At 41.6% G+C, this 72089-nt stretch overlaps 1 protein-coding gene across 29 annotated transcripts; it reads right to left on the bottom strand.

The window, feature by feature from the left end:
* Nucleotides 1-35819: 35819 nt before the first annotated feature.
* LOC110798644 (uncharacterized) lies at nucleotides 35820-43497 on the bottom strand. 29 transcript variants are annotated; one of them, XM_056826601.1, is made up of 7 exons: nucleotides 42956-43282; nucleotides 41057-41225; nucleotides 40823-40888; nucleotides 40365-40489; nucleotides 40038-40082; nucleotides 39277-39436; nucleotides 35820-36083 (listed from the first exon to the last, which is right to left on the bottom strand). In XM_056826601.1, exons 2-6 carry the CDS (start codon nucleotides 41153-41155, stop codon nucleotides 39283-39285), a joined length of 489 nt encoding a protein of 162 aa, XP_056682579.1. In that variant the 5' UTR covers nucleotides 41156-41225; nucleotides 42956-43282; the 3' UTR covers nucleotides 35820-36083; nucleotides 39277-39282. The 29 variants fall into 29 exon arrangements, 9 of the variants coding, with proteins under 9 accessions (XP_056682579.1, XP_056682582.1, XP_056682578.1 ...); XM_056826600.1 differs by lacking the exon at nucleotides 35820-36083 and having other exon boundaries at nucleotides 39114-39436; nucleotides 42956-43203; XM_056826603.1 differs by lacking the exon at nucleotides 35820-36083 and having other exon boundaries at nucleotides 39114-39436; nucleotides 41057-41136; nucleotides 42956-43203.
* Nucleotides 43498-72089: the final 28592 nt, after the last annotated feature.

The following is a 72089-nucleotide window of genomic DNA, read 5'->3' as shown; positions in this document are numbered from 1 at the left end:
GCTCTATGTATGGGTTCTTGGAAGGTAAGCAATGAATAACCATCTCTGCCATAACATCTTTCTTTCTCAACTCAGGTAGGTTCTGCACTGAAGCAAAGTAATTGCAGGCAAACTCAATCTTCTTGACATAAATGTGTGGGGTCTCACAGTCTAGCTTCTCTAGGTTTCCTAGATTTGCGTACTTTGAAATCAACATCTTAATCCTGAAAGTTAACAACTACAAAATCTTACTAAAAGTGTTCCAAAACAAAGTAAGTTCGTTGAGCCATACAATTTTCAATGCACAAGTACATGCTTAATCATGATTCGTGATGCAATTAATCACATAAAGCAACCCAAAACATGATCAAACTTTAATTAAAAGATCACAACATCAAGGCATACACATAAACACTTGATTAGAAAGGCATACTTAGACAACACATACTTAGACTAATTAACCCTTCTTATTCTACCCATTCCTCACTTAGAAAAGAATTTAAAAAATTTCGAAATTAATTTAAATAAATAACTTCAAATATACGCGAAATTATTAGAAATTAAAATCGAAAATTTAAAATAATTAATCGAATAATTTAATTAATTCGATTATTTTCAAAAATACTTTAAAAGAATTAAATAAATAATTAAATAATTAATTCAGAATTTCGAAAGAATACATTTTTTTTTCGAACATTCGGAAAATCGGAAAGATTTTTTTTTTTTTTGAAAAATCCGAAAATATTTCGGAAATTCGAAGAATAATTCGAAATTTAAAAGAATTTTCGAACACTAGAAATAATTGGTATTTGGCTTTTCAAAAATTTGAGTACTCATAAATAACGTTTTGACTTTAGGAAAATAGTTTTCGAAAATCCTAAAGTTCCGCAATCGTAGTTTAAGGATTTACCACTTTGCACTATTAATTAATGCAAAGCAGCTCTCAAACTAGAGCTCTGCAAATACCACTTTGTAGTATTACTTACTACAAAGAAGGACTGAAACTAAGCTCTTAGTATACCACTTTGTAACACCCTAATAATTCCTTGCTTTTTATAAAATATTTTCCAACTTAAAACACAGGAATTACCAAGATATTACCGCCACCGTGATAACGGCTAAGGCTATTTACCAGAATTACGCAGCGGAATTAACTAACTTTCAAAACATATTAAATAAATAGTTAATGGTCATTAAAACAAGTTGGAACCGTTCAGGCCCAAACTAAAACAAACCATTTGAAATCCATTAACTGAAATAGTAGTATTAGTCATGACTATAATAAAAATAGAGTTTATAAAGTACGGAAGAAAAGATCTCTCAACTCGAATCCCATGATAACTTCTCCCGCAAGTTATCTCTACAAACCTGCTTTATTGAAATCTACTCCCCAACAACGCAAATGCAATTGATGGTTCATCATAGGGTCATTAAGGCAAAGGCCATGACTAGAAGACATGAAGCACGAAGTCAACAAAAGCTGAGTACGAACAAGCTAGAATAACATTCTATCCTAACATGCTTCACTCGACAAATTAAATAATCAACATGCCAAAGCCATGTAATAAACAATTAAACATGGAGACAAGACTCGACACAAGACACGACTCTTGACTCACAGTTTAATAAAAAGTACCTTCAAAGGGGTAAAGTAAAGTATCCTCAAAAGGAAAGAAAGGGTGATGGGAGCCAACCATACACCAAAAATAAGTCGGGCTACTACCGACAGTCGGGCCATACCGACAGGAATTCCAATGCACAACGGCATAAAAGAGAATGAAACAACGTCTTGTATCATTCTAGGAGTACAAGTTTTCTGGCAAGACTCCCCCCATTGTTCATACTCAAGGTATATACGTTCCAAGAGTTTTGAAGCTCTTTGGGTTACACTTTACGTTAATTAGTATATTATGTTCAAGGCGACTCAAGACACAACATACAAACAATTGAACAATTAAACAATTCAACAATGACTCTTTAATATTTTACTTCTTTAAGACTTGTGATCAAACATAGACTCAAGTGAAATTACTCCCATTGTTCCTTCTCAAAAACACTGTTTGAGATAACCCGACATTGCCTATTAACAAGCGGGGTGTTCCCTTAGCACGAATTGTCCTCAATTCAATTCACATAGACTCCCTATAATATTCTACCCCTTGGTAGAATATATATTGCTCACTGGCAATATTCGACTGGCTCAATAAATATGCTAGACAGCCTGTATTTTAGCATAATAATAATAACAACTTGCATGCGCAATACTCATACATGCAAACCAACTTGAACAACATGCTTGACATAATTAAACGATTATAAAAGTCCATACATGATAGTTCAATAGAATCTATAAACCATAATTCAATTCATAACATGCTCGTTCACCTAGATTCAACAATAATAATAACATGCTTGTTCTCAACATTAATCATGAATTCATAACAACATAATCATTCCCAATCATCAAACATGACTTCATAACATATAAGTTCACATGATTCGCATTCAATATACTTCACAAATTCCTCAAGGGATGGGTGGTCACCCTAGTCTTGTACGTACCTGGAATACCTAAGTACGGGGGCCACTGTGCGAATCACGACTCACTAGAAATCAACTCCTATAAAACAAAATAAGAGAACTAAATTATTATCCATGTTTACTTAATTTCCAGCAACTGTTTAAGAAACTAAAACCCTTAGTTTAATTAAAATTCATTCATTAATTGGTAATTTAATAGTCTCAAATAGTCAACTCAAGTCCTAGCATAAAAACATTGACTTTTTAGCTTTAAAACCCTTAAAAACCATCCTTTTAAAGCTAATAAACATTCTGAAAACTTTGATTGATTCCCATAATTTAAATTGTCATTAAATTATGTAAATCAATTGCTTAATCAATTTGAAACCAAAACCCTAGCAATAGTTTAATCCGAAAACATGTTTTGACTTCAAAAATCCACACTTTACAAACATATTAAATCTGAAAATCATAATTTAAATCATCAAAACCAATCTCTTTAATTAAAACACAATACTAACCCAATACGGTGTTCATAACCATTTTAATTAATCTAAACAATCCAATAATTAAATTTAATCACAATAATTAAAATAATTTAAAAACTGAAATCAAAGTTTAAAAAGTATACAATTGATTATCACCAATCAACAACACACACACACACACACACACAACAATTGATGTGTTGTGTGTGTGGGGCGTCGAGCAACAACAACACGCACGGCATAGCAGCGCACGGGACAGCAGCGACGAGGCCTGGGCGGGGGCGAGGGAACGGGAGGTGCGCTGGGCAAGAGGGAGAGGGCACGTGAGGTGCGCGCACAGCAGCAGCAGCAACGAGTGCTACACGCTGCGGGCTGCGACGAGGGCGAGCGAGTGAGGCGAGCGAGAGAGCAAGGGGTGTGCGGTGTGAAGGAAATAATGCCCTTGGTCCAAGTATGCATTCTATGTTAAGTCTAATAAATGCGGTTCAGTATTAATTAACAAGTTAATAATTCAGTGAGATCAAGTGAGCTGAATGCCTAGCTAGAGGCCGCTTCAGTTCAAGTGGAATTAATGATATTAATCCACAGCTTACTCTTGACTGAACCCGTAGGGTCACACAAATAGTACGTAAACGGATCAAGTATTTAATGGCATTAAATACTCCAACTATGGATATTCGGAATCGACGGATCTTGGTTTCAGTGGGAGCTGAGATCGTCACAGGCAAGAAATGAATACTCCGGAAACGATGATATTGCCGGAAACGGAAATATGGATCGTATCGGAAATATAAATATTATCCAAGTCGTAGATGTTGCCGGAAACGGAAACATGGTACGTATCGGGAAATATTATCGGAAATGGAAATATTGCCGGAATCGGAAATATTGCCGGAAACGAAAATATTGTCAGAATCGGAAATATTATCGGGATCGGAAAATAATTCCGGAAACGAAAATATTAAATATTGTTCGTATCGGAAATATATTCCGGAATCGGGAATTTAATCGGAAGCGTATCGTACGAATAAGCATCGGACGAGGCCTGCCGGACGAGGGCCCAGCACGAAGCCAGGCCATCGCCCAGCAAGCCAAGCGCGCCACACGAACAGCCAAGGCCACGCCAGGCCCAGCGCAAGGCCAGGCCCAGCAGGCCGTGGCAGCGCGCACAGCGCGCGCAGCTCGCGCAGCTGCGAGCAGTGGGCTGCGAGCATTGCTGCAGCTCGCGTGGGCTTGTAGCTCGCGTGGGCCGTGCGGCCGTGTGGGCTGTGCGCGGGCATGGCCTGCACGCTTGCGGGTCATGCTCGCGTAAGTGTTTGTGTTCGCATACGAAACCTAAAACGTGCAGAATTCGTTTAATGATTAAATTCCTAATTCTATTTGATAAATTAATTAAAATAAGAGTTTTATTATAATTCTAATTTAATTAATTCGTATCCTAATAGGATTCCGATTCTCTTTCCATACCCCTATAAATATGTGGCCTGGGTTCACAATTTATAACGAGTTATTCAAGTATTCAAAGTGAGTTTTTGAGAGAAAAATTCAGTCACACATCTTGCTCAAAAGTGCCGAAAATTTATAGTACCTTAGGGGCGATTCTAGTTGGTCAATCTTAAGGCGGATCCGGACGTGCTGTGGACTATCTACGGAGGGACGACACTTGGAGTCCTAAAGACTTGTTCTTGTTCGGTTCGGGCGCAGCTAGGGAAGGCACGCAACAAAGAGTATGCATCTAAACTATGCTAAATGATTATGTGTAAATAATATGTATTCCTGGCTTAATGGTTGTTTCCGCATGATTTATGAATTGTCATATGTATCATAACCTAACAGTGGTATCACGAGCCTCTTATTATTTTCATAATCTAAATTGCATGAACATGGTTAAATATTACAAATTTGCAAGAATTAAAAGGGGTGATTAATTTTCGTAATTGTTAATTAATTGCAAATTGCGTTTATTTAATTATACGTACGCAGTTTTTCGGCAGTTTCTTCGTTACTCATCCAAATCGAGTGATTTTTGTGTCAATTCCGCATGTAAAAGGCATTCTAAAATTTTGACAAAAAAAGCCTTTTTCCGCCGAACCCAGAATTCTCAAATTCGAAGCCTAACTATGACTTTTCGAAGGTTTTAGTTTTTCGAATGCAAAATTTCGTAAATTTAAGATGTTTAATTAAATATTTGCGATTCTTGTTGATAAATCTTGAATTTTTGATTGACCTACTGTATATGTTTAACAAGTTTGAATGCCTAGCCTTGTTAATTATACAATCTAATTTGTAATTATGATTAATTAAATGAAAATTAGAATAATTTAGAATTACTTTGATTTTCATAATTAATTATAATTTAATTAGAAACCTATGATTAAAAACCACCATAAAAATTGTAAATTTATGATAAATTTTAAATTTTTATGACCTAGGCTTGAATCCATGATAATCGGAAATCAATTGAATAATAAATTTTCGATTTTTCGCCCTAAAATTATGAAATTAATATTAATTTATTAATTTGTCATTAATTTTAAATATAAATTTTAAATTTTATGCGATTCGTTCATATAACTTGCACGCAAAAAGCAATGGACGCTTCGTGTTACCCTTAAGGGGTGTTGTATAGTGCGGGCATGCGACGACGAGCAAGGGAGCTCGTCGCCCGTGCGGCACGAATGCAATGAGCAAGGGCATGGTGCACGAGCACAAGGCAGCAGCCCTGCCTTGTGTCGTGGGCCACGAGCTATGGACGAATGGGCATGGGCGAAGGCAAGGCACGGCAGTCGCGTGTGGGCAGCAAGCGAGCTGCGCCACAACGCGCACTGCCTCGCGCAAGCGCGCGCAGCCTCGCGCGCAGCGAGCGCAAGCTCGCGTGCCACGAGCGCTGCGCCCAGCGTCGATCGCGCACAGCGAGCGATGGTTCGCGCACAACGAGCGATGGCTCGCGTGCATCGAGCGCTGGAGCGCGCGCAGCAAGCGCTGGCGAGCGCGCACAGCAAGCGATGGCTCGCGTGCATCGAGCGCTGGCGCGCGCGCAGCGAGCACCAACTTGTGCGATGGCTTGCGATGGGAAGATGCAGCAGCTATGCGACGAGCGCATGGGCTGCGCGCACATGGCCAGCGATGGCTGTGTGCGTGTGGCCCATGGGTGTGCGATGCGTAGGGTGTTTGCATTACGATTAGATCGTTTTGAATGTTTAATTTGAAATTTTCAGTTTACGTAATTTTAATTAATTTTAAAATTAATAATTTAAATTATTTTCTTGGATTTTAATTTTGAATATTGTAATTATAATAAATTTTATTTATTCTAATTATTTTACTAAAATTAAAATCATGAATTAATTTAAATACGACTGAAATCAAATTAAAAATTTAGGATTCAATTATAAATTTATATGGGCTTTAAATTTTAATTAAATTTGTATGTTTCCGGTTAGACTTGAAATACATTTTTATGTTTAAAATTAGTAAAGCATATGAATTTATTGGTTTAAGTGGGAGCGCTTTTTAGTCATAAACTCTTGATTAGGTCTACGAATCCTTAAGGTTAAAACAACTTGATTAGAGTTAATAAGGACTGAATAATTGGTAGATTATTGGTGCCCTTGATTAATTACTGCAAATGTTTACGTGATGCATAATGTGTTTTACTAACCAGCTATGTGGGCCATTCATGATAATGAATGGGTGAATGGTATATATTGTATATGTACTGTTTTGCAGGTTATGAAGTGACTAGTATGGCCCAAATAGGATAGAAAATATGGTCTGCGTACCATTAATTTGAATGTAATTGGTCTAAAGTACCAAAGTTGTTTTTCAATTCAAATATGGTCTGCGTACCATCAAATAGTTGTAATTAGTTTTAATTATAGCTTATCCTATTTGAAGAAAATGGTGCCTCCCAGGGAGATTTTCAGACGGACTTTGAAGTCAAAGCTTCAAGATGAAGTCGGGCCATACTAGATCACATTTATCTTATGCATGCTTTAAGTTATTTATTGCTTTAAATATGTCTTAATTATGCATGAGATTGTGGCTTGATTATGTTGCATGATTAAGGATTTTAGTTCACTTAAAATCTAACCAACATAGTAAGAGCCTTAAGTTCCAAACTTAAAAATTGAGTTAAAAGGTGCCATGCCAAAATATACACTTGCTTGGATATCCTTTACATCAATCTAGTAATAGTTTTCGCTCAGCGAGGTGTTACTTATTGGTCCTAAAGGGGCAAGGTACACAAATAATTGTGAGTACATGTTAGTTTTGGTGAAACTCAACGATATAAGTAAGGAGTCCTTTTATGTCGTGGCAAAATCGATAGGTTTACCTAATAAGTTCTTAGACGTACCTATCAACCAAGAATAGTTTCTAGACTATTAGCAAAAGGCTTTTGCTTACCTAAGATGTTTTAGGATTAAGTCGACAAACTGTGCTTAGTTCTTCAATGATTTTAGGATCTTGGAATCATTTTATTCACACCTGCCGGAACACATAACTTGAATAAAATGCTTAATAAACATTGAATTATGCATGTATGCTAGAATTTAAGTTTATTAAGAGAAACTGTGAATGGTTATTTATTTGTTTATTCTTTTCAATTGTAGTTTTTAATATGGCAAACAACAATCAAAACATCATCATGGGTTCTGAGCTTATGGTCAAGCTGAACCTGGCAAAATTTCTTGAATGGGAAGCTAAGCTAGTTGAAATAGTCAAACTCAATGGACTTGAGTATGTACTATCACATCCCATGCCAAGCTACTATGCCAGAGACATGACCCCTGAGAGATTTTACGCCTGGGATGCGGATCTCAAAAAGGTTATGAGTCTCATGCTGAACAATATCCCTGATGATTGGGCTAGAAGGTTTGTAGCCTATGAACCTTTTACGCTCATCAAGAATATGAGGGATATCTGTCGTGGAAGCACGGAGGACAGGGACCTGAACGTCCATGAGTTGATTGAATCAATGTCTGGTCTAAAGGTTAGTTCTCCCAACAGGTGTTATAGGATGGAGGTCCAAGAAACACATGTTCAGCTCCTTCGCACTAAACAGAGGGTAGGCGTCCCACTGAGGTTCCATGTGGATCTTATGCGTTCATACTTTGATCGCCTAAGTCTACTAGGAACACCAATAAGCGAAAGTATGGCAGTCTCTATCTTGCTCAATTCACTACACAGTGGGTTTGGTCGCTTCAAGCAACTATACCTAAGTGAACCAAGAGAAGAAACAGTTGCAGAATTCGTTCACCTTGTCAGAAAGGCTGAAATAATACTGGACTGTGAAGCCAAAGATTTACTCAAGGCTAGAAGGAGACCGTTCAAGAAAGGTGGAAAGTCCAAGGGCAATGCTAAATCAAAGCAGGACAAGTCCACGTCAAGCTGTCTTTATTGTGATGGAATAGGCCATTACAAAAGAGAATGTCCAAAGCTAAAGGAAGATCAGAAGAACGGAACAGTCGTTCCATCTTCAGGTATTTTCGTTATAGACTGTATACTTGCTAATTCAACTTCTTGGGTATTAGATACAGGTTGTGGCTCACACTTATGTTCCAATCCACAGGGACTAAGAAGAAGTAGAAAGTTAAGCAAGGGTGAAGTCGACCTACGAGTGGGAAATGGAGCACGGATTGCTGCATTAGCTGTAGGAACTTACTTTTTGTCGTTGCCCTCCGGGCTAGTTTTGGAACTGTAAGAATGTTTCCATGTTCCAAGTCTTACTAAAAACATCATTTCAGTTTCTTGCTTAGATGCTAAGGGATTTTCCTTTTTAATAAAAGACAATAGTTGTTCGTTTTATTTTAAAGAGATGTTTTATGGATCTGCTAGATTAGTCAATGGACTTTATTTATTAGATCACGACAAACAAGTATATAACATAAATACCAAAAAGGCCAAAAAGGATGATTCAGATCTCACCTATCTGTGGCATTGTCGATTAGGCCATATAAACTTGAAACGCTTAGAAAGACTTCAAAAGGAAGGAATTCTAGAACCATTTGACTTAGAGGATTATGGTAAATGCGAATCATGTTTACTTGGCAAAATGACAAAGCAACCTTTCTCTAAAGTTGGAGAAAGAGCAAATGAACTATTGGGTTTAATCCATACAGATGTATGTGGACCAATGAGTACAAATGCTAGAGGTGGTTTCAGCTACTTTATCACTTTCACTGATGACTTCAGTAGATATGGTTATGTCTACCTAATGAAGCATAAGTCTGAATCCTTTGACAAATTCAAGGAATTTCAGAGTGAAGTAGAGAATCAATTAGGCAAGAAGATTAAGGCACTGCGGTCTGATAGAGGCGGTGAATATCTGAGCTATGAATTTGATGACCATCTGAAAGAATGTGGAATTCTATCAGAATTGACTCCTTCTGGAACACCACAATGGAACGGTGTGTCGGAACGGAGGAACAAAACCTTGCTAGACATGGTCAGGTCAATGATGGGTCAGGCCGAACTTCCATTAGAATTTTGGGGACATGCACTAAATACAGCTGCACTCACTATAAATAGAGCTCCGTCTAAAGCTGTCGAAAAGACTCCATACGAATTATGGTTTGGAAAGCCTCCAAATGTGTCTTTTCTTAAGATTTGGGGATGTGAAGTATACGTCAAACGATTAATTTCAGACAAACTTCATCCAAAATCTGACAAATGTATCCTTGTGGGCTATCCAAAGGAAACAAAGGGGTATTACTTCTACAATACATCTGAGAACAAGGTGTTTGTTGCTCGAGATGGTGTATTTTTGGAGAAAGATCACATTTCCAAAATGACAAGTGGGAGAAAAGTAGACCTCGAAGAAATTCGAGTCGAACAACAAACTCTAGAGAATGCTCAAGATGACATTCAGGATGAAGCTCAGAGATCTTTAGAAGAATCTGGTGAGAATCATGGTCAATCTAGAAATGTTACCCCGCGTAGATCGCAAAGATATAGATCTCAACCGGAAAGGTACTTAGGTATTTTGACGAACGAGAGCTATGACGTTCTATTACTTGAAAGTGATGAACCTGCGACTTACAAACAAGCTATGACGAGCCCTAGCTCCAAGCAGTGGCAAGAAGCCATGCAATCTGAATTAGACTCCATGTCTGAAAACCAAGTATGGGATTTGGTCGATTTGCCAGATGGCTACCAAGCCATTGGAAGCAAATGGGTTTTCAAACTGAAAAAGGACAAGGATGGGAAACTTGAAGTTTTCAAAGCTAGATTGGTTGCAAAAGGTTACAGGCAAGTCCACGGTGTGGATTACGATGAAACCTTTTCACCAGTTGCAATGCTAAAGTCTATTCGGATAATGTTAGCAATCGCTGCATATTACGATTACGAAATATGGCAGATGGATGTCAAAACTGCTTTCTTAAACGGCGTTTTAACAGAAACTGTGTTTATGACACAGCCTGAAGGTTTTGAGGATCCAAAGAATGCTAAAAAGGTATGCAAGCTAAAGAAGTCAATCTACGGATTGAAGCAGGCATCCAGGAGCTGGAATACACGTTTTGATGAAGCAGTCAGTGACTTTGGTTTCATCAAGAACGCGGACGAATCTTGTGTATACAAGAAGGTCAGTGGGAGCAAAATTGCTTTCCTAGTATTATATGTCGACGACATATTACTTATCGGAAATGACATTCCTATGTTGAACTCTGTCAAGATTTGGCTTGGGAAATGTTTTTCAATGAAAGATCTAGGAGAAGCACAGTACATATTGGGCATCAAGATTTACAGAGATAGATCTAAAAAGATGATTGGACTTAGTCAAAGCACTCATATCAATAAGGTGCTTTATAGGTTCAAGATGGCGGACTCCAAGCGAGGCTACCTACCCATGTCTCATGGAATGACTCTAAGCAAGACTCAGTGCCCAAAAACACTTGATGAGCGTAGACGAATGAATGGGATTCCATATGCATCATTGATTGGTTCAATAATGTATGATATGATATGTACACGCCCGGATGTTGCGTACGCACTCAGTGCTACGAGCAGATACCAGTCAGACCCAGGAGAGGCGCATTGGACTGCTGCCAAGAACATTCTGAAGTACCTGAAAAGGCACAAAGATGACTTCCTGGTCTATGGTGGAGATGATGAATTAATTGTTAAAGGCTATACGGACGCAAGTTTCCAAACCGACAAAGATGATTTCAGATCACAGTCTGGGTTTGTCTTCTGCCTCAACGGAGGAGCAGTAAGCTGGAAAAGTGCTAAGCAAAGCACCATTGCGGATTCTACAACTGAAGCGGAGTACATTGCTGCACATAAAGCAGCAAAGGAAGCTATATGGCTGAGGAAGTTCATAGGTGAACTCGGTGTAGTCCCCTCCATTAAAGGACCAATAGCCCTGTATTGTGATAATAACGGAGCTATTGCACAGGCAAAGGAGCCTAGACACCACTAGAGAGTCAAGCATGTACTTCGTAGATTTCACCTTCTACGAGAGTTCGTTGAAAGAAAAGAAGTCGAGATAAGCAAAATTGGTACTGATGACAACATATCAGATCCATTAACTAAACCTCTGCCGCAGGCGAAGCACAACTCGCACACTGCAGCTATGGGAATCAAGCATATTGGAGAATGGCTTTGATGTCTCTGTTTAATGTTTTAAAGTTTTAGAGTTTAAATCTTTGTAAAACATTATTGGTTAATCATTCACAATAAATGAAAAGAATTCATTTTTCCATTTAATTTGTGGTTTATTAAATGATGAGTCCCTTCAATTTGACGATATATTCAAGATAGACTGTCAGGACCAGTCCTGTGACTAAGAAATGTCTATCAAGTGAACTTGAATGTCAAAGGTTGAAAATGGTCCCTAGTCGGAGTTTTCTATAAAATTGGACGCATAGAAAACGTTAGACGATTAGAATGCAAGATGACTAGTAGTTCTGTTTCTTGAACTATGTCGACATGGCAATGTCATAATCATTTGCATAGATACTTACTTTGGGAAGACTAGTATCGGACAAGACCTATGAAACTTTACTGTAAGAGATGAAAATCTGTCATAAGTAAATTTCATTAAAATTATTAGACACTAAATCCTCAATACCTGAGTGATTTGAGATTACTTGTTTGAGAACTGGTTGCTTTGACGTTGACCAACCGTCGCACCGTAAAAGGAGGCTATAAAGGCAACGCTCAGGTAATCACCTATCAAACGAAGTCTAATCTCAAGATCACAAGATTGGGATTGTCCTCCCATAAATCGGGATGAGATGCTTAAAAGTTGTACAAGGCCACTCGGAGAGCTAGAAACTGTGAAATGCATGGCCGTGCTCGGATGAATCATAGGCTATGATTATCTGTTTATTTGATCAGTTGAACTCTGAAACCGAGGAACACCTCTGGACATAATAAGGATGACAACTCTTACCTTATGTTCAAGAGAAAGCATCGAGCGACAAAGGAATTAGGAAATGCACACTTGTCCCTAAGGACAAGTGGGAGACTGAAGGAAATAATGCCCTTGGTCCAAGTATGCATTCTATGTTAAGTCTAATAAATGCGGTTCAGTATTAATTAACAAGTTAATAATTCAGTGAGATTAAGTGAGATGAATGCCTAGCTAGAGGCCGCTTCAGTTCAAGTGGAATTAATGATATTAATCCACAGCTTACTCTTGACTGAACCCGTAGGGTCACACAAATAGTACGTAAACGGATCAAGTATTTAATGGCATTAAATACTCCAACTATGGATATTCGGAATCGACGGATCTTGGTTTCAGTGGGAGCTGAGATCGTCACAGGCAAGAAATGAATACTCCGGAAACGATGATATTGCTGGAAACGGAAATATGGATCGTATCGGAAATATAAATATTATCCAAGTCGTAGATGTTGCCGGAAACGGAAACATGGTACGTATCGGGAAATATTATCGGAAATGGAAATATTGCCGGAATCGGAAATATTGCCGGAAACGGAAATATTGTCAGAATCGGAAATATTATCGGGATCGGAAAATAATTCCGGAAACGAAAATATTAAATATTGTTCGTATCGGAAATATATTCCGGAATCGGGAATTTAATCGGAAGCGTATCGTACGAATAAGCATCAGACGAGGCCTGCCGGACGAGGGCCCAGCACGAAGCCAGGCCATCGCCCAGCAAGCCAAGCGCGCCACACGAACAGCCAAGGCCACGCCAGGCCCAGCGCAAGGCCAGGCCCAGCAGGCCGTGGCAGCGCGCACAGCGCGCGCTGCGCGCGCAGCTGCGAGCAGTGGGCTACGAGCATTGCTGCAGCTCGCGTGGGCTTGTAGCTCGCGTGGGCCGTGCGGCCGTGTGGGCTGTGCGCGGGCATGGCCTGCACGCTTGCGGGTCATGCTCGCGTAAGTGTTTGTGTTCGCATACGAAACCTAAAACGTGCAGAATTCGTTTAATGATTAAATTCCTAATTCTATTTGATAAATTAATTAAAATAAGAGTTTTATTATAATTCTAATTTAATTAATTCGTATCCTAATAGGATTCCGATTCTCTTTCCATACCCCTATAAATATGTGGCCTGGGTTCACAATTTATAACGAGTTATTCAAGTATTCAAAGTGAGTTTTTGAGAGAAAAATTCAGTCACACATCTTGCTCAAAAGTGCCGAAAATTTATAGTACCTTAGGGGCGATTCTAGTTGGTCAATCTTAAGGCGGATCCGGACGTGCTGTGGACTATCTACGGAGGGACGACACTTGGAGTCCTAAAGACTTGTTCTTGTTCGGTTCGGGCGCAGCTAGGGAAGGCACGCAACAAAGAGTATGCATCTAAACTATGCTAAATGATTATGTGTAAATAATATGTATTCCTGGCTTAATGGTTGTTTCCGCATGATTTATGAATTGTCATATGTATCATAACCTAACAGTGGTATCACGAGCCTCTTATTATTTTCATAATCTAAATTGCATGAACATGGTTAAATATTACAAATTTGCAAGAATTAAAAGGGGTGATTAATTTTCGTAATTGTTAATTAATTGCAAATTGCGTTTATTTAATTATACGTACGCAGTTTTTCGGCAGTTTCTTCGTTACTCATCCAAATCGAGTGATTTTTGTGTTAATTCCGCATGTAAAAGGCATTCTAAAATTTTGACAAAAAAAGCCTTTTTCCGCCGAACCCAGAATTCTCAAATTCGAACCCTAACTATGACTTTTCGAAGGTTTTAGTTTTTCGAATGCAAAATTTCATAAATTTAAGATGTTAAATTAAATATTTGCGATTCTTGTTGATAAATCTTGAATTTTTGATTGACCTACTGTATATGTTTAACAAGTTTGAATGCCTAGCCTTGTTAATTATGCAATCTAATTTGTAATTATGATTAATTAAATGAAAATTAGAATAATTTAGAATTACTTTGATTTTCATAATTAATTATAATTTAATTAGAAACCTATGATTAAAAACCACCATAAAAATTGTAAATTTATGATAAATTTTAAATTTTTATGACCTAGGGTTGAATCCATGATAATCGGAAATCAATTGAATAATAAATTTTCGATTTTTCGCCCTAAAATTATGAAATTAATATTAATTTATTATATTGTCATTAATTTTAAATATAAATTTTAAATTTTATGCGATTCATTCATATAACTTGCACGCACAAAGCAATGGACGCTTCGTGTTACCCTTAAGGGGTGTTGTATAGTGCGGGCATGCGACGACGAGCAAGGGAGCTCGTCGCCCGTGCGGCACGAATGCAATGAGCAAGGGCATGGTGCACGAGCACAAGGCAGCAGCCCTGCCTTGTGTTGTGGGCCACGAGCTATGGACGAATGGGCATGGGCGAAGGCAAGGCACGGCAGTCGCGTGTGGGCAGCAAGCGAGCTGCGCCACAACGCGCACTGCCTCGCGCAAGCGCGCGCAGCCTCGCGCGCAGCGAGCGCAAGCTCGCGTGCCACGAGCGCTGCGCCCAGCGTCGATCGCGCACAGCGAGCGATGGTTCGCGCACAACGAGCGATGGCTCGCGTGCATCGAGCGCTGGAGCGCGCGCAGCAAGCGCTGGCGAGCGCGCACAGCGAGCGATGGCTCGCGTGCATCGAGCGCTGGCGCGCGCGCAGCGAGCACCAACTTGTGCGATGGCTTGCGATGGGAAGATGCAGCAGCTATGCGACGAGCGCATGGGCTGCGCGCACATGGCCAGCGATGGCTGTGTGCGTGTGGCCCATGGGTGTGCGATGCGTAGGGTGTTTGCATTACGATTAGATCGTTTTGAATGTTTAATTTGAAATTTTCAGTTTAAGTAATTTTAATTAATTTTAAAATTAATAATTTAAATTATTTTCTTGGATTTTAATTTTGAATATTGTAATTATAATAAATTTTATTTATTCTAATTATTTTACTAAAATTAAAATCATGAATTAATTTAAATACGACTGAAATCAAATTAAAAATTTAGGATTCAATTATAAATTTATATGGGCTTTAAATTTTAATTAAATTTGTATGTTTCCGGTTAGACTTGAAATACATTTTTATGTTTAAAATTAGTAAAGCATATGAATTTATTGGTTTAAGTGGGAGCGCTTTTTAGTCATAAACTCTTGATTAGGTCTACGAATCCTTAAGGTTAAAACAACTTGATTAGAGTTAATAAGGACTGAATAATTGGTAGATTATTGGTGCCCTTGATTAATTACTGCAAATGTTTACGTGATGCATAATGTGTTTTACTAACCAGCTATGTGGGCCATTCATGATAATGAATGGGTGAATGGTATATATTGTATATGTACTGTTTTGCAGGTTATGAAGTGACTAGTATGGCCCAAATAGGATAGAAAATATGGTCTGCGTACCATTAATTTGAATGTAATTGGTCTAAAGTACCAAAGTTGTTTTTCAATTCAAATATGGTCTGCGTACCATCAAATAGTTGTAATTAGTTTTAATTATAGCTTATCCTATTTGAAGAAAATGGTGCCTCCCAGGGAGATTTTCAGACGGACTTTGAAGTCAAAGCTTCAAGATGAAGTCGGGCCATACTAGATCACATTTATCTTATGCATGCTTTAAGTTATTTATTGCTTTAAATATGTCTTAATTATGCATGAGATTGTGGCTTGATTATGTTGCATGATTAAGGATTTTAGTTCACTTAAAATCTAACCAACATAGTAAGAGCCTTAAGTTCCAAACTTAAAAATTGAGTTAAAAGGTGCCATGCCAAAATATACACTTGCTTGGATATCCTTTACATCAATCTAGTAATAGTTTTCGCTCAGCGAGGTGTTACTTATTGGTCCTAAAGGGGCAAGGTACACAAATAATTGTGAGTACATGTTAGTTTTGGTGAAACTCAACGATATAAGTAAGGAGTCCTTTTATGTCGTGGCAAAATCGATAGGTTTACCTAATAAGTTCTTAGACGTACCTATCAACCAAGAATAGTTTCTAGACTATTAGCAAAAGGCTTTTGCTTACCTAAGATGTTTTAGGATTAAGTCGACAAACTGTGCTTAGTTCTTCAATGATTTTAGGATCTTGGAATCATTTTATTCACACCTGCCGGAACACATAACTTGAATAAAATGCTTAATAAACATTGAATTATGCATGTATGCTAGAATTTAAGTTTATTAAGAGAAACTGTGAATGGTTATTTATTTGTTTATTCTTTTCAATTGTAGTTTTTAATATGGCAAACAACAATCAAAACATCATCATGGGTTCTGAGCTTATGGTCAAGCTGAACCTGGCAAAATTTCTTGAATGGGAAGCTAAGCTAGTTGAAATAGTCAAACTCAATGGACTTGAGTATGTACTATCACATCCCATGCCAAGCTACTATGCCAGAGACATGACCCCTGAGAGATTTTACGCCTGGGATGCGGATCTCAAAAAGGTTATGAGTCTCATGCTGAACAATATCCCTGATGATTGGGCTAGAAGGTTTGTAGCCTATGAACCTTTTACGCTCATCAAGAATATGAGGGATATCTGTCGTGGAAGCACGGAGGACAGGGACCTGAACGTCCATGAGTTGATTGAATCAATGTCTGGTCTAAAGGTTAGTTCTCCCAACAGGTGTTATAGGATGGAGGTCCAAGAAACACATGTTCAGCTCCTTCGCACTAAACAGAGGGTAGGCGTCCCACTGAGGTTCCATGTGGATCTTATGCGTTCATACTTTGATCGCCTAAGTCTACTAGGAACACCAATAAGCGAAAGGATGGCAGTCTCTATCTTGCTCAATTCACTACACAGTGGGTTTGGTCGCTTCAAGCAACTATACCTAAGTGAACCAAGAGAAGAAACAGTTGCAGAATTCGTTCACCTTGTCAGAAAGGCTGAAATAATACTGGACTGTGAAGCCAAAGATTTACTCAAGGCTAGAAGGAGACCGTTCAAGAAAGGTGGAAAGTCCAAGGGCAATGCTAAATCAAAGCAGGACAAGTCCACGTCAAGCTATCTTTATTGTGATGGAATAGGCCATTACAAAAGAGAATGTCCAAAGCTAAAGGAAGATCAGAAGAACGGAACAGTCGTTCCATCTTCAGGTATTTTCGTTATAGACTGTATACTTGCTAATTCAACTTCTTGGGTATTAGATACAGGTTGTGGCTCACCCTTATGTTCCAATCCACAGGGACTAAGAAGAAGTAGAAAGTTAAGCAAGGGTGAAGTCGACCTACGAGTGGGAAATGGAGCACGGATTGCTGCATTAGCTGTAGGAACTTACTTTTTGTCGTTGCCCTCCGGGCTAGTTTTGGAACTGTAAGAATGTTTCCATGTTCCAAGTCTTACTAAAAACATCATTTCAGTTTCTTGCTTAGATGCTAAGGGATTTTCCTTTTTAATAAAAGACAATAGTTGTTCGTTTTATTTTAAAGAGATGTTTTATGGATCTGCTAGATTAGTCAATGGACTTTATTTATTAGATCACGACAAACAAGTATATAACATAAATACCAAAAAGGCCAAAAAGGATGATTCAGATCTCACCTATCTGTGGCATTGTCGATTAGGCCATATAAACTTGAAACGCTTAGAAAGACTTCAAAAGGAAGGAATTCTAGAACCATTTGACTTAGAGGATTATGGTAAATGCGAATCATGTTTACTTGGCAAAATGACAAAGCAACCTTTCTCTAAAGTTGGAGAAAGAGCAAATGAACTATTGGGTTTAATCCATACAGATGTATGTGGACCAATGAGTACAAATGCTAGAGGTGGTTTCAGCTACTTTATCACTTTCACTGATGACTTCAGTAGATATGGTTATGTCTACCTAATGAAGCATAAGTCTGAATCCTTTGACAAATTCAAGGAATTTCAGAGTGAAGTAGAGAATCAATTAGGCAAGAAGATTAAGGCACTGCGGTCTGATAGAGGCGGTGAATATCTGAGCTATGAATTTGATGACCATCTGAAAGAATGTGGAATTCTATCAGAATTGACTCCTTCTGGAACACCACAATGGAACGGTGTGTCGGAACGGAGGAACAGAACCTTGCTAGACATGGTCAGGTCAATGATGGGTCAGGCCGAACTTCCATTAGAATTTTGGGGACATGCACTAAATACAGCTGCACTCACTATAAATAGAGCTCCGTCTAAAGCTGTCGAAAAGACTCCATACGAATTATGGTTTGGAAAGCCTCCAAATGTGTCTTTTCTTAAGATTTGGGGATGTGAAGTATACGTCAAACGATTAATTTCAGACAAACTTCATCCAAAATCTGACAAATGTATCCTTGTGGGCTATCCAAAGGAAACAAAGGGGTATTACTTCTACAATACATCTGAGAACAAGGTGTTTGTTGCTCGAGATGGTGTCTTTTTGGAGAAAGATCACATTTCCAAAATGACAAGTGGGAGAAAAGTAGACCTCGAAGAAATTCGAGTCGAACAACAAACTCTAGAGAATGCTCAAGATGACATTCAGGATGAAGCTCAGAGATCTTTAGAAGAATCTGGTGAGAATCATGGTCAATCTAGAAATGTTACCCCGCGTAGATCGCAAAGATATAGATCTCAACCGGAAAGGTACTTAGGTATTTTGACGAACGAGAGCTATGACGTTCTATTACTTGAAAGTGATGAACCTGCGACTTACAAACAAGCTATGACGAGCCCTAGCTCCAAGCAGTGGCAAGAAGCCATGCAATCTGAATTAGACTCCATGTCTGAAAACCAAGTATGGGATTTGGTCGATTTGCCAGATGGCTACCAAGCCATTGGAAGCAAATGGGTTTTCAAACTGAAAAAGGACAAGGATGGGAAACTTGAAGTTTTCAAAGCTAGATTGGTTGCAAAAGGTTACAGGCAAGTCCATGGTGTGGATTACGATGAAACCTTTTCACCAGTTGCAATGCTAAAGTCTATTCGGATAATGTTAGCAATCGCTGCATATTACGATTACGAAATATGGCAGATGGATGTCAAAACTGCTTTCTTAAACGGCGTTTTAACAGAAACTGTGTTTATGACACAGCCTGAAGGTTTTGAGGATCCAAAGAATGCTAAAAAGGTATGCAAGCTAAAGAAGTCAATCTACGGATTGAAGCAGGCATCCAGGAGCTGGAATATACGTTTTGATGAAGCAGTCAGTGACTTTGGTTTCATCAAGAACGCGGACGAATCTTGTGTATACAAGAAGGTCAGTGGGAGCAAAATTGCTTTCCTAGTATTATATGTCGAAGACATATTACTTATCGGAAATGACATTCCTATGTTGAACTCTGTCAAGATTTGGCTTGGGAAATGTTTTTCAATGAAAGATCAAGGAGAAGCACAGTACATATTGGGCATCAAGATTTACAGAGATAGATCTAAAAAGATGATTGGACTTAGTCAAAGCACTCATATCAATAAGGTGCTTGATAGGTTCAAGATGGCGGACTCCAAGCGAGGCTACCTACCCATGTCTCATGGAATGACTCTAAGCAAGACTCAGTGCCCAAAAACACTTGATGAGCGTAGACGAATGAATGGGATTCCATATGCATCATTGATTGGTTCAATAATGTATGATATGATATGTACACGCCCGGATGTTGCATACGCACTCAGTGCTACGAGCAGATACCAGTCAGACCCAGGAGAGGCGCATTGGACTGCTGCCAAGAACATTCTGAAGTACCTGAAAAGGCACAAAGATGACTTCCTGGTCTATGGTGGAGATGATGAATTAATTGTTAAAGGCTATACGGACGCAAGTTTCCAAACCGACAAAGATGATTTCAGATCACAGTCTGGGTTTGTCTTCTGCCTCAACGGAGGAGCAGTAAGCTGGAAAAGTGCTAAGCAAAGCACCATTGCGGATTCTACAACTGAAGCGGAGTACATTGCTGCACATAAAGCAGCAAAGGAAGCTATATGGCTGAGGAAGTTCATACGTGAACTCGGTGTAGTCCCCTCCATTAAAGGACCAATAGCCCTGTATTGTGATAATAACGGAGCTATTGCACAGGCAAAGGAGCCTAGACACCACTAGAGAGTCAAGCATGTACTTCGTAGATTTCACCTTCTACGAGAGTTCGTTGAAAGAAAAGAAGTCGAGATAAGCAAAATTGGTACTGATGACAACATATCAGATCCATTAACTAAACCTCTGCCGCAGGCGAAGCACAACTCGCACACTGCAGCTATGGGAATCAAGCATATTGGAGAATGGCTTTGATGTCTCTGTTTAATGTTTTAAAGTTTTAGAGTTTAAATCTTTGTAAAACATTATTGGTTAATCATTCACAATAAATGAAAAGAATTCATTTTTCCATTTAATTTGTGGTTTAATAAATGATGAGTCCCTTCAATTTGACGATATATTCAAGATAGATTGTCAGGACCAGTCCTGTGACTAAGAAATGTCTATCAAGTGAACTTGAATGTCAAAGGTTGAAAATGGTCCCTAGTCGGAGTTTTCTATAAAATTGGACGCATAGAAAACGTTAGACGATTAGAATGCAAGATGACTAGTAGTTCTGTTTCTTGAACTATGTGGACATGGCAATGTCATAATCATTTGCATAGATACTTACTTTGGGAAGACTAGTATCGGACAAGACCTATGAAACTTTACTGTAAGAGATGAAAATCTGTCATAAGTAAATTTCATTAAAATTATTAGACACTAAATCCTCAATACCTGAGTGATTTGAGATTACTTGTTTGAGAACTGGTTGCTTTGACGTTGACCAACCGTCGCACCGTAAAAGGAGGCTATAAAGGCAACGCTCAGGTAATCACCTATCAAACGAAGTCTAATCTCAAGATCACAAGATTGGGATTGTCCTCCCATAAATCGGGATGAGATGCTTAAAAGTTGTACAAGGCCACTCGGAGAGCTAGAAACTGTGAAATGCATGGCCGTGCTCGGATGAATCATAGGCTATGATTATCTGTTTATTTGATCAGTTGAACTCTGAAACCGAGGAACACCTCTGGACATAATAAGGATGACAACTCTTACCTTATGTTCAAGAGAAAGCATCGAGCGACAAAGGAATTAGGAAATGCACACTTGTCCCTAAGGACAAGTGGGAGACTGAAGGAAATAATGCCCTTGGTCCAAGTATGCATTCTATGTTAAGTCTAATAAATGCGGTTCAGTATTAATTAACAAGTTAATAATTCAGTGAGATCAAGTGAGCTGAATGCCTAGCTAGAGGCCGCTTCAGTTCAAGTGGAATTAATGATATTAATCCACAGCTTACTCTTGACTGAACCCGTAGGGTCACACAAATAGTACGTAAACGGATCAAGTATTTAATGGCATTAAATACTCCAACTATGGATATTCGGAATCGACGGATCTTGGTTTCAGTGGGAGCTGAGATCGTCACAGGCAAGAAATGAATACTCCGGAAACGATGATATTGCCGGAAACGGAAATATGGATCGTATCGGAAATATAAATATTATCCAAGTCGTAGATGTTGCCGGAAACGGAAACATGGTACGTATCGGGAAATATTATCGGAAATGGAAATATTGCCGGAATCGGAAATATTGCCGGAAACGGAAATATTGTCAGAATCGGAAATATTATCGGGATCGGAAAATAATTCCGGAAACGAAAATATTAAATATTGTTCGTATCGGAAATATATTCCGGAATCGGGAATTTAATCGGAAGCGTATCGTACGAATAAGCATCGGACGAGGCCTGCCGGACGAGGGCCCAGCACGAAGCCAGGCCATCGCCCAGCAAGCCAAGCGCGCCACACGAACAGCCAAGGCCACGCCAGGCCCAGCGCAAGGCCAGGCCCAGCAGGTCGTGGCAGCGCGCGCAGCTGCGAGCAGCTGCGAGCAGTGGGCTGCGAGCATTGCTGCAGCTCGCGTGGGCTTGTAGCTCGCGTGGGCCGTGCGGCCGTGTGGACTGTGCGCGGGCATGGCCTGCACGCTTGCGGGTCATGCTCGCGTAAGTGTTTGTGTTCGCATACGAAACCTAAAACGTGCAGAATTCGTTTAATGATTAAATTCCTAATTCTATTTGATAAATTAATTAAAATAAGAGTTTTATTATAATTCTAATTTAATTAATTCGTATCCTAATAGGATTCCAATTCTCTTTCCATACCCCTATAAATATGTGGCCTGGGTTCACAATTTATAACGAGTTATTCAAGTATTCAAAGTGAGTTTTTGAGAGAAAAATTCAGTCACACATCTTGCTCAAAAGTGCCGAAAATTTATAGTACCTTAGGGGCGATTCTAGTTGGTCAATCTTAAGGCGGATCCGGACGTGCTGTGGACTATCTACGGAGGGACGACACTTGGAGTCCTAAAGACTTGTTCTTGTTCGGTTCGGGCGCAGCTAGGGAAGGCACGCAACAAAGAGTATGCATCTAAACTATACTAAATGATTATGTGTAAATAATATGTATTCCTGGCTTAATGGTTGTTTCCGCATGATTTATGAATTGTCATATGTATCATAACCTAACACGGTGCGCGTGAGGCGCGGCTGGGCACACGAGCAAGGCACTCGTGCCTTGGCGCTGAAGCAAGGGCGGACGAACAAGAGAGAGAGAGGAGAGAAAATTCAGAAATTGTAGGTTGGGGATCTCAGGAAGGGGAAGGGTATTTATAGGTTCTCATCCCTTCATGGGTTAGGTATTAGGGTTTAAGGTTGGGCTTGCTTTTTGGGCTTAGTTGAATTTAATCCTTGCAGGCTTTGTTGGGTTTAATTAAAACAAAACGACCGGGCTTTAAGTTTATTAAATTCGTTTTTGAAATACGACCCAACAATTCCCGACAAAATAAATTCCTTGAATTTATTAAATAAAATACGATTTTCGAAATAATTAATATTTAAATTAATTAAAAATAAAAAGCGCATTTAATTCTCATTAAAAGAAATTACTTTGTAAAAATACATCGAAATGCTTTATAAATATAATAAAATATATTTATAATAATAGAAAAATACGAGGTATTACACTGGAGGTATTTGGGACTCCTTGTATTTTGTATTTTGTATTTCGAATTTTGTATGCATAAGACTGACTGGTGTCTTGTTTGCTTTTGAATATTTGGGCGTATGAGCATTTTCCGGGCTTGGTGTCGGATCGCCCCAGGGTTGCGGCTTATCCTTTTGCTGCCTCTTGGGAGGGAGCGGTGCGTAAGAGTGTCTTTGGCGACCTTCCGCAGATCCTTGCGGGTTTTCTCTTTCAGAGAGGTATGCTTTTGTATTGTGTAGGATCTCATCCCTTTTGCACTTTGTATATTGATCGAGCTATCTGTCTTGTAGGTGGTCTGGCGTCCTTTTGATCATGCGCCTACACAAGCTTCAGCCATGCGGGCCTTTTACTTGTCTGGACGGCGGGTTCTATTCCCGGGGGTTTATCGCCCCATGTGGTATCTGGGTGAGCGAGTGACTCCTCAGCATAGTATAGGAAACATGTTCGTCCCTATGGATCCTCCAGAGTCCATGCTGGCGAAGATTATTGATGTTGTCCGGCTGTATGCGGAGGCAGTGGAGGCTGGGGGTGAGTCTATTTGTCTCCCGTGGGAGAACTTTGTAGATAGGAGGTTCCGCTACGCAGACCTCCTGCCGAGACTTGCTCCACCTGTTCGCTTTGTGCCGCCAGTGAGTTTTTGGATTTGAATCTTGTATTCTTGTACTTTGTACTATCGTATTCTTGTATTTTTATATTCTTGTATCATTGTATGTGTGCTTGCAGGCCGAGGAGATTGAATCAGAGGATGTTTCCTATGCTGGCAGGGTTCTCCGCTATGTGGACTCGGGTGGGGAGGAGTAGGTGGAGGTTACCGTTCCGGTGGCTTCTCCTCCACATCGGATGGTGTAGACACCTACTTTTGTCCCCATTCCCGAAAGGGAAGGTTCGATGATGAGAACATGAATCTCCACTTGACAACGCATCTCCTATAAAATAACGAATCTCAATTCCCCTTTTCATTTCACCCGAAACCTGCTATTTATGGAAACCTGCTAAAAATAGTAACTGCCGTAATGGGTAGTTGTTAAAAGTGGCAAGTCATAAAAGATAGAAACCTGTCAGAATTAGGTGTTGCACTCCAACATAAATCCTAAATGAGATAGAAATTGCGAGAGAATCCTATTCCTAATACGATTCGAAAATAAGAGTCACGTATTGATTAAAATCCTAACGCGCCTAGAGTTCGTAACGGGCCCAGACGCATTCCGTCATAAAATTAATACGCACTAAAAGACTCGATTAAGTCTCATACACTCCGGATTCTAAGAGTCCGAATCTGACAAAGAAACGGCCCAAACATCAATTTCAACGCCCAGCCTTGGGCGCTGAAATTGCCTGGATCCTATTTTCAACGCCCATAGCTGGGCGCCGAAATCTTTGACGCCCAGCCCTGGGCGCTGAAAATACCTGGGACGTGTTCTTTCCTAAATCTTCGTGGATTAGAGTTCTACAATTCTATCTTTCCACGAACTCTTTTCTATAAATATAGCCCCAAGTTCAACGTGAAAAAGACAACACACAATCATTATTCTGAGTATTGACTCTAAACCCCTAAGCCTCACGCTGCGAAACTGATCACGCGTTCTGTCACAATTGATCCAAACATCGAACAGAACGTATCCTGTCCCGTAATTTGAGATTCGTTAAATAAAAGGAGAAATAGCAAAGTCAAAGTGGTTAGTTTTCTGAGAACCGTGACGCACCTCTCAAGGGTGCGTCGTAATGTGTCCCTTTTCCATGGTTTAATTTCTTTCCTCGCCCTTTTATGAACTGTTAAACTAATTAAATCTGATCGTTCTATCACGCCTTATAAAGATAATATGTTGGGAAATTGGATTATCATGCTAGGTCCCTTAAAATAATCTAAATCAGATAATCGCGCTCGATCTAGTACTATATGTTGCATATTGTTAAAATCAACTCAGATTAGTTTAATAGTTAACGCATTTCCCTTCAATTATTTATGCTGAGCTAGTAAGGATATCCTGCCTTTGGAGTTATCAAAGAGCGAGTACTCCTCTCGGTAGTTACAGTCCCTGCGGGTGTATGTTGAGAAATCCCCACACCAGGGATCACAAGGGAACCTACGGCCTTCGTGGTCAAACATAATTGCACTCCCTTTATGTCACGATAATCGGGTTTTGTCAGTTTTTCTCATTGTCGTTAAAAACTGAATGACGACTCCTATATTACTAGTCAATTGGGTGCAAACTCACAGGAAATCCAATTACACTTGATTTGACAAAAAGAAACGTCACACCCACGAGGGACAAGGTCATGCATTAGCCTCGTGCTTTTTCGACCCCCTCACAGTGGCGACTCCACTGGGGATAGTGAAGGAAATACTCGTGCTTGTAGGTAATCAAAATAGCCGAAGGGTGAACGATCCTACCCCGCGTTTATTTCCCCATCAAGTTGGGACGACCTAAAAATCAGCATATTAATGTGAACGGACAGAACCGCATAACGAATTTTGGCTCCCTTGGATGTTTCATCTCGGGAGTTGGGACTAAGGATACCCATCGCCAACCGGGGGGTGCATACGCTTCGAATGTTGTCCACTCGGCACTTTCCTAGTAGTACACCCATCCCAAACCCAATCGCTCGCCCACTAGGTCCCTCTCATTGGTGCCTGCCCCCTTGGCTTACATCGTGATTGGCCTCTTGGGCGAAATTCGTCTGTTGAAGGCACTACCTCGACCGGGGCATGTGTTGGATCTGCGATAGAAGCGGTACCAAGCCAGGCGCAAATACTACCCATAGAAGCCTATCATAAAACTACATGACATATTATTATTGCCTCATGATGTAATGTTAGTTATGTGTAGCGTAATGTATGATTGCGTGTGACAAACAATGTTAGAAAGCCAACGACCTTAAAAATTGCCCCAAACATTCATAAACCAATTGGCCAAAGAGTTATACCGAAATACGTGTTCCGCAAACCCGAACGATCGCCACAAAAATAAGCGACACTCGGGATGGCCTGTAACGGATCCCACGAACGCTGCATAACGCGTAAAGGACGTTATAAGGCAAGCACGCAAAATTGAAGTCGCAAAAACAAAAGTATACGGAAATAGAGAACGAGAACCAGCCAGGGACCCATTTTCAACGCCCCTGGCTGGGCGCCATAATTTCTCACGCCCTTTGCTGGGCGCTGAAGTTGCTGCTTGGCCTTTTGGTCAGGCGCAGCAGCCTCGGTGCCCGCGCAAAAAAAATATGTAGCAAAAATGAACCGTTCGTAAAAATTGCTGCAAGGGCGTATGAAAAGCACTCGATTCTTAAAGCGACTAAAAAATATATATATAACTCTTCGAGTCGTTGTTAGGCCTCCTACGACGACAATGCTCGGCACCAAAACCGAACATGCCGATAACTATGAATGTCACAATGGGAAAGTGTTTCGAAAATCCAAAGAATGACCAAAAGAAAGAACCAAAAGTGTACCAACAAAAGAAAGAGCAAAAAAACCAATAGAGAGAGTCAAAGTCTAGACTAAGTAATGCTTGAAACTTTGGGGCCTAAACTTTAGCTTATCTTATGCATAGGGCTGGTCCTGCCACTTGGTGCCGATCTGAAAATCAAAGGTTAGTGCGTCTCGAAGCTACATCACCGACGCAAGGTTTAGTAACTCCAGGTTCCGTCCGTCATCCCTCATTTCAAGGATCTCCGCTTCCCCAACCTCGATTCGCACCCTCAAACATGTCTATAGAAGAGCTACAGAACCAAATGGCCCAAATGACCCAAATGACCCTACTCATGAACCAACTGAAAATGGAAAACGAATCCTTAGCGGTTGCGCAAGCCAAACATTTTGCATTACTGGTCATTTGGTATCCTGAAACCGAATTAGTCCAAAAATTCGTTGACAACCTGGACCCAATTTACAAACCACATCTTAGATACTTGGGCCTTGATACCTTCAAGAGGGTTTATGATGTAGGAATAAAGATCGAGGATGACCCCACACAAACAATACAAAGTAAACCTGCATACAAAAGCAACGCCTACAACAGGGGCAACACATCCCAAGCCCAAGAGGTCCATGCTGTGGAAGAAACCCCAACCCGAAGGAGCCCGGGAAGGTGGACCCGAGGTCGAAAGTTTGCCCCACTCGGGTCGACTATAGTACAAGCTTTCCAAAGACTAACCAATCAGGGAAAACTAAGGCCCATAGGCCCCACACCCGACCCTCCAGTCAAAAATAAGTACTGGGTCGAGGGCGCTCGCTGCGAGTTCCATCAAGGGAATGGGCATGATACTGAAAACTGCTGGAATCTAAAAAACACAATCCAGGATATGATAGAGGATGAAATAACACCTCTCCCCAACGTTAGCAAACCCAACAACAACAAGAGCCCACTCGGTTCTTGTCACATCTCTCTTGACCAACCAGAAAATATGAACTTTGACCCTACGGCGTATATTACGCCCCAAGGTGCACCACTCGCCATGGTCCCTATGGATCAAATCGAGAGAGAAGTGTGCAGTGTGTGGGATGATGATGCTGAAGATGTCTACCTGTCTCAAATATCGGGCCAGGACCTCTTCACTGAAACTTGGCCCAGATCTGAAATTTCCCATGATTGTCATACTTTGGATGAGGCACCTCACCTCACCAAGACCAAAACAGCTGAAATATTGGACAACCAGGCTCTATGGACATTGTTTAACGAATCGAGGCCTACGGAGGACGAGACTGTGATGACTACCCTAGCTTTACAAGATGAAGGTTTCGATCCAACCCGGTTAATCTCTCCTGCATCAACACTAGAAGAGATCGAGAACGGATGGGTGAAGACATGTCAGTGGGTCAACGCAAAAGGAATAGAATTCAAGATGAGTACCGGTGAAGCACCAAAGTTTCACGAGACTAAACCCAAGGCTTGAGCCATATAGAGCACCTTAGTAAAAAACGCCTAGTAGTTCTTTAGATTGGTAAATAAAATAAATAATAAAGGCTTTAGATGTTCCTAAGACCCCTTGGAATATAGGTTAATTTTATTTCAGTGTGTTTTCCTTAATTTCCAAATTAATAAAGGCGTAATATTTCTCCTAAAAACGTTTATTCTAACACTAAATAAACACCAAACGTACTTGCAAATACAAAAACAAAAAAAGGGCAGCCCACTCTAGGCCCAATAAACAAGGCCCACTCGGTCTTGAATCGTGACATCGAAATTCATCAAACCCCAAAATGAACCACATTATCATATTACCAAAACATGAGGGTCTAACCCATGCAACCCAAAGAAATCAAAAGGAAATCAAATTCAAACAATACAAATGTTGCTCAAGAAAAAAACTCATAAAAAATAGACACCGCCCCTCGCATCGACACGCACCTCAGCCCACTCAAAAGCCTATAAAAAGATCTTCATATCTTTCACACACTAACCCCATTCTCAAAACCGTTTCGAGTCACAAATAGTAAAAATTAATCCGGACAAAAATGCGTCTCACGCTAACAGTAAAAAAGCCTCCGAAATAGCCTCAAAATTGATCTTAATACAAGTAAAAAAGTAAAGCACAAAACAAAAAGAAATAAATGCAAGAACATGTGAAGCAAAGCGTCAAAAAAGACCGCCCAAAAGTCATTTTCAGCGCCCAGGGCTGGGCGCCGAAATCATTGACGCCCCAGCCTGGGCGTTGAAACTCTCTGCCTGCCTAACTTTTTTCAAGAAGTGCTCGTCATTTTATCCGCACATAACGGAAAAATAATGAACACTTGGGGGGTACAACACGTATCCAGATATGCGTACCAAAAAATAGCCGTACAAAAAACACATGGAATTTCATTTTTATGAACAGATACGCGGCTTACGGCAAAAAAAAAAAAAAAAAAAACAGCAGACTAAAATAATGATAATACTTCACTCATTTTACCGATTAAATAATATGTTTCCACCTCAGGGCATATTTATTAAAATTCGGCATCCTAGAATTTATTCTAGCTAGAACTACGCGCGACCTGTTTCTAACAAAGATACGTAGGCAATCCTATTCATGGATTCGGTCCAATCAAGTAAAAAAACATATATACATTGTGCAAAAGTGTTAGACATATAAAAAAGAGAGAAGCAAAAATGAAAGTAAAAATAAAATACGCCTTTATTAAAAAATCATAAGAAGGAAAACAAAAGTGCTAAGAAGAAAAAAAAAAACAAACACAACTGAAATAAATAAAGGGCACCTACACCCTAGCAAGAACTACACTACTCTAGTTCTTCCGGATCATCAAATAAAGTCTTGTAGAGGGCAATGTTCGCAGGATCCACCCCCACAGTCTTCCGCGCTGCCCCTATATCAATCTCCATAAGTATCGGCTCCTGGACACTAACTTCCAAAGATGCCAAGGCTTCAGAAACATTCTCAGTTTGAACAGTTATAGCCTGCTCAGCCTCAAGGGCACAGACAATGGTGGGAGAAGGATTATCAACATCAACTAGATTAGTCACTGTTTCTACAGGCGGCTGAGCCTTCCTAACCCATACATTGTTCCGGCGACGATCTCCGCGAGTGCTTGCATTTCTTTTAGCAATGGCAGGCCCCTTCATGTTAGACATCTTCTTAGGCCTAGAACTGGAACGGGGAGGAACTTCCTTTCGCTTTCGATCAGGACGAGCTTTCACAGTCTTAATACCATGGGTGCGAGGATTGGCAGAATCACGGCCCTCATATCTAACCCGAATACGAGGTATCAAAAGCTCAGCCGGCTCCCCATTTCGAGCCTCGGTCCTCACAGCTTTATCATCGGAGCTCATCCACAACTTGTAGTTTTCAGAAAGACCCACAAAGCCATTTGTAGCTACGGCCCAACGCGAGAGACCATCATAATACTTAGCCCATGCTTGAACCCGTGCTTGTGAAAAGGCCGCTACTTTAGGTGGTACCGTATCAGAAAAGGGGATAGTCTGCCTTAAGCCGTATTGACGCATGACTCGGTAAGGAAAAATATAAATGGGCCGGGATAGCCCCAACAAAGAAACATAAACCGATACATCGGAACCACCCGTCATAGTAGTCAAACCCCACCACGGTACCACCCACTTAATAGAACAGATACCATGAGTAAAAAAGGAGGCCCACTCGACCTCGTCCTGGCCTCGGTGCAAACACTTCCGGTTACCCAAGGCTATAGGGCGATAGTGTTTAGGATCGGCAGGAATTTTTAAGAGCCTAAGTCGTTCCATGAGCCAAATCTGCAAAAAACGGGTACGATCAGATCAAAAAATAATAAATAAACAAACGAAGCCTGGGGCGCAGTTTCAACGCCCAGGACCAGGCGCCGAAAATTCTAACGCCCAGCCCTGGGCGCTGAAGCTCAGCTTCAGGCAGGACGAGTAAAAAAGAATGCAAAAAAAAGATGCGCAAGGAAAAGATCGATTACCTGCAGTAATAGGTGGCTCCCCTTAAAATATTCAGATTTGGCATCCTTCTTCAGTTCATCCGCACTCAGCAAAGTCTCGGCAACAACCAATGGTATGATAGAATAGCAGCTTTCCATCTGGCTTATCAAGGGGATCAACCTTATGTCACCGAACTCACCATTGTTATTCGACAGCAAATAATGATTCAACAAGCAAAATACAAGGGCTCGAATGTTCAATTTTTGTTCAGTCATATTTTTACTAGGTCTAAAGTGGTGTTTTACAAGCTTTGCCAAATTAACCTCATCACCTACAACAATCTCAGCAAGCATGTTAGCATCTAGTCCTAGGAAAGCCCCTATGGTTGTTTTACCCTCTTCAATGGTGCCAGGAGTGGCAAGAGTAGCATTAGTAGGATAACCAAGGATCGCGGCAAATTCGTCTGGCAAAGGACATATTTCGTTGCCCCGAAAGACAAAAACATGATGATCGGAATCCCAAAAGCCTAGGGATGCATGCAGGAAGTCATAATCAATATTAATTTGTTGTAAGCCTAAAAGTGCCTCTAAGTGGTATTATTTCAACAAAGCCTTTTCTGTAGGAGTAAGGGCTCGTAGCCAACGCCTAACAGCCCGTTGGAGTGAGAAAGGAGGAATCGACATAACGAAAGCAAGGAGTGATTAAAAACGCAACAATTACAAGAGAGAAGGAAATTGAGAGTGATAGAAAATAGGGACGTATCTAGCCCCTATATATAGCTGAAGACATCAAGTGACATCCTGATCCCATTCGGAAACGCGTAAAGAAATCCGAAAACCAAAAATCTCCAGGAGAGGACTTTCAGCGCCCACGGCTGGGCGCCGAAATAATTAACGCCCTTCGTTGGGCGCTGAAAATGCAGCCCAAGGCTCAGATTTCATAAAACGCGGAACAGGAAAGGACTTCAAACCGTGTTGCTAGACACGAGGCCCTGTTGCAATCCAGATCAAGCCCAAAAGCACCTTTAGCACCAAAATAGCAAAAATGAATGTTAAAACTTGGTCGAAACTTATACTCGTCTCATGGAATATATGTGTACACTTTTTAAAAAACAAATATGAGCAAAATAAATATCAAGGTCATTCTTCGAAACACCAAAAAATATTGTTAAGACGTTGGTTTCTCAAAATGAAAAATATTTGTTTGTCAAAAGATTAAATCCGGGCCAAGCTAAACTGGATATTATTGGAAAATAAGCTTTGTCGCCCGGAAACTGAAGTCGCACTCCACGACTTCGCCAAAATAACACATCACTATAAAGGTCGCTCGCACATACGAGCACAACCCCAAACATGATCAAAAGACGTTATAAAATACGTACCTCTCTTGGCGGAAAATGACCGACAAGCCCAAGTGCTTGGGGGCTCGGGAAAAATATATACCCCAACAAAGAGCGTGCGGAGTCAAAATCATATTCCCGGACTACGTTGCACGCAGTCCCATGTTTGGATAATCTCAAAAGAACGGATTTCGACCTCAGAGAAAGGTCGTCGTTGACACTTGTACATGGTCCTCTGATCAAAGACCAAGTGGTGGCAAAAAATCGAGCCGTAAAGACTAGCTCAAAACCACAAAAGAAGACGATCACGAAACAAAGGTCCGTCTAAACCCGTTGTCAACCCACATTCAGGTTACAACTAAGTCCAAGCATCCCTCGAAAGAATTCGCTCCTACAAAGAATGAATAAAAAAGAAATTCTCAAGAGAAATCACAAGAAAAAAAATGAAATAGGGACTTGTCCACCTCAATCAGGCAAGACCGCGGCACGCGAATCCCAAATCAAAAAGACGAATTCAGGTTCGCGCACCTCCAGCAAGCGGGGCGTCCACCCTTAGCGGACAGGGCTCGCCTACCCTCAGCGGGCGGGGTCTGCGTCACTAGCCGCGCAGGTCCTCAGTTTTCGAAAAATAGAATCTTCAAAAAAACAAAATGAAACAGGTTCGCCATCTTTAGCCGGCGGGGTCTACGTCACAAGCCGCGTAGGTCCTTATTTTCAAATTTCAAAAACAGATTCGTCCACTTCTTTCGGACGGGGTGTCCACCCTTAGCGGACAGGTTCGCCATCTTTAGCCGGCGGGGTCTACGTCACAAGTCGCGTAGGTCCTTATTTTCAAATTTCAAAAACAGATTCGTCCACTTTTTTCGGACGGGGCGTCCACCCTTAGCGGACAGGCTCGCCATCTTTAGCCGGCGGGGTCTACGTCACAAGACGCGCAGGTCCTTAGTCGCTGCAGCGATAACTTTTTCTGGTTTTCCCTTTTCCAAAAATTAAAAGGATTGGTTTTCCGTTTTTTCCAAAAAAGAGCGATGTGCTGGATTTTCCTTCGTTTTATGTCCTGTAAAAACAAGGGGGTTTTCTCGTTTGGCTAGCCCTGAAAATGAGAATCTTTAAAAACATTTTTACCTCGTGGTTGGGCTTGGCCAGGCCCAATTACACTTTATAGTTTTGATTTCGAAAACATCTGTAGCTACTCCCAATGACAAAGTGAGGTAGTTTCTACCCATCTTTAGATACTTCCAATGACAAAGTGAGGGAGTTTCTATACTATCCGTTGACAAATCCCAGTGACACGTGAGGGATATGTCGACACTTCAAGTGATGACCCTTAAGTCAAAGGTTATCACTCGGGGGCTCGTGAGACCCTCGCAAAAACAGGTCACCATGACTTGTGTGACGCACTCCGCCTAATACTTTGACCATCGTCTTACTCCAAGACTCAGTCAAAGTGGGGGCTAACTGTAGACACCTACTTTTGTCCCCATTCCCGAAAGGGAAGGTTCGATGATGAGAACATAAATCTCCACTTGACAACGCATCTCCTATAAAATAACGAATCTCAATTCCCCTTTTCATTTCACCCGAAACCTGCTATTTATGGAAACCTGCTAAAAATAGTAACTGCCGTAATGGGTAGTTGTTAAAAGTGGCAAGTCATAAAATATAAAAACCTGTCAGAATTAGGTGTTGCACTCCAACATAAATCCTAAATGAGATAGAAATTGCGAGAGAATCCTATTCCTAATACGATTCGAAAATAAGAGTCACGTATTGATTAAAATCCTAACGAGCCTAGAGTTCGTAACGGGCCCAGACGCATTCCGTCATAAAATTAATACGCACTAAAAGACTCGATTAAGTCTCATACACTCCGGATTCTATTAGTCCGAATCTGACAAAGAAACGGCCCAAACATCAATTTCAACGCCCAGTCCTGGGCGCTGAAATTGTCTGGATCCTATTTTCAACGCCCATAGCTGGACGCCGAAATCTTTGACGCCCAGCCCTGGGCGCTGAAAATACCTGGGACGTGTTCTTTCCTAAATCTTCGTGGGTTAGAGTTCTACAATTCTATCTTCCACGAACTCTTTTCTATAAATATAGCCCCAAGTTCGACGTGAAAAAGACAACACACAATCATTATTCTGAGTATTGACTCTAAACCCCTAAGCCTAAGCCTCACGCTGCAAAACTGATCACGCGTTCTGTCGCAATCGATCCAAACAACGAACAGAACGTATCCTGTCCCGTAATTTGAGATTCGTTAAATAAAAGGAGAAATAGCAAAGTCAAAGTGGTTAGTTTTCTGAGAACCGTGACGCACCTCTCAAGGGTGCGTCGTAATGTGTCCCTTTTCCATGGTTTAATTGCTTTTCTCGCCATCTTATGAACTGTTAAACTAATTAAATCTGATTATTCTATCACGCCTAATAAAGATAATATGTTGGGAAATTGGATTATCATGCTAGGTCCCTTAAAACAATCTAAATCAGATAATCTCGCTCGATCTAGTACTATATGTTGCATATTGTTAAAATCAACTCAGATTAGTTTAATAGTTAACGCATGTCCTTTCAATTATTTATGCTGAGCTAGTAAGGATATCCTGCCTCTGGAGTTATCGAAGAGCGAGTACTCCTCTCGGTAGTTACAGTCCCCCGAACCCTCAATCTCTACCTTGCGGGTGTATGTTGAGAGATCCCCACACCAGGGATCACAAGGGAACCTACGGCCGTCGTGGTCAAACATAATTGCACTCCCTTTATGTCACGATAACCGGGTTTTGTCAATTTTTCTCATTGTCGTTAAAAACTGAATGGCGACTCCTATATTACTAGTCAATTGGGTGTAAACTCACAGGAAATCCAATTACACTTGATTTGACAAAAAGAAACGTCACACCCACGAGGGACAAGGTCATGCATTAGCCTCGTGCTTTTTCGACCCCCTCACAGATGGCGCATGATGCTTTTCCGGAGTATTATGCAGCTGTAAGCGTCCTTGTACTTTTTGAAATTGGTTGTAGCTTTCTATTTCTAGAAATTTATTTTGAATTTTGTATGCAGGCGCCTCGGACGAGAGTACGTCGTTGGATGCTGGTGATTGATTCTTTAAAGAGCCATTGTGTCAAGCTGACCAAGAAGCTTGCTGGCCGGGATAGAGAGGTGAGATTATTGCCTATAAGGTGTTTTGTACTTTTGAAACTTGTATATGGATATCTGATGCTTGAATTTTGAATCTTGTATAGGAGCGTCGTCGAGGTCGCGGGGATTACGTGGACAGGGGTCCCCCAGTTGATACTTCGAGAGAGCAGACTGAGCGGAGCTTACACTAGAGGAAAAAACATCATAAGTTGCCCTTAAAATAGGCTTATAGGTTGCCAATTGCAAGGGCAACATATGGGGGGGTCACTTTTGTGAAATTATCAAAGGTTGCCCTTAACAAGGGCAACTTATAATCTTATAAGTTGCCCTTGTTTGCAACAAGGGCAACTTAAGTGAAACTTATAAGTTGCCCTTGTCGCATACAAGGGCAACTTATAAGCTTCACATAAGTTGCTCTTGTTTGAAACAAGGGCAACTTATAAGCTGCACATAAGTTGCTCTTGTTGCAAACAAGGGCAACTTTTGAGTTTTTTTTTTTTTTTTTTAAAAAAAAAAACTGCAATATAATTCCTGGTATTTTGCAATATAAAATTCTGCATTATAATTTATAGAATACTGTTTCACCAAACATCATCTTGACATTCCTCAAAAATGATAAAAATTTCAAAATTCCAATAATATTTCCGAATTAATTCAAATGTAATTAATATAACAAAATAATGTAAGAGTCACGAATAACTACAAGCCTGCTCTAATTATTACACTGAGGGTAATTCACAATCGTTGAAGTAAGTAGCCCACTTGTCTCGAACTTCATCCAACTCCTCTTTGGTGAAGGGCCCCTCCCTTGGAGTTGTGAAAACCTTTAAAAGAACAACGTACATGCAAACCAATAAATTAAATTAAGTTTCATATGCGAAAAAAGAAATTATATTGGTCGCGAAAACAACTATCTGAGTGTACTAAGATTCATTTCAAGTTCTTTATGCACATCTAAGTCTCACTTAGCTCGATATAGATCATATTTGGCCAAAAATGGCACTTTCGATCCCAAATATCAAAAAATGTACCTAAGTACACTTTTAAATCTTTTTCATGATTTATATGATTAGTTATATGTTTATAAGACTCATTTCAAGTTCGTTATGCACACTTATGGGTCATTTGGGTCGATATAGGTCATTTATGGCCAAAAATGGCATTTTCGATCCCAACTACCAACAAACGAACTATTTCCACATTCTAACCCTTTTTCATGATTCATATGATTAGTTATATGTTTATGAAACTCATTTGAAGTTCGTTATGCAAGCCTAAGGGTCATTTGGGTCGATATAGGCCATTTATGGCAAAAAATGTCATTTTCGAAACCAACTACCAACAAACAAACCTATTTCCACATTCTAACCCTTTTTCATGATTCATATGATTAGTTATATGATTATAAGACTCATTTCATGTTCTTTATGCACGCCTATGGGTCATTTGGGTCAATATAGGTCATTTATGGCCAAAAATGGCATTTTCGAACCCAACTACCAACAAACGAACCTATTTCCATATTCTAAACATTTTTCATGATTTATATGATTAGTCATATGTTAATAAGACTCATTTCAAGTTCGTTATGCACACCTAAGGGTCATTTGGGTCGATATAGGTCATTTATGGCAAAAAATGGCATTTTCGATCCCAACTACCAACAAACGAACTTATATCCACATTCTAAACCTTTTTCATGATTTATATGATTAGTTATATGATTATAAGACTCATTTCAAGTTTATTATGCACGCCTAAGGGTCATTTGGGTCGATATAAGTCATTTATGGCCAAAAATGGTATTTTCGATCCCAACTACCAACAAACGAACTTATATCCACATTCTGAACCTTTTTCATGATTCATATGATTAGTAATATGATTATAAGACTCATTTCAAGTTCGTTATGCTCGCCTAAGGGTCATTTGGGCCGATATAGGTCATTTATGGTAAAAAATGACATTTTCAATCCCAACTACCAACAAACGAACCTATTTCCATATTCTAAACGTTTTTCATGATTCATATGATTAGTTATATGTTTATAAGACTCATTTTAAGTTCGTTATGCACGCCTATGGATCATTTGGGTCGATATAGTTCATTTACGGCCAAAAATGGCATTTTCGAACCCAACTACCAACAAACGAACCTATTTCCATATTCTAAACATTTTTCATGATTTATATGATTATTCATATAATTATAAGACTCATTTCAAGTTCGTTATGCACGCCTAAGGGTCATTTGGGTGGATATAGGTCATTTATGGCCAAAAATGGCATTTTCGATCCCAACTACCAACAAACGAACTTATATCCACATTATATGATTAGTTATATGTTTATAAGACTCATTTTAAGTTCGTTATGCACGCCTATGGGTCATTTGGGTCGTTATAGGCCATTTATTGACTATATCGTCAAAATATGACATATAACGATCAAACGAGCTTTAAATGTGCATGAATTGACCAAATTAGATGAGAATGAGGATTGATAACGTAATACTAAGTATATTAAACATGTAAAGGGTTAAGAATAACTATTTTGGTTCATTAGATGAGTTGGGAGCGAAAATAGCTATTTTAGTCAAAATATGACATAAAACAATCAAATGAGCCTTAACTGTACATAACTTGATCAAAGTAGATGATATGAGTATTGGAAACCTAATCATAAGTATGTTAAACATAAAAAGGGTTTATAGTACCTATTTTGGTTCATTAGTTGAGAGTTGGGAGGGAAAACGACCATTTAAGTCAAAATATGACATAAAATGATCAAACGAGCCATAAATGTGCATAACTTGATCAAAGTAGATCAAATGAGTTTTGGAAACCTAATAATAAGTATGTTAAATATTAAAAGGGTTTATAGTACCTATTTTGGTTCATTAGTTGAGAGTTGGGAGCGAAAACAACCATTTAAATCAAAATATGACATATAACGATCAAACGAGCCTTAAATGTGCATAACTTGATCAAAGTAGATGAAATGAGTTTTGGAAACCTAATAATAAGTATGTTAAACATTAAAAGGGTTTATAGTACCTATTTTGGTTTATTAGTTGAGAGTTGAGAGCGAAAACAACCATTTAAGTCAAAATATGACATATAACGATCAAACGAGCCTTAAATGTGCAAAAATTGACCAAAGTAAATGATAATGAGAATTGAAAACCTAATACTATGTATATTAAACATGTAAAGCATTTATTATACCTATTTTGGTTCATTAGTTTATAGTTGGGAGCTAAAACAACCATTTAAGTGAAAATACGAAATACTGATCTGCTACTTTAGAAAACATTGGGGGATGATACAATGTAAGCAATTGTTTTATTCTAGAAATTTCAGTTGATCATATATTTAAGGAGATGATAAGTTATTGAATCACTAGCTTGCTTGAAGTTTTAGCCTTTCCATTCTTATTCTCCACGAAATCTTGCTTGCCCTTATTTTAGTTTATCTAGCTCTAGGCTTAGTTTCACTATATTCTCCCATTTTATTCTATTTTTCTTCTATATAGCTCTAGGATTTGGGGATTGCTAACTGCTAAAGCATGCAGCAACAACAGCACAACAACAACTGCATGCAGCAACAGCAGCACAAAAGCTGCAACATGCAACAACAACAACGACTGCTAACTGTTGTGGCTATGTTGTGCTCTACCATGGCTCTGCTGCTGATGTAGTGGGAGTGTTATTTTTCTGCTTGCTGATCAGTAGTAGATCAGTAACAAGAACACGGCAGATTAGTAACAGATCTATATTTCACAAGCAATGGGCTTCAAGCAATAGAATACACAATCACAATTAAGTAAATCACAATTAGCAGATATGTTTGATCTATCTGTATCAATATTAACACGAGGAATAAGCCAAGTAGAAGGTTGTTGTAACATATTAGAAGATACAAGCTGCATATATTTCCCTCTAGGGGAAAAACGAATACTCAGGTTTTAATTTAAATTCTACTTTAGGCAGTCAAAATCAATGGCATTGGAGTTTACCTACTGCTATACGAACAAATTGAGTCTAGGAAAAGATGCAGAGCTATCCTGGTGAGCAGTTGAGTTGTGCCTGAATATGCCTGAGATACTTTTAGCAAAAGAAGAAGCTGAATTGACCCTAGTTAGATCCGCATACCGCTTTCTGAACTTTCCATACATGCTGGAATGTATAGCACAATGAACCAAATAACTCAGCACATATCATTAAGGTAAATTAAAGTAGAAGAATGTCTTGATTTTGTGATCTGATAGCATGTCAAAATCCAGCAATTAGAGTACATATAGGATATTTTTACACATCAAATTTGCTTCTGGTAAAGTTCTCATGTGAATAAGAAAGAAGGAAAATTTGGTAATATTAATCCAACCTTTGTCCGATTTTCCTTTATTAAGCCCACTTATGACATATTTTTTAATAATCCCACCTTTGCTACCCGACGACTTTTATTGAGCCTAAAAGGTCATAAACCTGTTGTAGGCGGTAATATATCCCTACGTGGTAGTACTCTCACTCGATATATCCAGTCATCATCATAAATTCATCACCATCTTGTTGACTTTTTCACCAGTTATCGGTCACTTAAGCCCAATAAAAGTGGTTGGGTAGTAAAGGTGGGATTATTAAAAAATATGTCGTAGGTGGGATTAATAAAAGAAAATCGCCCAAAGGTTGGATTAATATTACCAAAATTTCCAAGAAAGAATGGTTTCAAGGACAATTTAAGTAAAGGACACAACACAAGTTATAAGTCATCAAATACCTAAAATGAGGGGAATATCCACCAACATGCAGCAAATCACTAATTCTTGTTGAAGGCAATGCAAACACAGAAGAGACATCAGTTGCTTATCTACTACTGCTGATCTGATCAGCAGCAGATCAGTAGCTGATCAGATCAGAGATTGCTCAGATCAGCTGTTGATCTGCTGCTGATCTGATCAGCTTTTGATCTGATCAGCTACTGATCTGCTGCTGTTGATCTGCTGTTGATCAGATCAAAAGCTGATCAGATCTGCTACTGATCCTTCTGCCTACTCTTACTTTGATATATAAAGAGAGAGAAAGGAGAGGAGAGAAGTAGTCAAACCTAGACTTGCAACTGAATTCTTTGCTAAGAAATATATGAACCTTAAGTGAAACTAGCTTTCGGAGTATCCCATTCACCATGTTCCCTGCACCTGGTCTAAGAGCAAACTTGGCAAGATTCACATTCTGCAATGCAGCCTAGTAGTAAGAACAAGTGTTTGAAACTCTGAACCTACAGAACATAAGAAAGGCTCTAATTTCACCAAGAAAATTTGAAACCGGATGATGCAACCTTCTGCAGTTGCACATGCATTCAGGTTACCACAAACATAGCCATTGTTTGCAAGCACGGACGCACGTACTAGCTAAAAGGAATTATAATATCAAAAAAGGCATCTCCAGCTAGTAACTCTAACGATCCAACAGTATGCAATTATATCTACTCCATATCAAATCCCAAAAAGTAAAAGGTATATCTATGAGACATGAATCAAGTAGCACAGGTGAGTAACAACTAACCTCGTCAACAACAGCATATGGTGGCATTTCCGGTTTAACAATCTCATAAAATCCAATCCTAAGAATCTAGAAACAAAAATAAGTGCAAGTCACAAGGCATAATACAATGAAGACATAATAATAATATAGGGTCAAAACATGTATAACAGTTATAACAACTACACCTTCACAACCAGCTAACAAATAAAACACTCGGAAAATCCATTACATACCGAACATAAAAGTTTCACTCACACTATTTCCAAAAAACAAAGTTAAGTCTTGGCAGAACCGCATATGAGTGATATACCTATAATAGCAGAGGCTCCATGTTCCTGAAGGATATTTCATCATGGCACAACGAAAGAATCAGATAATCTAGATATTTTCTCCAACGAATTGCACCACCAACAATGTTAGTAACCTACAATGTCAAGATATTAGAAGCAACATTTCCCTTCTACAGAATAATACAAAAAGCTTTATGCACAACGTCTTTAGTTCTTAGGTTCATCAATCTGGCTCGAGGTGCAAAAGGAGTTCGTAGCTGTATTCAGAATAAACATCTATAGACCTTGATGGGAAAGTTGAAGTTTGAGCATCTCAACTAAAGGAACTCGTTTGAGTCCAAAAACCATTAATGTTTGTAGTTCTTAGGTTCATCTACCCGGATAAGAGTCGAGGAGAAAAAAAGCATGCAGGTGTTCCTCAACTTTTTTCCAGAATAAGCATCTAAATGCCTTCGATGGAGAGTAAAGGTAAGATAATTTTCACTCAAGGAATGCTACCGTTGTAAGGTGGGTCATAAGTTTACAAAGGAGAGTAAGAGTGTAAGACCATTCTGAGATCTCTTTCTTCTAGGTCTCTGGTGCGGAATCCAAGAGTTCTTTCGACATATTCCATCTCGTTGTTCCCTGAACCCTTTCCTCTCTCATTTAGAAGATCGGCACTAACTGCCTAGAAGTATCCATAATGGTCCTGTAGTTCCTACCCTAAAATAAATTCTTACCACAACAAGACAAAAGGTCCTTAGAACATCATCTCGTATACGAACCTAAACTATAAATATGATTCAAAATAAAATTCCCAAAAACGCTCAGAAACAATAAACCGAAATAAAGAGAAAACCTAAAGGCAATATGGAAGTGAACATGCGAATCAGTACATTTGGAATATCAGCATAAAGAATGCTATGAACACACTGTCGATATGCAAGCTGCAAGTCTTCACCTAACAGCAAGTTAAACGAACAACTATTAACGCAACAGAGTGACAAACGGCCTAACTCCTAAGGGACTTTACCATTCTAGAACAGACCGAAAAGGAAACTATGAGCATATCTTTGAAATTTGTCACATTATAGCTTGACGCTCTCTATCAGAATCTACTTGAAAAAGATACATTTCTATCTTTCAACAAGTGACGTTATAACCTCCAACCAAAAAATAGCCAAATGCATGATCAACACCACACCCCATTCTCTCTAATATAACTTTTCATAGACAAATTCCTAGCACTAGCCTGAGTTACTCATAATCTTCATTCTACGAAGCGCAGCTATGTGGCTCTCCAACCTAATGACAGCATCGAGGCATCAAACTGAGACAGAAATCATACTAATAGAACATCTGAAACCACATTATTCATAAGAACCTCTCGACATTTTATTATCAGTTCATATCCACCTCACTCTCACTCTCACTGTCAAAGCACACAAACAGCAAGACAACCAGCAAGGTAGCAGTACAGGAAGCAAGCATCAGCAGCAGAATTCAACACTAACGAACAATTTGCATCATCTAAAACACCAACTTAGAACAGAACACTTATCATACTACTAATCTTTAATTATCAGTAAATTAATTTTTCCAATTGTAATTTTCCCAAATAATCACCAATCAATCGACCTGCCAATTTTTGGAAAAAAAGGTTGGAAAAGAGTGATTGAATGAGTGTGACATAGACAAAATGAAATTCGATGACGACGGGAAGGAGTTAGCAAAGAGACGATGGAGGAAATTAGCAAGGAGACCATGAGAAATCGGACCAAAGATACAGAAGGAGGCTACTCCCCATCTAGTTAAATTCTGCAACAAAAATATGCAAAATAAATCAATTAACTTAAAAGCAAAGATCTCGAATTTCGCCGGTCACCTGAGAAGGAGGAGAGAGCCGGTGGCTTCGCCGGTCAACTGTAGGGAGATGGTTCACATGTGAGAGGAGTACCTTGGCTGCAGGGAGTAGAGAGCAGCGTTGGTTTTTTTTGTTTTTTTTATTTCCTAAGTTAAAGGCAACGTTTGTTTGTTGAGAAAATTTTAGATTTTAATTTATTTATTTTTTTTAATTTTTTTTGTTCTTAAAGGTTGCTCTTGTTAGATAAGGGCAACCTTTGATGAGCAACCTATAAGGATTTTTCCTCTAGTGTTAAATCAGGGCCGCGACCTAGTGCTGGTGCTCGTTAGAGGCATTCGGATGTTGGTAGGGGAGATGTCCCTTATGTTCCTGCTAAGCCTGGCAGGTACTCGTACTCTTTTGGAGACGCAGGCGGCCAGATGCCTTTCATGCCTTCCTCCGGTGTTCATTTTGGAGCGAGCAGCTCTCAGCCTTGGAGTGCGGAGTCTTGGGCTCAGTGGTACGAGATGGAACGGAGGCGCCAGTCTTACGATTTTGAGATGCAGCGTCGGTTTGTGGTGACCCAGCAGTCTTATCAGTATCCTCCCTATCAGCAGAGACCTCAGCGACCTTCCGCTACCCTCCGGATTTCAGAGCAGGGGCCTACTACCCTTGGGATGGAGCTTGACTGGGAGTTGGAGCAGTATGTGAGCCGAAACAGGACCAAGGAGCCTGTGATCGAGCCTATGATTGATGATGACTAGGATTGATCCTGGTGGTAGCGAGTCTTAGCTTTGCCTTGGTTGGGCTTTTGTATGGATATTTTGTATGGATATTTGTAGTTGTATTTGTTCTTGGATTTGTATGGCTTGAATATTTGAATCTTGGATTTTGTATTTTGAACTTGTATGATTTGAAATTTGTATGGTGTGTTTTTTGGATTGAATTTCGTATGCGTTGTGTGTGAATTGAAATTTGTTGCTACATGTATGCATGCAAAATGAAAAAAAATTGCCCATTTTTTCGGGTGTATAAACCCAATATAAGCCCCGACTTTGACTGAGGTTTTTTTGGTTAGAGAAAGCGCAAGTCAAAGTATATTCAACTTTTGCTTATGCATATGCTGACTCTGAAAAAAGAAATTGCCCATTTTTTCGGGTGTATATACCCACTATAAGCCCCCACTTTGACTGAGGTTTTTTGGTTAGAAAAAGCGCAAGCCAAAGTATATTCAACTGTTTCTCATGCTTATGCTGACTCGACTTAGGACACCAGTCTAGAATGCTTTTGACCTTTTGAACAAATTGACCCAGAAATGACCCGAGTATTAATTCGGACTGCTTGAAATTGCGCGGCTTGCGGCTTCTGGGACATTCGGCATAAATCATTGGAGCTGATTTGGTTGTACAATGCCATTAGGAGTCTGTACTTGGAGTCATAAAGTGGACGTTGAGCTAGTCCTTCTTCCAGGCCCTGCGCCTGGCGTAGGCTAAGGCACCCAGCACAGGTGGTCCTTTCGAGTACCACCATAAGTGCTGGTTTTTGTATAAATAGGGAGCATTCCGGAACATATTTCTTGCACCGAACCTTCTCTGCTCTCTAACCCTCTACTTCTTCACAAAAAGAAAGCAAATGGTTGTATCCTTTGAAGATTCCTTGAACTCTTGGCTTGGTTCGTTAGGCAAGATGGAGAAAAGAGAGCTGGACGACATGCATCTTGGGTGCTCGCCTCTCTCCGATTTGTGAAACTCGACATGCATTTCATTCATGCTTCTTTGGAGGCTTGGTATCCACCACGTCTTCCGCTTTGGAAATAACGAGGTATGTCCCCTCCCTGAGGAGTTCAGTGCTATACTGGGGTGGCCCTTTATGATGGATCCTTGCATGCCTAGTGTTGAAGAACACTTTTTCTTGGCTTTTGAGAGGTATTTGGGCTTGAAGCCCCCGCTTTTGAGTGCTGTTGTATATGACCGAGGGGTGGATTTCTCCATCCTTGTTGCCTATTTTGCTGGTCCTGATGTCCCCAAGGTCTACCGCTTGAGGGCCTTGAGTTTTTGTATCTTTGCTCGCTTCCTCTTTTCGAAGCAGGGGTTTGGCAATTGGGATGCCTCCCTCATAGAGATCGTGGAGCAGTTCTCTTGTGGTAGGGAGCCAATGCCGCTTATGATTGGCCAGACATTGTTGGGCCTTGATATGCTGAAATTGGACCCCTCTTCCATGCCATCTGGAAGCCCGGTGCTACTCCAAGTAAGGGTCTGGAGTTTCTTGTATATTGAAATTTGTACTTGTATTTAGAACTTTGAATTTTGAATTGCTTCTTGTATATTCCCCAAGGTCTGACTTATGGAGAGACTCATGTTGGTGGCACCACCAGAGAACACGACAAGCTATAATAGGAAGGGATTTACTGTGCGTCCCATGATGTACGACCGGCTTTCATTGGACGAGTGGCGCTGCACACTCTCGGATATTGGATCTTGTATCAAGTGGGTTGTTCCTTTGTGGGGAATTGCTGCTATGAGACATGCACCTGGCCCTACTGCTTTGAGGGTGCCTAGCCTTTCGATGTTAGTCTTATACTCTCCTTCTCGAGTGATGAGACAATATGGCTTGCAGCAAGATATCCAGGATTGCGTTGAAGAGCATCCAAAACCTGTTGTACTGAATGCTGATCGGCTTGCAGTTTGGAGGCGGTATTGGGTCGTCAAACCATTCCTGAACATTCAGTTCGCACCCGAGCATATTACTCTGTCCGTGGGGTATATTGTATGGATGAAGGGTCCAAGCTAAAGGGACATTTCTCTTTCCGGACCGTGGGAGTCCGAGGTTCTAGAACTAGACGCCCTGCATCAATTGATTTTGAAGAAGGTGACGGGAGTGTGGCTCGTGTGGTGCTTGACCGTTCTGGGTCCAAAGGAGGTTCGTCATCCTCCCGTCTCGGAAGACTTGCAAGTTCCTTCTCCCGCCGCCTGGGCAAGGGGAAGATTGATGAATAATTGCAAGGAAGGGCCAGGGGATAGTACTCAAGGTGTCGAAACTTAAGAGCTTAGTCGCCTAACCCCAGATCTTTGTAGGCTTGATGTGTTTGATATTGTATTTGTAGGAGATGGTGTTTCAGAGTGTGTTTTGAAACGTGTTTAGTGGAAGTGAAAAGGCTTTGAACTTTGGTTCACTTAATACCAACCTTGTAATCGAATTAATGTGGTTGTGGGAATTTCTTCTGAAAGCTTTTGAATTGAATAATTGAATTTTGAACTTTAAGTTTTGATTTTTAGGATGCCCTTAATTGAGGAAACTTTGATTTTTTTTTTATTAAAGTGGTCGGGCCTCGGAAAGAGGTTTTCTACGTTTCACGTTAAGGAATCAGGCCGAACGTAGTTCTAACATATATAACTTTTTGAATTTTGATTTTTGAATTTTGAATCTTGAATTTAGACATAGAATTTCTTGAACTGATCCAGGTTCGTCAAAGAACCGAACTCATTCTATAGGGGGTTTTTTCGTACTTTCCTTTTTTTTGTATTTCCCCTACGAGGCTTTGTATGTTTTTGGATTTCGAAGGAGTCGCCACCAAACAATTTTAAGGATCCCGTTTGGAAAGACCAAAATTGACTCTTTAGTGGATAAGGCATTGAATCTTAGAAACGGATGGGTGAGATCCGGGCAAGGGAAATGCTTATTCCACGAGCTTTAAAAATTGTATTCAAGCACATGACAAGAAGCATTTTCGAATAACCCTAGTCATGACACTACGTGGGTTTGAACTTTGAATTTAGAACATAGAATTTCTACGTGTATCGTGACCACTTCGCTTTAAAGTTAATTTGAAGGAACCTAAGGCCGATTTGTCCAAGAAATTATCTTTGTTAAGCGTGATGTAACTTTGAATTTTGTTGGATTTAGCATGTGAGGTGATGAAAGCAATAAACAAGTAAAGCAACATCACAAGAAGTAAATGAATTATTAAAAGTGCGTACAAAACCACATCACCTTGAAATAAAGAGTGCGGAATTGAAATAGAAGGAATAAAGGTGCAATATTGAAATGCGATATTGAAAGGTGCGATATTGAAATGCATTATTGAAAGGTGCGATATTAAAATGCGTTATTGAAAAGTGCGATATTGAAATGCGTTATTGAAAGGTGCGATATTGAAATGACGATATTGAAATTGCGATATTGAAATAACGATATTGAAATTGCGATATTGAAATAACGATATTGAAATTGAGATCCGAATGCCAAACGACTACTTAATAATAAGTGCGTCTGACACGGATTCAATTCTAAAAATCTCAACTTTAGGATGAGTTGATCATCCAAAGTGTCTTAGATTTTGATTGTTGAAATTGAACTTTGAACATTGAACATTGAATCTTGAATATTGAAATTGAACATTGAACTTAGGAGTCTTGAATCTCAAAGATTAAGCCTTTTAATGTTGAAAAGGCTTCACCTTTAATGTGCTCCATAACTTGAAAATGATTCTAGTTTTAGGAAGTGATTACAAACAACCTTAAACATCATAGAATCTTGAAAATGAGACTTGTATTTGAACATTGAAATGTGTAGTCTTGAATCTCAAAGATTAGACATTTTAGTGTTGAAAAGGCCTCACCTTTAATTTGCTCCATAACTTAAAAATGATTCTAGTTTAAGGAAGTGATTACATACAACCTTAAACATCATAGAATCTTGAACTTTGTACTTGAATCATAAAAAGTATAAAAAATATGTGATTGTTGTAAGTAACACTTTTGAGAGCAAAAGTGTCAACTTTACTAATCATTTTGGAAGAAAAATTGAATCTTGCATGGCATAATTGAAATGGTGTTTTTGGACAATCATTTGGAGAGGGTTTCAAGTATGAAACCTCCCCAAAGATGACACCTTTGTATCATTTTCCTAGTTACCCAAAGGTATGAACCCTAAGTGGTAACATCATTGAATTTTGTATTAGATATGTAGAAGGATAGAATACATTGTAGATTTGAGTAGGGATTCGGAATTACCTAGTTAGGGTTAGGTTGGATTTCCGATTAGTGCTCCCAATTGCTTGAATATTTGAAATTGCATAGGAAATTTGTAGATTGAAAATTGATTTTTGTATTTTGATTTTGAGATTGGATTTCGAAATTACGACATTCTATTTCTGATTTTCTACCCTTAAATGCTTGGAAATCAGGGTTTAAATAGAAAATTAGATGGCTAAACGCCAAATGCCAGCTGCGCCCAGCACAGGGCCCTGCGTCTGGCGCCGCTGACGTGGCTCAGGAAACGCCAAAGCAAGCACGATGACGTCGTCCTTGCATTTGTCTTTTGTGAATGTACCTTTGTACGAATAGTCGACTGTTGCCACGTAGTGAATGCTTAATGATTAAGGCTTTGATTTTGCGACTAAAAACAAGCCGTTTTCGAGTTTTTTAATTCGGTTTTACGGGACGGTGCCCGACTTGCTCGGTTTTGTGGGTCGGCGCCTGAATTTTGATTGCTTAGTGTCATTTCGACTGGAAAAGGCCTTGTAAAGCCAATGGAGAGGTCCATTTGGTGAGATTGTGTTTGGATTTTGAAATTGATTTTTGGAAATTGAATTTTGTACCGAGTTCCGTAATGGGAACGCGCTTGGGAATTGGACTTTGGATTTTGGATTTTGGAATATATTTTAGCAATTGGGACTTCCGAATGGAGTTGTACCAACCACCTAGAAAAGATAATAGTATCGTCATCATCCCATAGGGGAGACACGATTTAGGTGTCTACAGAAGCCCCCACTTTGACTGAGCGTTCGGTTAGGAAAGCGATAGTCAAAGTTTTTGAATAGGGATGGAGACGGTCAAGATGTTCTGCAATCAAGACCATTCTTTGTACGCCGGTACCTGCACAAGAAAAGCGTTAGGAAAAAGGATAGAGTCTACCTCCGTGCGATTGTGACGACTCTGATTTGTTCTTGTACTGCTTTTCCACCTTTGGTTTAGAACGGAACTTGGCATCGAAAATTTTGAATTTTGAATCTTGAATTTTGAATAGCCGGAGTTGATCCGCTGGGGATGTGTCCACTGGGGGAAGAGTTTTTTATTGACTCTTAAGATCTTGAAATTTCGGCTGACTTTCCTAGAGCTTGGGTCCGTTTGGAGTCGAACGCCTGAATTCTTGTATTTTTCGGACTTTGCATTCTTGAAATATTTATCTGTTGATGTTGGAGAAACAGATGTATACTCGTATTTTCGGAAGGTAGTATGATTTGATGTTTGATGCCTGATGCAGAAAACCGTAGCAGCAAAGTACGTGCAATCAGCACGGAGGACCGCGCGGAGAATCTTCCGCGCATGCACAGAGGCGCTGTGTCCGGCGCAGGGGCCCGCGTTCAGCGCAGGGCAGGGTTATAAATATCCCCCTTGTCGTGCCCTTAGAATAGCACTTTCATTTGCTTTTCTTTCTCTCTCAAAGGTCGACTACTCTCCCCTTGATCTTGTTGCTCTTGCCTTTTCCATGTATGTATTTCATGTTTTGTTTATGAAATAACTTCTAGGGTTGCATGTAGTTTCGATTTTTGTACTTGAAATATTTTGTTGATATGATGCTTGTATGGTAGTAGGCTTCTTGTATCTTGTAGGAAGAAAATTGTTTGGTAGCCACTTGAACTTGAACTGTTGGAACTTTGTAAAATTTTGAACTTTTCTTTCTTTTGAATTTTGTACTTGGCATTTGTAGATAATGACCCAATTGGTGATTTTGTCGGGTCTATTGTAAGAAAGTAGGCTAGGATAGCCTAGACGTTGTTGTAGAATCTTGAATATCTGCTTCGGCATGGATAGCCTAGGCGTTGGTGTAGAACTTGAATACCTGGTTCGACATAGATGGCCTAGGCGTTGGTGTAGAACTTGAATACCTGCTTCGGCATGGATAGCCTAGGCGTTGGTGCAGAATTTTTTTTTTGAAGTAGAGGTCCCTGGCTAAACTTGTATTGACACTAGGCATTTTTGGAATCTTGATTTTTGTACGGGCTAGTATGAGATAGCCCCCAGGCTGGAATGTTGATTTTTGTATTTCGAATGCTTTAGCATGCCTCGCCATACTCGGAGGAAGCTAGTCGAACGCTCGACAGTTCGAGCAGCTATGGAGGATGCTTCGGATAATGAGGCGGCGGCGACGGACATGCCAGCGCCGGGCATGGTACCACGGGCAGTACCCACCTTCGAGGGCACCGGATGGCATCCCTCGGATCTCACATTTCGACCAGAGTTCCATCTGTCCTAGCGGCCACGCGCTGGCTTGGTGAGTTTTGGTACTGTATTTTGAACTTGTATAGACCTGAACTGATCCACCCACTTGTAGGCTGACGGGGAGGCTATGCGTACCTATTGGTCTTTGAGGGATCTTTGTATCGTTTACCCGATTGTCTACGACGTCGAGGAGACTCGAGCGATCTGGACTCAGACGGGTTTGGTTCATTTCTAGGAGGCTTTGAGAGGCGTCCAAGGGAAGATGGGCGTCAAAGCCTGGCTGCAGGCCCTGCTGGAGCGGTGGTGGGATACCACCAACACTTTCCATATGGCATGGGGGGAGATCACCATCACCCTTTCGAGTTTGCTATGATCACGGGCCTCCCTTTTTCCGAGAGGGAGGTGACTTTCGATTCCGGCTTCAAATGGCAATCGGAGGGGGTCAAGGCTTTGATTGGCCCTGTTGCTGATTTGATTACAGATAGCGGGTCCTCCGCTTCCGTGGAGGTGATTTGGCTGGGATTCACAGGACGGACATATCCGCATAGCAGAGGGTTCGGCTCTTCCTCCTAGCCCTTGTGAGTAGAGTGATGGCCCCGGGAAGGAATAGCCGTGTGCTGGTTGCCTTCCTGGGAGTCTTTGAGCGACTTGAGGGCTGTTTCAGGCCTCAACTGGGGTGGTCTGGCATATAGCCACCTTTTGTATGAAATGAAGAACGCCTCCCGGACTACACCGGAGAGCAAGGCGAGTGTAGCTGCTTTGTGGAGCGTGCTGGAGGCATTTGGAACTCCTTCTATTTTGTATTTTGTACTTGTATGTTTGTATCTTGAATTTTGTATGCATAGGACTTGATGGATGCCCTTGCTTTCTTTTGAAGATTTTGGCGTATTATCACTTTCCGAGCTTGACGCCGGCTCGCCCTAAGGGTGCGGCTTATCCGTTTGATGCCTCTTGGGAAGGAGCGGTGCGTAGCAATGTGTCTTTGGCGACCTTCCGCAAAGCCTTGCGGGTCTTGCAGGTATGCCTTTGTACTATTCCGGATCTTTGTACTTGTTGTATTTGTATATTTGTCCGAGATGTCTGTTTTGTAGGTGGTTTGGCGTCCTTTTGATGATGCGCCTACACCAGTTTCGGCCATGCGGGCCTATTACTTGTTTGGACGGCGGGTCTTGCTCCCGGGGGTGTATCGCCATATGTGGTATCTGGGGGAGCGGGTGTCTCTTCAGCATAGTACGAGAGGCAGGCTCGTCCCTATGGATCCTCCGGAGACCATGCTGGCGAAGGTTGAGGATGTTTCCAAGCTCTATTCGGAAGCAAAGGAGATTGGAGGCGAGTCTATTTTTCTCCCTTGGAAGAGCTTTATAGATAGGAGGGGCCGTTATGGTGACCTTTTGACGAGACTCGCTCCACCTGTACGCTTCGTACCGCCGGTGAGCTTTGAATTTGAATTTTGTATTCTTGTATTCTTGTGTTCTTGTATACTTATATTCTTGTACTTTTGTATGATCGGATCATTGTATGTGTTCTTCTAGGAGGAGGAGGTCGACCCTGAGGATGTTTTGTATGCTGACATGGTCATTCGCTATGTCGACTCGGATGGAGAGCAGGTGGAGGTCACTGTTCCGGTGGCTTCTCCTCCACATCGGATGGCGTACGACGTTGTACCGGAGTATTATGCAGTTGTAAGTACCTTTGTATTTTCTTGAAATTGATTGTAGTCTTGTATCTGGAAATTGATTTTGAATTGTGTATGCAGGCGCCTCATGTGAGAGTGCTTCGTTGGATGCTTGTGATTGATTCCCTGAAGAGGAATTGCGTCAATCTGACCAGGAAGCTTATTGGCCGGGATAGAGAGGTGCATTCATCGACTGTGAGGGTTTTGTATTCTTGAAACTTGTACATGGATATCTGATGATTGAATTTTGAATCTTGTATAGGAGCGCCGTCGAGGTCGCAGGGGTTCTGTGGATAGAGGTTCCCCGGTAGATACTTCGAGAGAGCTGATCGGGCGGAGCTTAGGTCGGGGCCCGGGTACTAGTGCTGGTGCCCATCAGAGGCATTCGGATGTTGATAGGGGAGATGTTCCCTTTACATATGCTGAGCCCACCAGGCATTCGTACTCTGCTGGAGGTATGGGCAACCAGGTGCCTTTCACGCCTCCCCCTGGTGCTTATTTCAGAGCGTGTAGCTCCCAGCCTTGGAATGCAGAATCTTGGGCTTACTGGCATGAGATGGATCGGATGCGCTAGGCCTATGATTTCGAGATGCAGCGCCGGTTTATGAAAATTCCAAAGCCTTATCAGTATCCACCCTATCAGCAAGGAACTCAGCGCCTTCCGGTACCCTTCACATTTCAGAGCAGGAGCCAGCTACCCCTGGGACAGAGCTAGACCAGGATCTGGAGCGCTATATGAGCCAGAGCAGGAACAAGGAGCTCGTGATTGACATTGCTGCTGATTGACTTCTACTTCCGGATCATATTCTTGCACCAATCCTTCTCCGCTCGTCTTTGACTTCTACTTCTTCACAAAAAGAAAGGAAATGGTTATATCCTTTGAAAACGCCTTGAACTCTTGGCTTGCTTCGTTAGGCAAATTGGAGAAAAGGGAGCTTGATGACATGCATCTTGGGGTGCTCGTCTCTTTCTGCTTCGTAAATCTTGACTTGCATTTCATTCTCGCTCCTTTGGAGGCCTGGGATCCTATCTGTCTTCCGCTTTGGAAACAACGAGGTATGTCCCCTCTCTGAAGAGTTCAGTGCTATATTGGGGTGGCCCTTTATGCTAGAGCCTTGCATGCCTAACGTTGAAGAACACTTTTTCTTGGCCTTTGAGAGGTATTTGGGCTTGAAGCCCCCACTTTTGAGTGCTGTTGTATATGGCCGAGGAGTTGATTTGTCCCTCCTTGTCACTTACTTTGTTGGGCCTGACGTCCCCAAGGTTTTCCGCTTGAGGGCCTTGAGTTATTGTATCTTTGCTCGCTTCCTCTTTTCGAAGCAGGGTTTTGGAAATGGCGATGCCTCCGTAATAGAGATTGTGGAGCAGTTTGCTAGTGGCAGGGACCCAATGCCGCTCGTGATTGGTGAGACATTGATGGGCCTTGATATGCTGAAGTCGGACCCCTCTTCCTTGCAGTGGGGAAGCCCGGTATTACTCCAAGTAAGGATCTGGAGCTCTCTTGTATTTTGAATTTGTATTTGTATTTTGGATGTTGAATTTTGAATTGGTTCTCTTGTATTTACCCCAAGGTCTGGCTTATGGAGAGACTCATGTTGGTGGCACCACCGGAGAACATAGAAAGCAATAATAGGAAGGGATTCACTGTGCGGCCCATGATGTATACGGCCGGCTTTCATTGGACGAGTGGCGTTGCGCACTCTTGAGGGTTGAATCTTGTATCATGTGGGTAGTTCCTTGGTGGGAATCGCTGCTATGAGATATGCACCTTGCTCTAATACTTTGAGAGTATCTAGCCTTACAATGTTAGTCCTTTACTCGCCTGCTCGAGTGATGAGACAATATGGTTTGAAGCAAGAAATCCCGGATTGCGCTGAGGAGCACTCAAAACCTGTTGTACTGAATGTTGATCGTCTTGAAGTTTGGAAGCGGTATTGGGTTGCCAAACCATTTTTTAATATTCAATTCCCACCTGAGCATGTTACTCTGTCTGCGGGGTATATTGTATGGATGAAAGGTCCAAGCCAAAAGGAAATTTCTCTCTCCGGGCCAGCGGGATTCCGAGGTTCTAGAGCTAGATGCCCTGCATCAACTTATTATGAAGAAGGTGACGGAAGTGTGGCCCATCCGGTGCTTGATCGTTCTTGGTCCAAAGGAGGTTCGTCATCCTCCCGTCTTGAAAGACTAGCAAGTTCCTTCTCCCGCCACTTGGGCAAGGGGAAGATTGATGAATGATTGCAAGGAATAGCCAGGGGATAATACTCAGGGTGCCAAGACTCAAGAGCATAGTCTCCCAACCCCAGATATTTGTAGGCTTAATGTGTTTGAAGTTGTATTAGCAGGAAGTGTGTTTAGAGTGTGTTTAGAAGATGTGTTTAGGAAGTGAAAAGACTTTGAACTTTGCTTCACATGATTCCAACCTTGTACTTTGAATTAGCTTCAATGGAGGCTTTAAAGCCAAATAAAAAGTTATTGTGTTAAATTCCGCTTGAATGTGCTTTACATTTCATTTGCACATTTGGAATAAGAACAACAACAATAATTGGATTTTAAATTTTGATTTGATTTTTAGGATGCCCTTAATTGAGGAAATTTTGAATTTTTTTATATTCAAGTGGCCGGTCCTCAGAATGAGGTTGCCTACGTGTCCCGTTAAGGAATCAGGCCGAACATAGTTCTAACATACAGAACTTTTTGAATTTTGAATTTAGAACTTAGACATAGAACTTCTTGAGCTGATTCAAAGAACGGAACTCGGTCCCATCGACATCTGTTAACTCGACTGCTCCCCCGGAGAGGATTTTCTTGACAATGTGTAGACACCTAATCTGTGTCTCCTCTTTGGGATGATGACGAAACCATTATCCTTGTTAGGCGATTGGAGTAACTCTAGGCGGAAATCCCAATTGCTAAGAATACCTCCGAAATCCAAAGTCCAAAATCCAATCGCTGAGACTGTTCCCCTCCCGGAACTCGGTACAAAATACAACTTCCAAAATCCAAGTTCAATCTCAACTAGCGGACCAAAATCATATAAGGCAAGTCAAATCCGAGCATGCCGGGCCCCGCCCCGTGAAACCGGAATTAAAAAACCCGAGAAAGGTTTGTTTTTAGACGCAAATTCAAGCCTTAACCTCCAAGCAAACACTACGTGCCAAACATCGTACTATTCGTACCAAGGTACACCCATACAAGACAAATCAAGGACGGCATCTTTCCGTCCTTTTTGGCGGCATTCATCCCACGTCAGCAGCGCCCAGCGCTGGCCTGGCGCCAGGCGCTGGCGTGTGCTGGCGTTTTGCACCATTTCCCTCCTATAAATACCCCTCATTTCCTTCGAAAAAAGAGAGCACAACACATATAACGTCATAATTTCGACATTACTCCTCACAATACAAACTTCAAAACTCTTCAAAACACATACAAAAAGTCCAAAATTCAAGAGCAATTGGGAGCTCGAGCCTAAGCCTAACTAGGTAAATTCGAATCCCATTTCAATCAATCATGCTATTTTGATTTCAAATGATTAGCAAGTTGGTGTTTTTTGCCATAAAAAACACCACTTGCAACAATTATACATGCTTTTTCAAAAATACAAACTTTTCCAAAATACAAAATACAAACTTTTAAGATTCAAGGATGTTCAAAGTTGCTTGCATTCATCTCTTTGAACTAGAATCACCTTCAAGCATGGAGTAATCAAAGATGACACCTTTTAGAATTTTAAAGGTTTAATCTTTTGAGATTCTAAACTCCATTTTTCAATAGACAAGTTCAAGTCTTCAAATTTCAATATACAAGTTCAAGTTTTCAAATTTCAATCATTTCAAGTTCAAAGTTTCAATCTTTTCAAGTTCAAACCTTTCAATATTCAAGCTTTCAATTTCAAGTTCAATATGCAAAATCTAGGACATTTGGGTTGAGAAACCTCTCCCAAGTTGAGATCTTTGGCTTTGAATTCGTGTCGGGCGCACTTATTTTTAAGGAGCCGCTTGGCGTTCGAATCTCATGTGCCCAAGTACAAATTTTAATATCGCACTTTCAATATCGCACTTTCAACATCGCACTTTCAATATCGCACTTTCAATACCGCAATTTCAATATCGCAATTTCAATACCGCAATTTCAATATCGCAATTTCAATTCCGCACCTTTACTTGCCTAGTCCATTTCTAGGCAATGTGGACCTACTCCCTAGTCCTTTTCTAGGGGGTCTTTTATTTACTAATTCCGCACTTTATTTAGTATTGTGATGTTGCTTTATGTGCTTTATCGCTTTCATCACCAACATGCTAAATACAACAAAATACAAAGGTTACATCACGCTTAACGAAGATATTTTTGGACAAACCGGCCTTAGGTTCCTTAAATCAATCTTTAAAGCAAAGTGACCACCGTACAATTACAAATTCTATTTTGTTCTAATTTGCAAACCCACATAGTCTAATCTTAGGGTTTATTTTCGAAACAATGTTGTGCCAACGTACTTGAATATTTCTAAAGCTCGCCGAATAAGCATTTTCGTTCCCGAGCCCGGATCTCACCCATCCGTTTCAAGGATTCAAGGCCTTATCCAAAAATAGAGTAATTTTGCGGTCTTCCCAAACGAGACCTAAAATAAGTTTGGTGGCGACTCCTTCGAGGTGCAAAAACAATTCAACGGTTCTCTAAACGAACCGCCGCGTGCCAAACCCCCCATTGTAGGAAACGGGAAAAAGATCAAAAAAAAACCCCCTACAGTAAATTGGCGACTCAACTGGGGATTTTTCTAATTTCAATTTCGAAAATGAGAGCAGATTTCGAGCAACCAGCCACTGATCTGCCGAAGTACTGGATGCCAGCATTGGCGCCAGGCGCAGCCCCTGCGCCCAACGCCGCTGCCTGCATCCAGGACAGTGGCTCACAGTGGCTTGTTGCCCACTTTTTCTCAACTTTTCGTGTTGGGAGTTAGTCTGTTTTTGCATCTAGAAGGACGCTCCAAAGCCTCGTGAACGAGTGCCGAAAAACGGGCTTTACAAATACAAATTCAAGTACGATTTCAATTTCAATTTCTAGGAATTTCATGCATTTTTCGAAAACCATATTGTGCGAAATGAATTTCTACCTTTGCCCAAACGGATGTGTTCTACATTCGGGCTAGCCCCGGGGGCAACGAAATGGTGACTCTCCATACGGTTCCCGACCAAAGTGTGTGACCATTTCCGCGCCTACCGAAACTTGGCATTTTCTTGACATTCCCGATGTCAAGTATGGAGGCCGTCTGCCGACACACACTTCCCTTAGGCAGAACGTGAAAGCTTGTCGCCGGATCCGTCTCTTAGCCGAGTACCTTTTTGACACCCAAAGCCGACCACTTGCATCATACAAAAACTTAGACCGACCTTAGGTTGAGAACTTTGCATGTGGCATTCATATTCATGATTAGTGTGACAACGTGCTACTTGTGCATTGTGTGGGCGTCTTTGCACGCGTGAATGGCTAACCTCGAGTTCTAGCTTGCCAAAACCAATTAGCCTCCAACTAGGAAACCAAACCCCTAGGAGCATCATTCAAACCTCATGCATCTAAATCGCCGATTTTAGGGTCTTTAGGAGTGTCACTCCATTTGATTCAAAACCCTTAAACACGCCTCACGCACAAATGCCAAACTCAAAATTCAATCCAACGGCGTCATAATGCCGGATTCTTGAGTCAAAATTCCAAGCTACAAATTCAAAATCAATCCAATGGCGTCATAATGCCGGATTTTCGAGTCAAAATTCCAAATTCCAAGTTCAAAATGCAATCCAACGGCATCGTAATGCCGGATTTTCTATTTTCAAATCCTCAAATCTCCAAGTCAAGTCCAAATCCAACGGTGTCATAATGCCTGATTTTCTACTCCAAATTTCAAGTTTCAAAGTTCAATCCAAATTTTCTAGTTCAAAACCTCAATTTTCAAGTCCAAATCCAACGGCGTCATAATGCCGGATTTCCTAGTCTTCAAGCTTCAAGTTCAAATTCAAACTTTCTAGTCCAAAACTTCAAACACAACCTAACGGCGCCATAATGCCGGATTTTCTAGTCCAAATTTCAAGTTTCAAGTTCCAGGTCAAGACCTAATCCAACGGCGCCTTAATGCCGGATTTTCTAGTCCGAATTTCAAACTTCAAACTTCAAACTTCAAAGTCAAAAACCACAAATCCAATGGCGTCATGCCGTATTTTCTATTTCAAACATTCAAGTCTTCAAGCATCGAAGTCAAGTTGCCAATTCCAAACCTCAAAGTTCAAATGCCAAAGTTCATGACCGGCGTAATGCCTACTTTTCAACTCCAACTTTCAAACCTCAAATTCTATGTCAATCTTTCGAATTTCAAGTCCTATGCTCAAAACTTCAAATTCCAAATACATGCCGCCGTAATGCCGATTTTCCCTTCCGCATTTCAAACCTCAAGCTCGAAGATCAAAAATTCCAAACCTTCAAATTTCAAATCCTACACTCCAAGTCCACGGCGGCATAATGCCGGACTGTCAAGTTCCCAAATTCAATATCCACGGCAACATAATGCCGGATTTTCCAAATACGAAGCTTCATGTTCTACATACAAAATGCATCCCTTTCCATTTCAAAATTCAAACTTCGAGTCAAACTCAAATTTCAATCGGGTTGAAAATCCCCTGAAATAATACAAGTTCAAATCAACGGGTTGAAAATCCCCTGAAATAATACAAGTTCAAATCCACGGGTTGAAAATCCCCTGAGATAATACAAATTTCAATCGGGTTGAAATCCCCTTCAAATATTCCAGGTCCAATGGGTCGAAATTCCCTTGGAAATTCAATTTCCTAGTACAAGCCCAATTTCCATGTCCTAGGGCGGGTTGAAATCCCCTTCAAATAAGTCCAATTTCCAATAGGTCGAAATATTCCTTTTCGATTTCCCAAGTTCTAGTACAAGAGCCAACTTTCACAAAAGAATGAACGCTCCTCTCAAACATTTCCAACGGGTTGCAAATCCCGAATACAAGTACAAAATCCAAAAATCCCGAATCTTCAGAGTGACACTTAGAGTCAAGTCTAGGTCTCATTCATTGCATGCGTATCATATCATGTGTCGAGAAGTCCAAGTTCTAAAATTATCTGGTGTGTCCTAACTAGGAGTCCAAAGGTCTTGTGGGTTCGCCGAAGAGGGGAGAGGTTGAAAAGAACTCCAACAGCCCTAGCCTCCCGCATAGCCAGTGTCGAGCAAGCAGCCAGATCATCTCCTACAAATCAGACTCCCAGCCCCATTCAAGGAACAGTCCAAATGTCTGCCTCTGAACAACTCGCTCAACTCCTAGCGGCTTTCGCCAACCTCAGTGCCAATGTGGAGAGCATAAGCAACCGATTGGGTGTCGTGGAACAGGGTGCGCCCACTGATGACTTAACCAAGAAGATCGAGAGTCTTGTCAGCAAGGTTTCCAATCAAGAGAACTACTTTGACACCTCGATGGAGGACAACCTCAAGGGAAAGGCTAATCTGCCAGACAAATTCTCCGCCAATGACATTCCAAAGTTCAAATCAAATGACAATCCCAAGTACCATCTCAAGAACTTCAGAGCTACAATGGCCATCAAGGGGGTCGAACTTGAGCTATACCCAGTGGTATTCCCTATGTCTCTAAAACCTGTCTGCCAGAAATGGTACTATTCACTCAAGGAACATCAAACGAGTACCTGGGAAGCGGTTGCTCGAGCATTTATGGAGCAATATCAGCCCAACATTCAGCTGCAAACTACTCTAAGGGAACTAGAAGTTCTCAGGCAAGGGCCTCAGGAAGGCTTTACTACTTACCTCAACCGGTGGAGGGAAATGGCATCCCAAATGGTAACCCGGACATCCGAGAGAGAGAGTTAGTCAAGATTTTCATCGCTGATCTCCTTCCAAAGTACAATGCTAACATGAAGTACCTAGGTCTGGAAAGCTTCAAGAGAACCTACGACATCGGGGTCGACATAGAGGATGACCTAATGAAGGCACCCGCAGCCCCAGCTCCGCAAATTGAGAAACGGAAGGGGAAGAGACCTGAAGCAACACACAAAGTTCATGAGGTTAACGCCCTAGAGGCTCCTCAAGGTCCCAAAACGAACAACTTCAAAAGCAACGCTAACCAGCGCAACTATCAAGGCAGGCCCCAAAGAGTCTTCACAAACCTCGGGATGTCTTACAGTGAGGCATTTGATCGGTTGGTCGAGAAACAAGTCATAGCACCAATCGGTCCAACACCCGATCCTCCAGTTGACAAAAGATCCAAGAGTTGGGATCCCACAGCTCATTGCAAATACCATCAAGGGAAGGGTCATGACATCGAGGACTGCTACAAGCTCAAACACTTGATCCAGAACATGGTCGACAACAAGACTTTACCCTTACCACCCGGAGCTAAGCAAACCCCCTCTGTACAAGCCATCTCCTACGACTGCGAAGATGAAGGAGAGGAGTTTCCATGCAATCTGATCTCCACAATATACAAGCCAGGTTACGAGCTGATGGTTCCAAGCTTTTGCCATCTACTTCCAAGTGCTCAAAACTGGGTGATCCCCGAACCTAGGGTAACCACCGAAATTCAAGAGAACATCTGTCCGCTCGCCACCGTGAAAGCTTTAGGGTTCTCCGAGTACGATCTCATGCTGAGTGCCCAACAAACTGTCAAACTCCAGGGTGTCACATACAAAGTCTTGGGAGTCCTTGAGCTGGTTTTCTCCTTTGACACCTATTACGACAATGCTGAGTTCCTGGTAATCGATGTGCCTACTAACTTCGACCTACTATTTGGAGAGCCTTGGTTGGAGGAAATACTAGACGGCCCTGCCTGCCTCACCCTCAAAGGTTCAAGCTTCCGAGACGCTCTCATCAAGAAAAAGCCGGCTGTATGCCAGGAAAAGGATGAGTGCATTCAAGAATACTACCACCGATGGGCAATCTCCGCTCGTACAATTCAACCTGAGCTACCAGAGGGCAAAATGGTGAGAATGTTTCTCTTAGGGCTCAACACTTCATGCAAGGGAAGCTTCGCCGCATTTCCTTACAGCACATGGAACCAAGTCTGGGATCAAGTCCTGAAAATCTGTGCATGCAGTCCCGTCTTCGAGGATTATGACGATTACAATGCAAATGTCTGGGAGTACCCTGAGAACTATCTTTTCGATTATTGTATTTGTCCAGGTCCAGAGTCTGTCTTTCAATTTTAGAGTTTAACAATGAGTCTAAGTGTCTAGAACTAGAGTCTTGCATCAATCAAGTGCCTCTAAAGACCGAGCTTCAAGTCAAAATAGTCGATGTAATGATTGTTGATTTCAATAACACTTCAAATTCTACTTACTCTTCGAGTCCTAATTCAAAATCAAATCCTAATCCACACAACTTTGCTTCACAAGAAACTGACTTTGAATTTCTAAAAGCTATCGAAAATCATGAAAACAGGACGCCCATAATTGAGGAAACAGAAAAAATCAACCTTTCTAACAGCAGTGATTCAAAACTAGTTCAGATTGGTTTAACTCTTTCCCCATCAGAGCGGGACGACCTTATCAAGCTACTTTCAGAGTATGTAGACGTCTTCGCATGGTCCTATCATGATATGCCAGGGGTTGATCCAAGCATCGGTCAACATACAATTCCCCTTATTCCAGGGTCAAAGCCCATCAAGAAGAAGCTCCGTCGCATGAAACCGGATGTTTCCTTTAAAATTCAAGAAGAGGTCTCCAAGCAGTTAGAGGCCGGGTTTATTCGAGAAGCAAAATATCCAGAATGAATCACAAATGTCGTCCCAGTTCCAAAGAAAGACGGCAAAGTACGAATGTGTGTGGACTACAGGGATCTTAACAGGGCCAGCCCTAAAGACGGTTTTCCATTGCCTCACATCGACGTCCTGGTCGACAACACCGCAAATCATGCCTTACTCTCTTTTATGGACGGGTACGCAGGCTACAATCAGATTCCCATGGCAGAGGAAGACATGGAGAAAACAACCTTCATCACTCAGTGGGGTACATATTGCTATACAGTTATGCCTTTCGGACTAAAGAACGCAGGAGCAACTTATCAAAGAACAGCAACATCTATCATGAGCGATATGATTCACAGGGAAATTGAGGTATATGTCGACGACATGATTGTAAAATCCAAAGAACGACATGAGCATACCTCAGTACTTCGAAAGTTTTTCAACAGGCTCAGACAATACAATATGAGGCTCAATCCTCAAAAGTGCGCATTCGGGGTAACGTCAAGCAAGTTGCTCGGATATGTCATCAGCTCTCGAGGCATAGAGGCTGACCCTTCAAAAATCAAGGCAATTCTCGAGATGCAACCACCAACGAATGAAAAGGAAATTCGGGGTTTTCTCGGCAGACTACAATACATCAGCAGGTTCATTTCAAGACTCACAATGATCTGTGAACCAGTATTTCGAAAGCTCCGAAAAAGTGAGCCCAAAGTGTGGGACGACGATTGTCAGCATGCCCTAGAAACAATCAAAAGATACCTTTCCAACCCACCAGTACTAAAACCAGCAATGCCAGGGATTCCCCTAAGGCTTTACCTCACAACAACAGATTCAGCAGTGGGGGCTATGCTTGCTCAAGAAATTGAAGGCAAGGAGAACGCCGTATACTACATAAGCAAAAAGCTGATCGAGTACGAGACCAAATACACTCAGCTCGAGAAACTCAGCATCGCCTTGGTTTGGGCCACAAAGAAACTACGGCAATACATGCTCTCCCATACAATACATGTGATCAGGAAAGCCGATCCTCTCAAATATCTATTCGAGAAGCCAGCACTCAACGGACGTTTGTCCAGATGGTTGGTCATGCTAGCAGAATTCGACCTCAAATACATTCCACAGAAATCTATCAAGGGTTCAGCAGTCTTAGATTTCCTAGCCGACTGTCCTGTCGAGGCAGAAGAGGAAGATTACGACTTACCCGACGAACAAATCTTAATGACCAGTGATGACAGTTGGTCAATGCATTTTGATGGTGCCTCCAATTAGAACGGATGTGGTGTTGGAGTAATTCTAGTAGCCCCAGACGGCACGTACATTCCTATATCAGCAAAACTACAATTCAACATCACAAACAATGCGGCAGAATATGAAGCATGCATTATGGGCCTGGAAGCCGCCTTAGCCCTAGGTGTCCAGTGACTTCGACTGTACGGGGATTCCTCCCTAATCATCAATCAAATTTCCGGCAAATGGAAAGTAAGGAGCGAGAGCCTGGCTCCATACCAGTCTTACCTTGAGCAGTTGTCTGAACAAATAGAAGAGCTCCACTATACATACCTCCCGAGAGAGGAGAATCAATTCGCCGATGCACTGGCAAAACTGGCCTCAATGATCCACATTCCAAGCAGCATGGCTGAAATGCCACTTACAATTGAAACCCGTCAAGAAGCAGCATATGTCCATGCTATTGACCACGTCGAGCAAGACGAAAATCAACCTTGGTTTACAGACATCCAAAGGTATCTACAAAGTTCGGAGTATCCCCCACACTTTTCAAGCAAGAATCGAAGGGTTCTACGACTATAGTCAGCCAATTTCGTCATAGAAGGCGGCATTCTATACAAAAGGTCCCTTAATGGTCCTAATCTCCGATGTGTTGACAAGCACGAAGATCAAAGAGTCATGGACAACATACATGCAGGAGTCTGTGGCACCCACATGAATGGGAAAATGCTAGCTCTCAAGATCGTCAGGGCACGATACTATTGGACTACCCTCGAACGGGATTGCTACTTCTTCGTCAAGAAGTGTCCCACATGCCAAAAGTGTGCAAATCTGAAGCACATTCCTCCATCACTACTATACTCTCAATCATCACCGTGGCCATTCTCAGCCTGGTGTATCGACGTCATCGGCAAAGTCACTCCAACAGGCATCGGGGGTCATGAATTCATACTGGTCGCCATCGACTATTTCACCAAATGGGTCGAGGCCAGATCATTCAAAGTATTGGGTTCCAAGCAAGTGGCCCAGTTCATACAAGAAAACATTATATGCAGATATGGCGTTCCTCACGAGTTCATCAGCGACCAGGGAACCCATTTTCAAGGAGAGTGTGAAGATCTATTCACCGAATACAAGATTCAACATCATCGCTCTTCACCTTATCGCCCACAAACCAATGGGGCAGTCGAAGAAGCCAACAAGAGTGTCAAGACCATCATCATGAAAATGACTACCAATTACAAGGACTGGCCCCAAAAGCTACATTTCGCATTGTGGGGATATCGAACTACAATTCGCACTTCAACGGGTGCAACTCCGTTTTCATTGGTCTATGGAATGGAAGCAGTACAACCTGTCGAACTGGAGATACCTTCTCTAAGGATAGTCCTAGAAAGCAAAATCCCAGAAGCTGCATGGGTACAAGCAAGATATGACGAGCTAGTCATGCTCGATGAGCGACAGCTTCAAGCCGCTCACCATGTACAAGTCTATCAGCGCCGAGTTGCCAGACATTTCAACAAAAGGGTCAGAACCCGACACATCAAGGAAGGCGAGCTTGTCCTAAAAGCCCTTCGCAAAAGCATCATGGACCCAAGGGGAAAATTCAAACCCAACTGGGCAGGCCCATACATCGTCAAGAAGATCCTCTCCGGGGGAGCAGTCGAACTAACAGACATCGACGGAATAGAATTCAGATCTCTTACCAACCTCGATCAACTCAAGAAGTTCTATGTCTAAGTTCCATGTTCAAGTTCAAGAATCCAAATTCAGGTCTTGTAAGGTAGTCAGAACTACGTCCAGCCTGATTCCCTAACGGGACACGTAGGCAACCTCATTTCGAGGCCCGGCCACTTTAATACAAAAAAATTCAAAATTTCCTCAATTAAGGGCATCCTAAAAATCAAATCAAATTTCAAAACTTAAATTGTTCTTGTTGTTATTCCAAATGTGCCAATTCAAAGCAAAGCATGTTCAAGCGGAATTTAACACAATATCTCTTTATTTGGCCCTAAGGCCTTCAAAGCTAATACAAAGTCAGGATCAAGTGAAGCAAAGTTCAAAAGCCTTTTCACTTCCTAAACACATGTTCTAAACACATTTTCCAAACACATTCTAAACACAATTCCTTCAAATACAATTTCAAACACATTAAGCCTACAAAGATCTAGGGTCGGGCGACTATGCTTTTGAGTCTTGGCACCTTGAGTACTATCCCCTGGCTCCTCCCGCAATCAATCATCAATCTTCCCCTTGCCCAAGTGGCGGGAGAAGGAACTTGCAAGCCTTCCAAGACGGGAGGACGACGAACCTCCTTTAGATTCCGAACGGTCAAGCACCGGATGGGCCACACTCCCATCACCTTCCTCAAACTCAGTTGATGCAGGACGTCTAGCTCTAGAACCTCGGACTCTAGCTGGTCCGGAGAGAGAAATGTCCCTCTGACTTAGGCCTCTCATCCATACGATGTACCCCACAGACAGAGCAACTGGCTCAGGTGGGAACTGGATACTCAAGAATGGTTTGGCGATCCAATACCGCCTCCAAATTTCAAGTCGATTTGCATTCAGCGCAACAGGTTTCGGGTTCTCTTCAGTACATTCCGGGATCTCCTGTTTCAAGCCATATTGTCTCATCACTCGAGCAGGCGAGTAGAAGACTAGCATTGTGAGGCTTGGCACCCTCAAAGCAGTAGAACCAGGAGCATGTTTCATAGCAGCAATTCCCCACCAAGGAACTACCCACCTTATACAAGATTCAATCCCAGAGAGTGCGCATCTCCACTCATCCAATGAAAGCCGGCCATACACCATGGGCCGCACAGTGAATCCTTTTCTATTATAGCTCGCCATGTTCTCCGGTGGTGCCACCAACATGAGCCTCTCCATAAGCCAAACCTTGGGGAGTATACAAGAAGCACATTTCAAAATTCAACATTCAAAATTCAAGTACAAGTACAAGTTCAACAATACAAAGAAGGCTCCAGATCCTTACTTGGAGTAATACCGGACTTCCCGACGGCAATGAAGAGGGGTCCGACTTCAGCATGTCAAGGCCCATCAATGTTTCACCAATCACGAGCGGCATTGGGTCCCGACCATTAGCAAACTGCTCTACAATCTCAATTAGGGAGGCATCACCATTGCCAAACCCCTGCTTTGAAAAGAGAAAGCGAGCAAATATACAAAAACTCAAGGCTCTCAAGCGAAAAACTTTTGGAACATCAAGCCCAGCAAAGTAGGTGACAAAGAGGGACAAATCCACCCCTCTGCCATATACAACAGCACTCAAAAGTGGGGGCTTCAGGGCCAAATACCTTTCAAAGTTCAAGAAAAACTGTTCTTCAATACTAGGCATGCATGGCTCCAGCATCAAGGGCCACCCCAATATGGCACTAAAACTAAATTCCTCGGGGAGGGAACATACCTCATTATTTCCAAAGCGGAAGACATGATGATTCGGGTCCCAAGCCTCCAAAGCAGCAAGAATGAAGTGCAAATCCAATGCTATAAACCGGAAAGAGATGGGCACCCCAAGATGCATGCCATCAAGCTCCCTTTTCTCCAACTTGCCTAGCGAAGCAAGCCACGAGTTCAAGGCACTTTCAAAAGACACAGCCATATTTTCTTTTCTTTTCGAGAGGAAGCAATATGCAATGATAGCAGGGAAGGATTAATACAAGAAATGATCCAACAAGCTCCCTATTTATACAAAAGTCGGCTTGCACGACAGCTCACAGGCGCTAGGCGCCAAGCCTGCGCCAGGCGCAGGGGCCTGCATCTAAGGACGAGGCCACCGTCCTCTCTTATGACTCCGAGTACACACTCTTTAGTGTTTCGGACAGCAGAGTACAACCTCCATTATTCAAGATTCCAAAGCCGCAAGCCGCGCAATTTCAAGCAGTCCGGATCAACGCTTCGGGCAGATTTTGAGTCGATTTTTCAAAATTCAAGCATTCTAGTCCTAGATCGGCGTCCTAAGTCGAGTCTGCATATGCATTAGCAAGAGTTGAATATACTTTGACTTGCGCTTTTCCTAACCAAAAAACCTCAGTCAAAGTCGGGGCTTATAGTGGGTATATACACCCGAAAAAATGGGCAAATTTTTTTCAAAATTTTTCGCAAAATTGTCATGCATGCATATAGCTACAAAATTTCAAGGCACACACTACGCATACAATTTCAAGCATTCAAACATACAAAAGCCAATCTTCAAATTTCACAAACCAATTCAATTTCAAAACCATACAAACCATACAAACCACACAAAAATTCAAGTTTCAATTCATACAAATACAATACATCTAGCCTATACAAAATCAACCCAGGCAAGCTAGAACTCGCTACCATGCAGGGTCAGTCTGAGTCATCATCAGCAGTGATATCAACCACAGGTGCCTTGTCCCTATTACGCCTCCTAAGGCGCTCCAGCTCCTGATCCATCTCCGTCCCAGGGGTACTAGGATCCTGCTCCGAGATACGAAGTGTGCCAGTGGAGGGATGAACTCCCTACTGAGGGGAGGAATACTGATACGGCGGCGGCATCGGCATATACGGATACGACCCATACATCTGAGCCTGGCGCATCCTATCCATCTCCGCGTAGCAAGCCCATGAACCTGCACCCCAAAGCTGAGGACCACTTCCTTCGAAGTAGTAGCCGGAAGGAGGAACAAAGGGCCGTGAACCGCTAGCACCTCCGAATGAATGCCTGGTGGGGTCAACATGTACAAAAGGGGAAGCTCCCCACTCAGCATCAGAGTGCCTCTGATGAGCACTAGAACCGGACCCCTGTCCCAGCTCCAAGCTCGGTCCCTCCTATCTCGAGGACGTCTCCGCCTGAGGCTCCCTGTCAACAGAGTCCCTACGTTCTCGACGGCGCTCCAATACAAGATAAAATTTCAAGAATCAATTCCCCAAGTTGGAATTTCCAGTATACAAGTTTCAAAATCAAGTGAGGTACCTCTCTGTTCCGGCCAGAAAGCTTCCGGGTCAGCTTGGCGCACTGCCTCTTCCAAGAATCAAGCAAGAGCATCCAGCGACGCACTCTCGCCCGAGGCGCCTGCATACAAAATTCAAGATCAATTTCCAAATACAAGTTACAAACAGTTTCAAAAATGCAACAGTACTTACAGGGGCGTAATGCTCGGGTACAGCATCATATGATTTCCGGTGCGGAGGAGAAGCCCAAGGAATGGTCTCCACCACCTCTTCCCCGTCCGAGTTCTCATAGCGGAGGATCCTATTAGCATGAGGAATGTCCTCAGGATCAACCTCCTCCTCCTACATACAATCATACAATCATACAATCATGCAATCAATACAAGAATACAAGAATACAAGAATGCAAGAATACAAGAATACAAGGTTCAAAAGCTCACCGGCAGTACGAAGCGTACTGGTGGAGCCAGCCTCCTCAGGAAGTCGTCATAGCTCCCCTTCCTGTGTACAAACTCCCTCCAAGGGCGGCAGACAGCCTCGTCCCTAGCCTCCGCATAGAGCCGGGCCAACTCTTCATCCAACGCCAGCATAGATTCCGGCGGATCCTTGGGGACAAGTCTATCCCCTGAACTGTGCTGAAGGGACACTCGCTCCCCCAGATACCACATATGGAGGTACAGCCCTGGAAGCAAAACCCGCCGCCCAGACAAGAATTGGGCACGAGCAGCTGAGGCAGGTACAACTGCATTGGCAAAAGGACGCCATACCACCTACAAAGCAGACAACTCAGGCAACAGTACAAATACAAATACAAGAAGCAAAACAGTACAAAAGATTACCCTATCAGCAGGCAAAACTCTCCAAGCTCTGCGAGAAGCCGCCAAGGACGCACCGACGCGCATCGCTCCTACCCAAGAGGCAGCATACGGGTAAGCCGCATCTCTAGTACGCTCCGGCGCCAAAGTCGGGAAGTGCTCATAGATCCAAATCTTTCAAGGAACAAACAAAACATCAGTCAAATTCAAGATACAAGCGTACAAATACAAAGTACAAAGTACAAGGAGTCTCGAATACCTCCAGCACGCTCCACAGAGCAGCCATGCTCGGGTCACTCCCCAGTGCAGTCCGGGAGGCCCGCCCCATTTCATACAAGAGGTGGCTATAGGCCAAACCACCCCAGTTATAACTCAGAACAGCTCTCAAGTCCCTCAGAGCGGACAAGAAGCTAATATGCACCCGACTGTTCCTACTCGGGGCAATCACTCTACTAACCAAGACAAGGAGGAAGAGCCTAACCCTCTGCTCCGCGGACACACCCTCACCACAGATGGCATCCACAAGCACCGTCACAGAAGCGTGAGAGTCGCCCTCTGACAAATCAACAACAGGGCCGAGCAAGTCCCTGGCAGCGGCCGAGCGCCACGTCAGCTCAGAGTCAAAGGTCACATTCCTCTCAGAAAAAGGAAGACCTGTAATCATAGCAAACTCAAGAGGGGTAATAGTAATCTCCCCCCATGCCATGTGGAAAGTGTTGGTGGTATCCCACCACAGCTCCAACAAAGCCCACAAACGGTTTTTATTCCCCGTTCTCCTCGAGGAACCTCCCATGGTGAGCCAGAATTCGGCCAGGCCCATCTGCGACCAAATCCCCATAGCCTCCTCATCAGCAAGGAGAGCCTTAAAGGCCCTCTGAACCTCTACCAAGGACCAGTAAGTACGGAACGGCTTTCCGTCGGCCTACAGGTGAACGAGTTAGCTCAAGAACTATACAAATACAAAGTACAAATTCGAAACACAATACAAGACTCACCATGCCAGCGCGAGGCCGCTGAGACAAGTGCCAATCCAGCCGAAACACCAGGTCTGAAGGGGTCCAACCAGCACCAGGGAAAGCGGGCGCATCCCAGGGAACCATACCCCCACCTGGTGCATTTATTGCAGCCGCTTCATCATCCGAAGTATCTTCCTCAGCAGCTCAAACCACAGACGACTCAGCGAGCTTTCTCCAAGTGTGACGAGGCATGCTAAATCAAGTAGCATATAAAGAGTCAAAATTCTAAACTAGGGGCTATCCTATACTAGCCTAAACAAAGTCAAAAAAAATTCAAAACAAAATCCCAGTGGACCTCTAGTTTAAGGTACAAGTTCTACACCAACGCCTAGGCTACCCACGTCGAAGCAGGTATTCAAAGTTCTACACCAACGCCTAGGCTATCCACGCCAAAGCAGGTATTCAAGTTCTGCATCAACTCCTAGGCTATCCGTGCCGAAGCAGATACAAGTTTAAAAATTCAAAAGTACAAGTTCCAACAGTTCAAATTCAAGTGGCTACCAAACAGTTTTCTACAAGATTCAAGAAACTTAAGCATACAAGATCATTTCAAAGTACGAGAAAATCAAACTACAAGCAATCCTAGAGTTATTTCATAAGCAAAAACATGAAAAACTTACATGGACAAGGCAAGAACAAGACCAAGGGGAGAAGCTAGTCGACCTTTGAGAGAAAAGAAGCAAAAATTTCAAGTGAATGTGCCTCAAAATGGCACGGCAAGGGGGCACTTATATAGTGCTGCCCAGCGCCAGGCACCGCACCAGCGCCCAGCGCTGACCTGCTGCATGCGCAGGTCTGCCGCGCGCGGTCTCCCGTGCTGATTGCACGCCCTTTAATGCTACGGTCTTCCGCACCAAGCATCAAACGTCGTATCGAACCATCCATCGAAAAGACGGGTATACACCTGTATCTCCAAGTACAAACAGATGAATATTTCAAGAATACAAAGTCCAAAAAATACAACGACTCAGGCGCCCAACTCCCAACGGACCCAAGCTTAGGGACAGTCAGTCGAAGTTCAAAATTTTAAGGGCCAGTAAAAAGCTCTTATCCCCAGGAAAGCACATCCCAACGGATTAACTCCGTGTGTCAAAGTTTAAAATTCAAGATTCAAAAATTCAAATTTTCGGTGCCAAGCTCCGTCCTGAACTGAAGGCGGAAAAGTACAAGTACAAATCGGAGTCATCACCAACCGCACCGAGGTAGACTCTATCCTTTTTCTAACGCCTGTTTTGTGCAGGTACCGGCGTACAAAGAGTGGTCTCGATTGCAGAACATCTTGACCATTCTCCGTCCCTTTTGAAATACTTTGACTTGCGCTTTTCTAACCGAACGCTCAGTCAAAGTGGGGGCTTCTGTAGACACCTAATTTGTGTCTCCTCTTTGGGATGATGACGAAACCATTATCCTTGTTAGGCGATTGGAGTAACTCCAGGCGGAAATCCCAATTGCTAAGAATACCTCCGAAATCCAAAGTCCAAAATCCAATCCCCGAGACCGTTCCCCTCCCGGAACTCGGTACAAAATACAACTTCTAAAATCCAATTTCAAAATCCAAGTTCAATCTCAATTAGATAACCATCCCATTGGTTTTACTAGGCCTTTTCCACTCAAAATCATATAAGGCAAGTCAAATTCGGGCGCCGACCCACAAAACAGAGCATGCCGGACCCCGCCCCGTAAAACCGGAATTCAAAAACCCGAGAAAGGTTTGTTTTTAGACGCAAATTCAAGCCTTAATCTCCAAGCAAACACTACGTGCCAAACATCGTACTATTCGTACGAAGGTACACCCATACAAGACAAATCAAGGACGGCATCTTTCCGTCCTTTTTGGTGGCATTCAGCCCACGTCAGCAGCGCCCAGCGCTGGCCTGGCGCTAGGCGCGGGCGTGTGCTGGCGTTTTGCACCATTTCCCTCCTATAAATACCCCTCATTTCCTTCGACAAAAGAGATCACAACACATATAACGTCGTAATTTCGACATTACTCCTCACAATACAAACTTCAAAACTCTTCAAAACACATACAAAAAGTCCAAAATTCAAGAGCAATTGGGAGCTCGAGCCTAAGCCTAACTAGGTAAATCCGAATCCCATTTCAATCAATCATGCTATTTTGATTTCAAATGATTAGCAAGTTGGTGTTTTTTTCCATAAAAAACACCACTTGCAACAATCATACATGCTTTTTCAAAAATACAAACTTTTCCAAAATACAAAATACAAACTTTCAAGATTCAAGGATGTTCAAAGTTGCTTGCATTCATCTCTTTGAACTAGAATCACCTTCAAGCATGGAGTAATAAAAGATGACACCTTTTAGCATTTAAAGGTTTAATCTTTTGAGATTCAAAACTCCATTTTTCAATATACAAGTTCAAGTCTTCAAATTTCAATATACAAGTTCAAGTTTTCAAATTTCAATCATTTCAAGTTCAAAGTTTCAATCTTTTCAAGTTCAAACCTTTCAATATTCAAGCTTTCAATTTCAAGTTCAATATGCAAAATCTAGGACATTTGGGTTGAGCA

This window comes from Spinacia oleracea, chromosome 4 (genome assembly GCF_020520425.1).
Source record: "Spinacia oleracea cultivar Varoflay chromosome 4, BTI_SOV_V1, whole genome shotgun sequence".
Taxonomy (NCBI): Eukaryota; Viridiplantae; Streptophyta; class Magnoliopsida; order Caryophyllales; family Amaranthaceae; genus Spinacia; species Spinacia oleracea.
This window is presented reverse-complemented; position numbering and strand designations above follow the sequence as displayed.

What these genes read in the sequence shown, in the direction of transcription:
- LOC110798644 (XM_056826601.1), bottom strand. Translation starts at nt 41,155, where the DNA reads ATGATGAAATATCCTTCAGGAACATGGAGCCTCTGCTATTATAGGTAT. An exon ending in CTTTGTTTTTTGGAAATAGT is followed by an intron (nt 40,889 to 41,056) that starts GTGAGTGAAACT and finishes TTTTGTTTCTAG; the next exon opens with ATTCTTAGGATTGGATTTTA. An exon ending in GGATATTCCCCTCATTTTAG is followed by an intron (nt 39,437 to 40,037) that starts GTATTTGATGAC and finishes TATACATTCCAG; the next exon opens with CATGTATGGAAAGTTCAGAA.